The sequence below is a fragment of the Cornus florida genome, unplaced genomic scaffold, assembly GCF_030987335.1.
Source record: "Cornus florida cultivar Cherokee Brave unplaced genomic scaffold, ASM3098733v1 CherokeeBrave_3.0.0_Hap2_Chr08, whole genome shotgun sequence".
NCBI classification, from domain to species: Eukaryota; Viridiplantae; Streptophyta; class Magnoliopsida; order Cornales; family Cornaceae; genus Cornus; species Cornus florida.
Genome location: NW_026775578.1, coordinates 37,069,908 through 37,141,996, shown reverse-complemented (window position 1 = coordinate 37,141,996; position 72,089 = coordinate 37,069,908). Strand labels below are relative to the sequence as shown.

The 72,089-nt window shown below is 33.7% G+C and overlaps 4 protein-coding genes and 1 long non-coding RNA gene across 5 annotated transcripts; 2 read left to right on the top strand and 3 right to left on the bottom strand.

Annotated features, from left to right (window-relative positions):
* Positions 1–9,356: 9,356 nt before the first annotated feature.
* Positions 9,357–10,056, bottom strand: LOC132268602 (uncharacterized). The gene is made up of 4 exons (XR_009469312.1): positions 10,005–10,056; positions 9,813–9,932; positions 9,574–9,714; positions 9,357–9,435 (listed from the first exon to the last, which is right to left on the bottom strand). It is a non-coding gene; the product is annotated as an uncharacterized LOC132268602 (long non-coding RNA).
* On the bottom strand, positions 10,056–10,609 carry LOC132270056 (uncharacterized). The gene is made up of 3 exons (XM_059771268.1): positions 10,337–10,609; positions 10,163–10,247; positions 10,056–10,085 (listed from the first exon to the last, which is right to left on the bottom strand). Exons 1-3 carry the CDS (start codon positions 10,567–10,569, stop codon positions 10,056–10,058), a joined length of 348 nt encoding a protein of 115 aa, XP_059627251.1. The 5' UTR covers positions 10,570–10,609.
* A 13,497-nt stretch (positions 10,610–24,106) lies between these two features.
* Positions 24,107–29,208, top strand: LOC132271323 (probable protein phosphatase 2C 33). The gene is made up of 5 exons (XM_059772671.1): positions 24,107–25,297; positions 26,581–26,970; positions 27,064–27,181; positions 28,064–28,287; positions 28,375–29,208. Exons 1-5 carry the CDS (start codon positions 25,046–25,048, stop codon positions 28,879–28,881), a joined length of 1,491 nt encoding a protein of 496 aa, XP_059628654.1. The 5' UTR covers positions 24,107–25,045; the 3' UTR covers positions 28,882–29,208.
* A 1,335-nt stretch (positions 29,209–30,543) lies between these two features.
* On the bottom strand, positions 30,544–36,754 carry LOC132271322 (serine carboxypeptidase-like 20). Its single transcript, XM_059772670.1, has 14 exons — positions 35,786–36,754; positions 35,553–35,698; positions 34,835–34,911; positions 34,520–34,642; positions 34,331–34,433; positions 34,205–34,242; positions 34,020–34,121; positions 33,574–33,654; positions 32,881–33,135; positions 32,391–32,456; positions 31,954–32,069; positions 31,688–31,801; positions 31,477–31,522; positions 30,544–31,055 (listed from the first exon to the last, which is right to left on the bottom strand). Exons 1-14 carry the CDS (start codon positions 35,929–35,931, stop codon positions 30,972–30,974), a joined length of 1,497 nt encoding a protein of 498 aa, XP_059628653.1. The 5' UTR covers positions 35,932–36,754; the 3' UTR covers positions 30,544–30,971.
* A 21,447-nt stretch (positions 36,755–58,201) lies between these two features.
* LOC132270055 (uncharacterized) lies at positions 58,202–58,738 on the top strand. Its single transcript, XM_059771267.1, has one exon. The coding sequence runs from the start codon at positions 58,202–58,204 to the stop codon at positions 58,736–58,738; it is 537 nt and encodes a 178-aa protein (XP_059627250.1).
* The last annotated feature ends 13,351 nt before the right edge of the window (positions 58,739–72,089 follow it).

The following is a 72,089-nucleotide window of genomic DNA, read 5'->3' as shown; positions in this document are numbered from 1 at the left end:
ATCTTATTCGTTCCTTTTTCTGATTAGCATACTGAATTTGAGACTTGTGTGATGCAGCTACTTGCTTGGATTTTGTACCATGGACAATGAGGTGATTTTTTTACAAGTGCAGACTGAAACTCAAGTGGTAGAAGGTTTATAAATTTGGTAAATAGCAGTGCTAGAAGATTTTGTTCCTGTTTTGGAACATTGATGAATGGTGAATTGTTTTGGAACTTTAGTAAATGATGAATTTTTTTAATGTACAATGAATTTTTTGTTGTAGTGATAGGCAGACACCATTCATGCACAACTTGAAAAAGTGATGGATGAAATAATTTAAAGATTATCCAAATGATATAAATAATTTATAGGAGGAAATCTATTTAAAAATTAAATTAACATTATAATAGTTTTGTTAAAATAAAGACATTAGATTAGTAAATTGTAATTACAAATAGGGATGTCAATAGTCTGCCTCATGACAACAATGGCACTATTTATAACTTTTTCAAACACTAAGGCTTTTTCTTGATGATGTGACCATACCTCTTTATCTGCCATGGTGTAAGGCTGTTTTACATTATTTGGCTTTTTGTTCAATCACATGGCTAGACACAGAATGGGACTCTTACTGAATAAATCAGCTCTTGTAGATAAACAAAAGCAACCCACTTTCATATCTTATCATCACATGGCTAAAGTTAAAAATAGTGGTGCTAGGTGCATGAACTATTATGCAAAACACCCCACTTCCTGCCAAAGAGAGAGAGGTGTAAGTCCCTTTTGTCAAATCATCACATGGGTAAAACTCATTCACATGTCTGTGAATTGGGCTTTGTAAATAGACATATGGCATATGCACAATGCCATAACATTAGCACTAGTAAATCTCAAGGACTGAGTTTTTTTGAGCAATAACGGAGAGGTGGAATTCATACAAAATACTGCATAAAATAAATCAAAAATACATACATTTCATATACATACTGCATAAAATTTAACTCAACTACTAAGTTTTTTTTAGCAATAACGGGGAGGTGGAATTACAAAGTCATCATCCCCTGTATCTGAATAATCTGACAACTCTGAAGCAACTTATAAGTCTGGATCATTAGTAATGGCTTGAATAACTTCAATTGGATCCTTATGCATCTTCTTTGCAATGGAAATGCTCTCATTCCTGCAACATCTGACATATAGATTTTTTAATAGCTTTGATCAAATATGAGAAAAAATAAAGATACTACATAATCAAAGTGCACTTAGAAATCTATTTAAAAAATAAATTAACATTATAATAGTTTTGTTAAAATAAAAACTTTAAATTAGTAAATTGTAATTACAAATACGGATGTCAATACTCTGCCTCATGACAACAATGCCACTATTTATAACTTTTTCAGACACTAAGGCTTTTTCTTGATAATGTGACCATTCATCTTTATCTGCCATGGTGTAAGGCCACTTCAAATTATTTGGCTTTTTTTTCAATCACATGGCTAGTCACAGAATATGACTCTCACTGAAAAAATCAGCTCTTGTAGATACACAAAACCAATCCACTTTCTCATCTTATCATCACATGGGTAAAGTTAAAAATAGTGGTGTTAGGTGTATAACACGACAACTATTATGAAGACACCCCTATCATGCCAAAAGGAGAGATGTGTAAGTCCCTTTTGCCAAATCATGATATGGGTAAAATTCATTCACATGTCTGTGAATTGGGCTCTATAAATAGACATATGGCATATGCACAAAACCATAACATTAGCACTAGTAAATCTCAGTTGTTGATCTATGGACCGAAAGTATATAGAATGAAAGTACTCGTTAAGAGATGCATGGATTGAAAGTAGTTGTTTTACATTCTCAATCATTCTCAAAACTATTCCATTTATAACTCCTCACATCGATGGTTCATTTTTTTTTTGTAAAACTAACCTGGCATGTAATCGTCGTCACCTCCATCGAGATTTGGTGTGTATTTATTTTTCAATGTGTTCAAGTGTGTATTTATTTTTCCCTCAATAAACGTTTCAAAAGTGTTTTTACAAATGTACCCTGTATTTATTTTGCTATTATTTGGCTTCTATTCATTATAGCATTATAAGGTATTCCATTTTTAACTCCTTATATTTGAAACTATTCCATTTTTAACTCCTCACGACATTTCGTGAGGCCATGAGACCCCTCCGACGTATAGGATTTTGCTGCTTGCCATTGTCTTCAACCAGCAAATGTTCTTCCTTCATATATAAGAAAATACTAGGAAATCTCCTCAGTATATATAATAAGATACTAGGAAATTTTCGAACTCTAGTGAATTGTCTTCCATAAATTCATGCTTACCCTTGTAAAAATATTTTGTGTTATTAACCTCTCTCACTTCAACCCGCTACGATTTGCTTGCATAACTCCTAATTATAGACTTGGAAGGTAAAACTCTATCAAATTGCTTAAGGAACGCTGGTGGAAGTTGTAGTCGTTGAGAGCTCCGTTCCGGGAGAAAAACTTTGAAGAACTATGGACACAAATCAGGTAAGGAGAACTTTTTGCAAAGTACTATTTCATAATGGAACTGGCTTAAAAGCAGCTTCTTTACCTATTAGGGAGAGAATAATTGTTTTTAGGATATCTTATAGAAAAAAAAAAAATTAGCTTATGTGTAATGTTTTAAGTGATGTTGGAGTATATTTTGTATTACTCATTCCCTCAAGTTAGATAGATTGGAATAAAGTTTGTACTCTTTATGGCACTAATGGATTTATTTATGGATGTAATGTGCAACCTAATTAGCGGTGTGGGTTATAATACCATTTTCAATTGCAAAAATAAATCCCTTTTGCGAAGGTAACACTTTTTTTCCAAAGGTACCACATTTTTGAACTGAAGGTACCACTTTTTGGCGTCAAGGTACCACGTTTTCTCTAAACACTTATTCATGGCGCTAATGGAGCTATTTATGGATGTAATGTGCAAGAAAATTAGCGGTGTGGGGTGCAATACCATTTTCAATTGTAAAAATAAGTCTCTTTTGAGAAGGTACCACTTTTTCCCCAAAGAGACCACGTTTTTGAACTGAAGGTACTTCTTTTTGGCGTCAGGGTACCACATTTTCTCTAAACACTTATTCATGGCGCTAATGGATTTATTTATGGATGTAATGTGCAACCTAATTAGCGGTATGGGGTATAACCATTTTCAATTGCAAAAATAAATCTCTTTTGCAAAGGTACCACTTTTTTTCCAAAGGTACCATGTTATTGAACTAAAGGTACCACTTTTTGGCGTCAAGATACCATGTTTTCTCTAAACACTTATTCATGGCGCTAATGGAGCTATTTATGGATGTAATGTGCAACTTAATTAGAAATGCGGGGTGTAATACCATTTTCAGCGGAGGTACCATTTCTTTTCCAAAGGTACCACGTTTTTGAACTGAAGGTACCACTTTTTGGAAAAAAAGTACCACGTTTTGTCTAAACACTTATTCATGGCGCTAACGGGAGCTATTTATGGGTGTAATGTGCAACTTAATTAGCGCTGTGGGGTGGTGTAATACCATTTTCAATTGCAAAAATAAGTCCCTTTTGCGAAGGTACCACGTTTTTGAACTGAAGGTACTTCTTTTTGGCGTCAGGGTACCACATTTTCTCTAAACACTTACTCATGGCGCTAATGGATTTATTTATGGATGTAATGTACAACCTAATTAGCGGTGTGGGGTATAACCATTTTCAATTGCAAAAATAAATCTCTTTTGCAAAGGTACCACTTTTTTTCCAAAGGTACCATGTTATTGAACTAAAGGTACCACTTTTTGGCGTCAAGGTACCATGTTCTCTCTAAACACTTATTCATGGCGCTAATGGAGCTATTTATGGATGTAATGTGCAACTTAATTAGAAATGCGGGGTGTAATACCATTTTCAATTGCAAAAATAAGCCTCTTTTGCGGAGGTACCATTTCTTTTCCAAAGGTACCACGTTTTTTAACTGAATGTACCACTTTTTGGAAAAAAGGTACCACGTTTTGTCTAAACACTTATTCATGGCGCTAACGGGAGCTATTTATGGGTGTAATGTGCAACTTAATTAGCGCTGTGGGGTGTAATACCATTTTCAATTGCAAAAATAAGTCCCTTTTGCGAAGGTACCACGTTTTTGAACTGAAGGTACTTCTTTTTGGCGTCAGGGTACCACATTTTCTCTAAACACTTATTCATGGCGCTAATGGATTTATTTATGGATGTAAAGTGCAACCTAATTAGCGGTGTGGGGTATAACCATTTTCAATTGCAAAAATAAATCTCTTTTGCAAAGGTACCACTTTTTTTCCAAAGGTACCATGTTATTGAACTAAAGGTACCACTTTTTGGCGTCAAGGTACCATGTTTTCTCTAAACACTTATTCATGGCGCTAATGGAGCTATTTATGGATTTAATGTGCAACTTAATTAGAAATGCGGGGTGTAATACCATTTTCAATTGCAAAAATAAGTCTCTTTTGCGGAGGTACCATTTCTTTTCCAAAGGTACCACGTTTTTGAACTGAAGGTACCACTTTTTGGAAAAAAGGTACCACGTTTTGTCTAAACACTTATTCATGGCGCTAACGGGAGCTATTTATGGGTGTAATGTGCAACTTAATTAGCGCTGTGGGGTGTAATACCATTTTCAATTGCAAAAATAAGTCCCTTTTGCGAAGGTACCACGTTTTTGAACTGAAGGTACTTCTTTTTGGCGTCAGGGTACCACATTTTCTCTAAACACTTATTCATGGCGCTAATGGATTTATTTATGGATGTAATGTACAACCTAATTAGCGGTGTGGGGTATAACCATTTTCAATTGCAAAAATAAATCTCTTTTGCAAAGGTACCACTTTTTTTTTCCAAAGGTACCATGTTATTGAACTAAATGTACCACTTTTTGGCGTCAAGGTACCATGTTTTCTCTAAACCCTTATTCATGGCGCTAATGGAGCTATTTATGGATGTAATGTGCAACTTAATTAGAAATGCGGGGTGTAATACCATTTTCAATTGCAAAAATAAGTCTCTTTTGCGGAGGTACCATTTCTTTTCCAAAGGTACCACGTTTTTGAACTGAAGGTACCACTTTTTGGAAAAAAGGTACCACGTTTTGTCTAAACACTTATTCATGGCGCTAACGGGAGCTATTTATGGGTGTAATGTGCAACTTAATTAGCGCTGTGGGGTGTAATACCATTTTCAATTGCAAAAATAAGTCCCTTTTGCGAAGGTACCACGTTTTTGAACTAAAGGTACTTCTTTTTGGCGTCAGGGTACCACATTTTCTCTAAACACTTATTCATGGCGCTAATGGATTTATTTATGGATGTAATGTGCAACCTAATTAGCGTTGTGGGGTATAACCATTTTCAATTGCAAAAATAAATCTCTTTTGCAAAGGTACCACTTTTTTTCCAAAGGTACCATGTTATTGAACTAAAGGTACCACTTTTTGGCGTCAAGGTACCATGTTTTCTCTGAACACTTATTCATGGCGCTAATGGAGCTATTTATGGATGTAATGTGCAACTTAATTAGAAATGCGGGGTGTAATACCATTTTCAATTGCAAAAATAAGTCTCTTTTGCGGAGGTACCATTTCTTTTCCAAAGGTACCACGTTTTTGAACTGAAGGTACCACTTTTTGGAAAAAAGGTACCACGTTTTGTCTAAACACTTATTCATGGCGCTAACGGGAGCTATTTATGGGTGTAATGTGCAACTTAATTAGCGCTGTGGGGTGTAATACCATTTTCAATTGCAAAAATAAGTCCCTTTTGCGAAGGTACCACGTTTTTGAACTGAAGGTACTTCTTTTTGGCGTCAGGGTACCACATTTTCTCTAAACACTTATTCATGTCGCTAATGGATTTATTTATGGATGTAATGTGCAACCTAATTAGCGGTGTGGGGTATAACCATTTTCAATTGCAAAAATAAATCTCTTTTGCAAAGGTACCACTTTTTTTCCAAAGGTACCATATTATTGAACTAAAGGTACCACTTTTTGGCGTCAAGGTACCACGTTTTCTCTAAACACTTATTCATGGCGCTAATGGAGCTGTTTGTGGATGTAATGTGCAACTTAATTAGCGATGCGGGGTGTAATACCATTTTCAATTGCAAAAATAGGTACATTTTGTAAAGGTACTACTTTTTTCCCAAAGGGACCACGTTTTTTGAACTGAAGGTACTTCTTTTTGGCGCCAAGGTACCACGTTTTCTCTAAACACTTATTTATGGATGTAATGTGCAACCTAATTAGCGGTGTGGGGTATAAAACCACGTTTTCAACTACAAAAATAAATTCCTTTTGCGAAGGTACGACTTTTTTTCCAAAGGTACCACGTTTTTGAACTGAAGGTACTCATTTTTGGCGTCAAGGTACCACGTTTTCTCTAAACACTTATTCATGGCGCTAATGAAGCTGTTTGTGGATGTAATATGCAACTTAATTAGCGATGTGGAGTGTAATACCATTTTCAATTGCAAAAATAGGTACCTTTTGTAAAGGTACTACTTTTTTCCCAAAGGGACCACGTTTTTTGAACTGAAGGTACTTCTTTTTGGCGTCAAGGTACCACGTTTTCTCTAAACACTTATTTATGGATGTAATGTGCAACCTAATTAGCGGTGTGGGGTATAAAACCACGTTTTCAACTGCAAAAATAAATTCCTTTTGCGAAGGTACGACTTTTTTTCCAAAGGTACCACGTTTTTGAACTGAAGGTACTCATTTTTGGCGTCAAGGTACCACGTTTTCTCTAAACACTTATTCATGGCGCTAATGGAGCTGTTTGTGGATGTAATGTGCAACTTAATTAGCGATGTGGGGTGTAATACCATTTTCAATTGCAAAAATAGGTACCTTTTGTAAAGGTACTACTTTTTTACCAAAGGGACCACGTTTTTTGAACTGAAGGTACTTCTTTTTGGCGTCAAGGTACCACGTTTTCTCTAAGGAAGATCCAAACCAATTTTTCATTCATTAAACTATCCATTTATCGACACCATGGAACCAAGGAATATCCAAACCAATTTTTCATTCATTATAAACTGCTTCAGTTTTAAACTCCATCAAATTTGAAATTAGTACATTAATATAGTAGTGAAAGAAATTTCATTGAGACCCTAATATAATAAGCCATACAATACTAATTCCTGAAAACCCAAAAGAGCAACTTCATTTGATTTCATGTAAGGTAGATGCCAATATAATAAGCCATACAATAGTTGCAAAAATATACCAACCTAATCCACAATCAAAAGTTGCAAAGCTACTATTTTTTAAAACTTTAAAAATAGCTAACACCAACAGAGTGCAAAATACATGAAAAAAAAAATGACACTATTCAACAATACAAATGTCCCATATCCCACATCATTTCAGGTACCACTTTTTAGAAAATTCAACGATCGTCCTATCCCACTTCCTCTAGCTTCCAACTGGGCAAATACTGGTATGTGAGGTTCCTTGAGGTAAATGGTACCTTGTTGGCTGATGGAGGTGATGTTAGAATCATAAAAATAAAAAAAATAAAAAAAATTACTAACCACAAGTAAGCTGATGGAAGCTTACTTGAAATCAACATGCTTGACCAAATGGATAAAGTGCTTTGTTCTTTACAAAATCCTTCATTTTGTTATTGTCATCTGAAAGCAAATTTGAAGCAATAATTGCACGTAATCTATCAACATCCACCTGCAAATTAAACCAGGTAAAGACAAATCATGAATATAGGATAGGGAAATGGACTTCATGCGTGAATACATATAAGTGTAAATAGATAGGAATCTAGTGTTGCAGAAACTATATATTTGATAAAGAAAACTTTTTCAACAATGTTGAATTTGGCATATGCACAAAATCTCGGTGATACTAAACTTTTATATGTGAAATATTGCATAAACAGGTAGCTTCATCCTTGGGAAATATGTTAGCAATTTGGTCAGATCAGCACAGAGACATGAACATAAACAAAACCAAAACAAATCTAATAATACGAAAGATCTCCCTGTCCCAAAATAGTTATCCCTTTTTACTGATTCCAAACACTCAATGGCACGCACCTTTTTTCTGACATTCCAAAAGTAATCTTAAAGTGACTATTTATTTTGAAATTTTTTAATCATTCATTTCAATATGTCGTAGTTTCAGTATCTTTTGTGTTCGGTTCATTTTTAATGAGCACCACTAAGTACAGTGAAGTGACCATATAAACTGCAATATGTTCATTTAAAATGACAGGAGTCCAGTATTTGCGTATCTAATTGGTTAGGTGATGTAGGAAAAACAAGGTTGACTGATGATTTAAGCTACTGATCTCATACTGAATTCTTTGACAATGAAAAACTGTCTGAAAATATTTAAGAATATGCTATTCATTTAAACCTCATCTAGCAAAGCTGGTTTCTACTCGATAGGACCCATTATACAGTGGATGTCAAACATTTTCTATATCATTCATTACATGGTTCATTTTATTGCTTACTTCATGTTAGATCCGTACTCACTAGAGCTGGATGCTTTCTCTTTCAAAAAAATGGCACACATTAAGGGTATACTGCATTAGGGGGTTCTAAGGTTGAAAATTTTGTTGCCTAAAGGGGGTGCTTACCGCTCTCTTTGTTTCAACACGTGCCGTAGTCCCCTGGTCTTCCCGCTATTGACACTACGACATTGCAGCCTAGCGGGGAGAGATCGGAAAGTGAAGTACTTGCACACAAACATGGGTTTAAAAGATGCAAAAAGAAAAAAGAAAGGTATAAGCTGGAAAACGTGTAAAAACAGAATGGGGAGTGCAGTGAAGAGGAAGGAAAACGTTATAGTGGATGCATTTTGTGGTTGCATTAATTTTTTAAATTATGTTTGCATGTATTGGAATTGAAGACCCTCCAGTATCAACCCTTGAACAAAAGTATGTAGGAATGTGGATCAGTTTTACAAATATATTTTTTGAAACCTTTAAAGGCAAGACCCATTTCTTCCTTTGAAGACTAATGACCAGTGGGTGCTTAGATTAACAATGCACCAATGGTTTAGAAGAAAACAGAGAATTAAATGATTAACGAAGAGTATCGAGGAGATTGTGTGATTTAGTAATTCGGTATTTTCTTCATTCGGGGAAAAAAATAAATAAGACCTATGTAAAAAATAGAATTGGGCTTCACCTTCTCTTTTGGGTGACTGAGTGAACCATCCCATTTCTCCATGAAGTCCAACATGAAAGCACCACAACTATCACTGAATAAAAGACTGTTTAGGTATCTGTTAATTATAATTGTGAACATAATCAGTACACCAAACTAGGAACATTAAGTGATAAAATTACCTATTGGGCTGTTGAGGTACGTTGGGCACATTGTATATGAAGTTTTGTAGATCTCTTCCGGTGAATACCTCAACCAACATTACCTACAAATGCACAATATATAAATGATTAGAGTAAAAAATTCAGTACCACGTTCTTCAACTTGTATACTTTACCGTCCTAATTTAACAGTAAATGAATACATAATCAAAAAAATGAGCTCATATGTAATAAGCGTTTACCAAATCTTTTGACATCTTGTCTGGAGTACGCTTATCATGCGAACATTGCTTCATTGAATCCAACACATCCATACGACTATCGCAAATGTTAAAGACATACAAGCACCAATGTTTCTCATTTACAAGTATTGGAAAGAAAAGCTGCATATTTAACAATGTAAAATTTTAATTACTTTTAGAATCATATTTTTTTGATAAAAGTATAATAATTATTTATGTTTGCAAGCGATAAATATTACCATATTGAATTGGCAAACTTTGTTATCATCGACATTCCTTATCCTTTTATACTTGTTCCAAACTGCTTGTATTTTACCTTTCCTATCAACCACTTTTGAAGGTATCTTGGAAAGTTCAATCTGAAAATGCACACAATTGATAACCTAATATGTGTCAAACAAACACTCACTATAGATAGAAGAATTTGTTACCCCAATCGAAGGCGGAAAGAAAAATTTGGTTCCTCTACGCTTTTGTTTCAGCTAGAGCATTTGGCAATAGACTTCAACCACCTACAATGATCACATTTAAACCATTAATGCATGCGTGTGATTGGTTTGAAAAATCAATGAACTTTAAGTGAACATACCATATTTGATATCCAATGATTGTAAGAGATTGTTCTCATCTCTTTTCTTGTGAGGAAAATATCATTTATGTTCACCAGCATTTCACTATAATTAAACAATAACATATTAAGTGTTTGAGCATAGAAAGTAAGTAAATATAGAGCAAATAAGAAATTATTTATATAATTTCTCACTCATCATTTCTGCTCTCATCCATGGCATATGAGATGACTGCCTTTGCTTCTGGACGAAGGACACGCAATCGGTTGACCTTCATTTCAACCCAAGGTGATCCCTTATGGCGCCCAGGCTTTATAACACGTAATAAAGGGATCACTGCTTCCTGCACATCACGCTCCTCTTCCATTGCTGTGGAGGTTCCCACTTCCTCCTCCATTGGTGCGGGGATTTCTCCTTCCTCCTCCATGGGATCGTGTTTTGTAAAAGATTGCCAGGGTGAGTTTGCTTGTCTTTTGGAGGTTTCGAATTCCTCCTCCACTGGTATGTGGGATTCATCTTTCTCCTCAATCGGATGGTGTTGTGCAAACAATTGTGAAGATGGGTTAGGTTGTCGTGTGGATGAACTGGGTTCTGAGGATCTCGACCCCCTACCTTGGCCTACATTGTGCCGTTGCTTCCATTTCTTAACAACTTTAATAATTTCATATGCCAACTCCTAACAATTTTAAACAAGTTTAATAAATATATATATCAATTAATATATAAATGTAACCGTAGAGTTCCAAGTAATTATGAATATGCAAATATAACCGTATATTTAGTACCAATTATAAAAAGCCATAATTGACGTGATTACCTTATCGGCATCTTCAGATGTATCAGTTGTAAACTTTACCTCACCGAAGCTGAAACCATTATATTTATGCTTCTCCAAATTCAACCTCTCGCCTATTAATTTGTTGGTCCATCCACGTACGCATGACATCTCAGGCTTCGGTTTTGGTCCATTGACATCCACACGGTGTAGGTAGAAAAGCTACAACATATAAGCCATTATGATAATGACATTATAGCTATTTAAAATAAAATGATAGACACATTACAAATATTATATCTTAGAACATACCATGAGAAAGAACAAGCATCCATGTATGTATGTACAACCTTCTCTTCCTTCCTTTCCTTTATAGGACGCAATTCCTTTTTTCAACCAATCTAAAACAAACTTCCCCCAATTATACGATTTAATAGCATCCACATTGTCAACCGCTGCCAATAACCTTTTGCTTGTCTCATTTTTCGATATGGGTGCTAGAAGTGATCCGTAAGCGAAAAGGACAAAAGCCCTCTTGAAGTCATCCCCAACAGGAAGAACGTCTAATTGATGCACTAAGTTTGGCACTTCTATTACACCGTCCTTTAAAAAAATGCCATTTTCTAACCAATGCACACTTTGTACAATATAATTTGGCACATCTTCTCCTCTTCCCGAGGGTAGGCCAAGTACCTCTTCAACATCACTTGGCGTAACATGGATCCGAGCGCCAGATTCAAGGGTGAGATGAGATGTTCTAGGGTCAAAGTGTTCTACCAACCATAAGCACAGGTTGCGCTTCAAAATGGTACACTCGATGTCTAAAAGGGACCCAAACCCAATCTCTTGTACGGCAACCTTTTTGTCTTCACTTAAATTGCAAACCGTTTCCTTGAATTTATTTGGAGAACACCGGGTATTCAACATCTACAAATAAATTACCAACACAGGCACATTAGATACAAAAAAGAAGGATAGAGCACATATATGGACATAACAGTCCAACTTAAATTTACCAATTTGCACTTCTACACATTACATGTTGAAAAGATTCAATCTCAAATCTGCTAGCTTACAAAGGCACTTGGGAGTACTCATATATTCCTAATTCATTAATTCAATACACATTCTTCGGAATTAATCCAACTAAGCACGTTAATGATAGGTAAAACACACAAAAATAAGCATATATAAAGCATCACTTAACCCAATCGAATAGATAAAAGGAAAAAAAAAAAAACACTTACAGTTTTTATTTTTATTTCTTTTATTGAAATTGTTGAAAAGTTCTTTTCCTTGGATGTTAATGGTCGTATGGTTTACCTAATAAGGGAAGGAGGAAGGATCCAATGTCCTCATACCATTTGTTATAGGAATGAAGGTTCTACCTCGTATTTTTAATTAGAGAATAACTCTAGGGGGTTTCGATTACCATTGGAAATGCTCAGCTCAGAGGATAAGTAATGGACCTTTTTGTTGATGATCTTATGTTAATCGCAGCTGGGATGTTGAATCTGTTAAAATACTGACAGAATCAATAGCTCAATTTAGTTTTAACTTCTATTTCTAGCTTGATTCCAAATAATGCAAAGAGGTGTCATATTCTGATCTGGTATAGAGACTGCTACTCAAAACCTAATTCTCAGAAAGCTTAATTTCTCTATTAGGACCCTCCCAATTAGATATTTGGGAGTTTTATTATTGTCTAATAGACTGAATAAGCAGCACTGTGATCCTTTAATTGAGGAGTTTTGGACTACCAACTACTCATTTTGTGCTGGAAGGTTACAACTTATAAAGTCTATGCCATTCTCAGTGCAAGTTTATGTGGCTTCCCCCTTTGAATCTAGGACATTCAAAATTCAAACACACAATCAATTACCAATTAAGCACCCAAATTGGCCCACAAATATTAATAACATCAGTTTCTCGAGTCAAATAAATAAGTTAAGAATTATCCTTTTTCAAATAAAGTTTTATGACAACACCATGATAATGATGATTTTTATTTTTGGGAAGCACTGGAAGTGTTTTTGTTGCTTCTACAACTGAATAACTACACAAATCTTTCAACCTTCAAACACAAAAACACACACACAAAAGAAAATAAAAAAATAAAAAAATGAAAATTTTGTTGTTTATATATTAATAAATTTTGTTACTTTATATTGTACTTTGTTTCATATACAATTGGGTGCCTGTCTTAATTGACAGATTTATGCTTCATGCGGTTAACATCCAATTTATTATTAGCATGAAAAAAACTGGAATAAAAAATATATATATATATTTAAATAATTAAAGATATGACTTACCAGTATGAAGTGATGAAAGCACTCTAAAATATGGTAAGACCGTAGGGTGCTGCAATTGTAAAAATTATAATCCACAATAAGGGCCTTCAGCTTGTTCAAGACTAAAGTTCAACCCAAATTTACCAATTAGTCTTTCAAATCCTGCAAAGGGAGATCCTGTTTCAGTCATTATCTTCACAAATATTTATAACTAAAATTCATAAAAAAAAAAAAAAAAGTATATAAAAAAGATCATAAAAATTTTCACCAAATAGGATTTAGTTTGCAAAACAAGAATTACAGTTACAAATCTCAGAACAAGATAACCATAAACACGAGAAGCTAGAATGAACACGAACAGTCATCTTAAGACATATACACCAACTTATTAACTATTAATAGAAAATCGAACATGACACAGATATTCAAATTTATAAGTCCAGTCTTCATTTAAGCTGAGTCTTATGCAGTAGTTATGCTACAAAATAGGAACCACATGCTTTAGCTTTTATGTTACTATAATTATAAATTAAGGAAGGCTATTCTAAGTGTAAAGAAATAAGAAAGTGTACATCAGAAACAAAGAAATAAAGAAAGAATTAATGAAAGAAAATAGAGTTAGCATGCTTAGGAATGCAAGGCTCTCTTCAAACTGGCAACTGTATGCTAAACTAAAAACTACTTCAACCCTTGTTTTCTTTAGATATACTCTTGTTGAAACTCAGAATTTGTAATTTGGTGGTTTGACAAATCTCACACATACATGTTACTTTCAGAAAAATATGTGTACATGAGTCCAGTTAACTGATGGGAGATATTCTGATAACGTTTTCTTGAGTCTCCGTTCAAGTTTCAAGCTTAAATAATTTATCCTACCATGAATTTATAAATAAGGTCACATCAAATCCAACTTCTAAATATTAATTTTTTTGTCTTTCTTAAAGGGCAATAAGAAAATTGAAGACCCAATCAGGGTCATCTCTCCTTTCTGCATTTCGATCAGCAAAAGGAGAAAAGGTTTTGGAAGTGGAAGGGACAATCACCAGCCAGCCGGTTCTTCAAGACGTGGGAATTTCTACATGGCCCAGTATATTTTTGTGATAGTTCAACTCTTTAGTATTCAAAATGCTACTTTATATATATATATATATATATATATATATTTGATAAAAAAAAAAGGGGTCAGGTGACATGGTGAAAGCTTAAACTGGCCACTATAAGGAGACATATTTAAGTATGAGATCAGCCATTTCGTAGGCTATAAACAAGCTGAGTCAAGCCAACTTTATAGAGCTTATGCTCAGCTTGGCTGGTTAGAAGCAGTGTCTGAGCTTAGTTTGAGCTTGGTTAATTTTTTAACAGTTGTGATCAAACTTGACTCACTCAAATAAACCAATTATTCAGCTCGGTTCGCATAAATGAATTGAGTTCTTAAGAAGTTCTGGAGGATGGGAAATTTGGAGCCTTGTTATCATAATTGTTAGTCAAAATAAAATACGCGCGTCATGCTTTGCAACTTCTCACTGTTGGAGCAAAAGATTGAGAAAATGTGTCTGTGTGACTGTAGATTCTTAGTTTTAATTGTTGATTAAATTTGGACCATTGACTTCTTTTTCTGTAAACAAATGAATATCAAATCTAAAAGATAGGTGAAACGCATGAAAAACTTAAATTAACAGGATAATCTGCCAAGGAATGCTCTACGATGTCTCTAAATGCTAGTTCAAAGTTTCAAATTATGTATCCACATAAGGTATAAAGGAAAAAACAATCATGAGACTTGCTACATCAACAATATTCAAACATATATACAATAATAACAACGAAATAGTAAAAAAAGGTTCAATAATTGCTGTACTACTTTCACAAGTGATTGAAATTTGCAATAAACTGTACATTATGCATAAAAAGGCTTCCAAATAACTATTGGAAAATCTGAAAATTTGGATACAAGTCCATTCAACCAATCTTTTCCTAAGTCCTTATACTTTATCCTATGTTTGGTTGCCAAGAAATTGGGAAAACAAGAAGAAATTAGGAAACATGGAATCTTGTAACAATTCTACTCCTTTATAGAAACTTGTTAATCTTAAAGTTTTTCTTCTTTCCTTATTTTCTCTGCTACCAAATAATGGACAGTTCAAAATTGTTGTGTTCTAGCCTAATTTAACCTACATCTTAACTTAAAAAGTCCAAGCAATGACTTAAACTTTTATAAAAGATTGGGATGATCAATACCAAAGTCCATGCCTTCTAGCAAACAAATTTAATGACATAGCTAGCCCTTTGTCCTACATTGTTAATTCTCAACATACACAAAGAAACATCATCCACATATGCTACAAAATGAAATTTTGCATATACACCATTATTAGTAAGACAAATCCAACAAAATGAGATTAATTAATCAATAATAATCTACTTATCCTAAATTATTTTTCAGTCAACTTGTTCATTCTATAGAGAAAAGAGTATCACCCAGTGGCCTAATTGATAGAGTGGCCAGCTTCCTGTGTTCGAGTCCTTTCTCCTTCTAGTTTGCCAAGGAAAAAAAAATAGAGAGAAAATACCATTTTCATGGCTGGGAATAACATGCACTTCTACTGTTACGTTATTAGAAATAATTGTACTTTAGCTTGATGGAATGTCTGGAACAAAATTTTAGCAACTTGAGGTATAAAATCTACAAAAGAAGTACATTATTCGCTTGGAATTCAACATTTTAATAGAAAGAAATCTTTAGTATGCATATGTTTCTGGTAAGGGGAGAAAATTGTGACATTTCAGTAATCAAATAGGCATAATATGGAATCTAATCCCTAATAATTGAGAAGTAAAGTCATAAGATTAAAGATGCAAAACTAAGACAAAGTTGAAATAATTAACACATTTATTGTATAAGATAACTGCAATTGTTGGTAGAATATATCAACTACTTATTCCTATATTAGAGATTATACCTAGTTGATACTTCCATAATCATTATCTTCACCTTCTCACCAAAATTAAAGCACGTATGTAAAAAGCATGCTATTAACCACCATTAAACTTAACTAGAAAACTTAAAAATAATATTTTTGGAGTAATTATCTAAAAAACAAAAGTGACTAAACAAGATTCTTGAAATTGTACCAAATAATTGAAGAAATATAATGTTAGTATCATTATTGGAGGTAGTGCATACTATGTCCCAGGAGGTAGTTAGTAGCCAATACATATATACTCCATATCTTGTAGCAAATATTTTGTAGCCGTAGTTCCTTATTTTGTAGCAGATTAAGGTACTACTTCTTTCCGATATTCCCTATGGCAACCACTTAGTTATCGCGTATGTGTCTAACTTTTGGCTATAAAATAGCACTTTTAACTACACAGTCAGACATAGCATAGGTACGTAGTCTCTTCTATACATACCAATATTGAAGAGCTTCTTCCTTACATAACTACTACTATATTAGGAACTACCTGACTGCCTTACCCATTATACATGGATTTGTGCTCTGTGGTAGATTGAGTTTATAAATTTGTATATAACCTCTCATCACATGGTACTAGTCACAGTTGTGAAGTCCTTGAAGAGAGTTCAGGCTTATGGGTTTTTGGTGAAGTAGCTCTGATTGTCTTTTTGGGTTAATATAATTTATAGTGATTTCGATTATATTCTTAAGAGGATTATAGAACCTAACCTTCTAAAGTTCACAAGAACAGGAATGACATCAGTTTAAAAAATCTTAATAACAACTTCCACTTTATCTTCACTAGCTGAGAACTTATCCTGTCATTATTTACAAAAAATTGAAGTCAGTGAAGGTTTCCTGTCTCGAAACAACAGAAATTTGAGATTTACCACAACTTTATGAAATTCTGCATGATTAGTTGCAAGTGTTTCCCAATGAGAACTCATTAACATCACAGTTATTTTTCCCTTAACTTTTGGATTTGACTTATTTACTTCCTTGCATAATATATAACCAATAATTGTATTGCCATCACACCTACCATGAACAGAGGAGTTATCAATAGTAATCATAGTCATATTTACAATGAGACTACAAAGAAATTACCAGTATTACTGGTATGCAGTTATTTTGAAAAATCCTCTAATATTTTTTTTTCTTTTTTTTTTAAAGTAAAAAAAATCCTCTAATCTTATCTTTGGAGAAACAAGAAAGTTTAGTTCCACTTTTTATTGCAAATTAGTATGCACCCAATTGGAGCAGTAGCACAACCAAAACCAAAAAGGATAAAACTGAATCATTCTTCTATTAAAATAAATAAATAAATAAAAGAAAATAAAAAAAACCAGCAACTTCATAAGACAGAAAAACACAGCTTACAGCATATGAATCCTCAAATCTAGTGAATATGTAAACAACACATGAATTGAAATCATGTCAGCAGAAAGTAACAACAACTTAATTGATTAAAATTTTCAACACATAGTATCATTTATAGAGAGAATCTACAACTTTCTAGGGGAAGGTAGAGATGAAAGAGGAAATTGGAAAATAGTACCCGGGTTAGAGAGGGTTAGGGCTTATCCCTATGCTTGAAGAAATAACTTCTGCAATTGAAGAAAAAATTAGAAAATTGATGAGAGTTCAGAGAAGGAAGAAAGCAGAATAATAAAGATCAATGAAAGTTTAGAAAAGGAAGAAAGGAGAACAAGGCCAGTACCTGGGCGATTTTCCTCTAAAGGTGAAACTTGCAAAAGACAAAGCTTCAAACAATCAGCCTTTGTGATTGAGGCAAAGTTATGTCAGTGCTTAGAAAGGGTTAGGCTTTCATTGATGGATTCAATAGAGTGAGGGCTAGGTCTCATTTGAGAATGGGAGAGAGAAGGGTCTGCACAAATAGAAATATGAAAGAGCATTAGGGCTCTAATTAGGTCAAAGTACCTATTTCAAGAGTTATAACGTGACCGGAGGCTGAGATGACGGTAAAAAACCCCAATTGTTTGCAACCGTCCAGTTATTGCCGCTACACCAGAAATTAGGAAGAGAAAGGTTAGGGTTTCAGCAAAGAGGGAAAGAGGAACCGTTGAGCCTGAGTATTTGATTTCCCTTTAGCAGATCGAAGACTGTTCGTGCCATGGCAGATTGTATCTGTATCGCAGGAAACAAGTGAGGGAGAAAGAGTCGTGAGAGAGGGTTACACCGAATGGAATATGAAAGGCCTTAGGGCTTGAAATTAGGCAAGTGTACAAAAGGGCATTTTAGGCAACACATAAAATAGGAAGAAGGGTATTTTAGGCAACAGAAATATCAAACAGTATTTTTTCATGTGCCACCTCAGCTTTTGGGTCAAACCCATTTTAAAGAAACTATGGGACTTTGACTCAATCTCTTAGTAAATATGATACCCTAAGTCCATTTATGTGTAATAATCCCTATAATTTATAACGATTTCGATTATATATCCTAAAGAGTATGATAGTGTGCAGGGGTATTTTTCAGAGGATTATACATTCTTAAGAGGATTATAGAAACTAACCTTCTAAAGTTCACAATAACAGGAATGACATTAATTTAAAAAATCTTAATAACAACTTCCACTTTATCTTCACTAGATGAGAACTTATCCTGTCATTATTTACAAAAAATTGAAGTCAGTGAAGGTTTCCTGTCTCGAAACAACAGAAATTTGAGATATATCATTTTTCATATATTGGTCAAGTCAAATGCTCAAAGAATATTCTTTCAAAAGAACAAAGAGGCTCAAGAAAGATGCTGATTGTGAGTGTTAATCATCGAACACAGACAATTATGTTATGTGAAAACCATTGTAGCAGAAAGTACATAACCAATCCAATTATTTTAGTGCATAATAGGATATAGCTTATTTTAACAAATCAACCATTTAGTGGGTACATTCAATTTAAAGCCACTGTCTAGAAAGCACTAAGTTTAAAAAGTATGGAACACATATTGGTTAGTATTTAAAGAGTATGATACGAGCACGATAAGAGTAATTCCTTGCTTCTTAAGTGACTACTCCTCAAATTTGAACTCTTGTTTTTCAATTGCAATGTAAAACATTTTATAAGTGCCAGCAATCCAACCCGTAAAATCACGCTCTCTACATTTTTCCTATTAAATTGAGTGAAAATAAAAGGAGTTGCAGCCGGCTCCTTTTGTGTAGTCCCCTTATATCTAATAGTTTCTATCTTTCTTTTTAGAAAACCCAATAGCCTACAATAGCAAGATATTGACAAGATATTTAAATATTCTATACTCAAAAAACAGATAACACATTAACAAGATATATAAAGACTACCAAAAAAGAATATGGAGCTAGAGTCCCAAAAACTTTTAGGCCAATGATTAAATTGCAACGACCGTTCAAGACTCTATTTTATAAAGCCAAACTGAATATATATATAATATTACAAGCAATAGATAATAATCAAGTTTCTATTTTGTTTTCACTTATTAGATGCATGAAATGGATCAAAAAGTTAAGACAAACACTAACTTATGAAATTAGTGTTACATTTCTGCATTTCCAAATAAACCTTTTAAATTAATAGTAAAGCTATCCAAAGATCTCCAGTTGACAAGAGCCATGAATTCTCTTTATGGATAGGACTGATATAAGATTCTCAGACTGTGTTTTTACATTCACAAATTACGATATTTTTCTCAATCCAATAGCCAGTGAAGAGAGCTTATGACTCTTTTCGAGAGAGGGTGACTTCTCCTTTAAATTGATGTCTATTTCCAGCTGAAAGTAACTTTCTTTGATAAATTATCCACCACCAACAAAAGTTACTAATCATAATGTGCGAACAAAAAATGAATTCTGAAGTTTGAATGTCCATAGTGTAACATTAATGCCAGACGCCCAATATGTTAATTATTATAAATATCATACTTTATCATCATATAAATAAGCCTAAATACTACAAGAAATTTCTTGAGACACCATGTATGTTCTCACCAGGACTAAAATGTTCTCATTTCATGACATCAACTGCTTTGTACTCATATTTGAGATCTATGTTGAAAGAGGCGATAACTAATGGTCAATAATTAACAAAAAAAATTTTTTTTTAACTAAAATCAAATAAAAAATCAGGGTTTTAGAAAGTGAAACCGGCAGAAGAAATTGACTGATCAAAATTTAGAGAGGGAAAGTAGTAGAGTGAGAGAGACCTTTGAAGTTGAGAGCGATACGAACACGGCAAGAGCAAGAGCTCCCCCAGGAAGAATATAGCTTCAGCTTCATTGGCTCCTCACCATTACTCGCCTATTCACAAACAACCAATAACTTGTTAGACAGTTAAATCAATCAGTTGAGTCTGTAGTGATTGATGTGATGGTGCTCTGTGCAATTGATTGATGATGAAGTAAGAAAATTTTAGTGACAATTTCTTTTAAAAAAAAAATAAAAATTAAAATAAATTGGAAACAGAGTAACTGATTCACAACGAATTTGAGAGACACCAACCATAGTGCACGATAAGAGTAATTCCTTGCTTCTTAAGTGACAACTCCTCAAATTTGAACTCTTGTTTTTCAAGTGCTATGTAAAACATTTTATAAGTGCCAGCGATCCATGATGTAAAATCACGCTCTCTACATTTTTCCTATTAAATTGAGTGAAAAAAAAAAGGAGTTGCAGCTAGCTCCTGTTGTGTAGTTTCTATATTTATTTTTAGAAAACCCAATAGCCTACAATAGGAAGAAAACCCTAATTTTACAAAACCCAATAGCCTACAATAGGAAGAAAACCCTAATTTTAGAAAACCCAATAGCCTACAATAAGAAGAAAACACAAAAACAAGAACCATTACAACAAAAAAGCTTAAGAAACACCAAATCATTATAACTCAATCCAAATTTATAGCCGAAAAAAAAAAACAAGAAAAATTCAAATGAAACAATGAAAATGCACTGACAAATGTATGGTTTGAAGCTCACCGAGAACCCTTGATCCCTCTTCTAAGCCCATTGTAGCTGGACTGAAAATTGAGCTGGGTTTCTCAATTCCTACAGCGATAAAGCTAGAGAGAGAGGGTGGAGGGACCGGCTTAGAAAGAGTCGTGGAGAAAGAGAGAGAGAGAGAGCAGCGATGAGAGAGAGCAGCGAATGAGAGAATTTTATTTTTAGGGCCAAAGAAGATCGTATTTACCGAACGAATTAGGGCAATATATTAAATTATGGAGAAAGGGCATTTTAGGCAACACCGAAAAAAGTGAGAAGGACATTTTTGGCAAAACATTTCTTGAACAGTAATAATCCATGTGCCACGTCAGCAATCCATTTTAGGGAAATATGAAACTTTGACTCCGCCTCTGAGTAAATACGGAGCCCTAACCCCATTTATACGTAATTATCCCTATTTATAAAGTCGTCACAAATATGAATTGTATATTAACTAATATTAAAAGATGCGCGACTTTACTAATTCGCTACTCAACTAAGTTGCAACCGAATTAGTCAATTACGTAATATCATTATTTTGGCACTCAACTAATTGTGCTTCACTTCGAAATAATTGTATTACATGCTCAAAATATATGTACAACACAATATAACATAAAAATAAGTACAAGAGATGATCCGGTTCCTTTGAATTTCGGCAACTAGGCCCAAAACCTTAAAATATATAAAGAGAAATGATTAATGCACTTTTTTTGGTTTTTTCTTAAACTAAATTACTTAAATATCCCTTATGTTATGATTCTCATGAATTGAATGAAAGACAATAATGTCATTTCACACTAAAATTAGATTGTATATCTAAAAGAAATAAATGGGCTGCATTTATTAGGGGGTGAAGCATACATAGGGTCAGATTAACCATCAAATCTAATTCAATCCAGTTATCCTAATTCAATTCGGTCCGAACAGATTGAAAAAATCTGAATCATGGGATAACGAAACAAATTGGATTGAATCCACATACTTGAGTTTCCCAACTCAATATTGTTAATTTTTAACCATGGCCCATTAATTAAAATTTTAGTTTTTTAACCATGGCCCATTAATTAAAATTTTAATTTATCAACATTAATTCATATATTTAAATAATGATTAACTAATATATTTTTAGAGAGCATTAAATGATCATTAACTAATTTAATTTAAAAGAACACTAACTCATTCATTCATTTTAACAACTCAATTAGTTTAACAATCCGATCCAATCCGCAAATTGGATTGGACTAGCAAATTGACGTATCAAATGCTCGCCCAAGCATTTATCACCTTCCTTTCTAACCTAACACTGAAATTTTCTTAAACAAATTGTTAGTCTATTGTATTTTGAACCAGACTTGCCTACTGACAGCGAGTAAGTCATTCTTACTTACTGCTGATGTAGTCCAATCACAAATGCACAAATAATTCTCAATTACAAAATTAGAAAAGTGATAAATTAGGAAATGGGTAACTATTTATTCCAAAAAAAAAAGTTATTGTCCATTTTTATCATATTTTTTGATAGTGTAATTACAAATTATTTGTGCATTTGTGATTGGACTACATCAGGGTAAGTAGGAATGATCTATTCACCAGTGAGTAGACAAGTCTTGTCCATTATTAGAGCATCTCCAGCTGTCTGTTAAAATATTATTTTGTGTAAAATATACACTGCCACTTATGATGTGTAAAATTTTTCATCTCCATCTGTCTGTTAAGATACATTGCCACATCACCAATGTGTAAAAGAGTTGTTTTACACTGCCAGATCAACATATTTCCTTTCTTATCCCTTTCTCATTCCATTAAAGAATCAACTATATATTAAGTAGGTTTGGTGTTGACATGACACATGGTTGGTTATTATTGGAAGATGTATTTTTACATAAAAGGTATAAAACAACAGTTGGAGCTAAAATTAAATAATCTAAATTTTTTGTATAAATTCATCGTGACGCATCATAATTACACAAATATATATATATATATATATATATATATATATATATATAGACACACATGCACACACAACAATTGGAGATGCTCTTAGATATTATTATTATTTTGAACAATTAATCTAAATGTAATTATAAATGGGTGTGTAGATAAAATTAACATTAATAGATATAGTAACACGTTATTATCCAACTTTAAATAGTAAACATTTAATGAGTTTTAAGACAATCACTTGATAGCTCAACCTCATACTTTTTTCCTCATCCTCATCTTATCCATCGATCTACAATTTAATCAAATACTTTTTTCTTTTTCTTTTTTTTTTCTTGCCTATTTCTTAAACACAAATGACAAGTATATTCTTAATATTTAATTTTATTATTTATGAATTAATGACATTTATGTCATTTTGCTTTAACAGAGGATTGCTCTACCTATATATATAATTCTGTGTCTATATTTTTTATTTAGACCTATTTCGAGGTTTTATACACATGATGAAGGTAAAAAATATATATAAATAAATAAATACATAGAAGTAAATGAGTTCAGTATTGATCTTATCCACTTGTTAAATGTACATAATGATTTTTACACATTTAATGTACGCTAATGATCTTATCAAACTCGTGAATAGAATCACCATCACTACATTAATTCTTTTACCAAATAAGTCTTAATAGTGGTGAAAAAAAAAAAAAAAAAAAAAAAAAAAAGGCATTTCTCGTAGTCATTTTATTTTATTTTATTTTTTTTTTTTTTCACGTTAAAACAATTAAGGCACACACTATACTTTCACCGTTCGAGATGATACCGTTAGATCACTTAATTTTTTGGTATCACTAATTTTTTTTAACAAATAAATCTAAATAACATGACTCATATTTTAAATCTTATGTCTAGGAAAAAGGAAAAAAAAAAAGAAAAAATCTTATGTCACAGTGATAAGTTAACTTTTATGTTATAGTTAATTTATAGTATTATTAAGCTTTCAGATTTTGAGAGTGACGGACGCAATTCGTATAAACTGTCCGTGAAGCGGCCTTTTTCTGCTACTCTCCTGCTTTCTCTCTCTAGAAAGTCTCTTTTCTGTACCTGGTCGCGTTTTTTTGGCGATCTCCATTTTCTCGGTTCTTGCGATTTTTCCTCTCTCCTGAGTCCTGATATTGAACTTGTCATCCGTTATCTGTTTCTACCCCCCTTTTCTCTCTCTATCCTCTCCACTTTCTCTCTCTACCTGCTCCGTTCTCTTCTTTGACCAATCAACGAGCTATACTTTATCCTCCATCGTACTTTACATTGTAATACTGTGAATTCTCTTGATTCCTTCGTGTTTTTGATGCATTTGTTTGTTGTTGTGGATTGATTCCAGTTTCGATCTGTCGGGGAGGGCTTCATTTTTTTGCAATTGCAGTGCTCTGGTTTCATTTCAGAGCTTCAATCTTCGAATTGGGCTGTGTTAGCTGGAAATTGAGTTTGGGAAATTGATCACGGGTTCGGATAAAGTGGAAGATTTGCTCGCGGATTCGTTGGTTCAGTGTTGTTCGACGGGTTTGATCTTCTGTTTTGGGTTCGGTAGAGAGAGAAAAGCAGTTGGATTTTGCAACTAGAAAATAGAAAAAGGCAAGAGTTTCTGTAGATCTGCTATTTATCTTCTACACTTTCTGAACTTTTTCATATTTTTTTCATTATTAAGAAAAAGAAGAAAAAAAAAAAAGCTACTTTGAGATTCTAATTATTTTAAGGGTTGAATGATTTGTAATTGAATTTGAGTAGCACAATTTGTGAGAGTTGGATGTGAATTGGTGTTTCATTTGACAATTAGACCGTGAAATCAAAAGGGTTTACAGGATTTTTGTTATAAGTGTTGTGACGGATCCGTCTAGTGAAAACAGGGGTTGTGATTGTCTGGCTGGTCTGGAGTGCATACTAAATATTATCAGGGCCCTCAGGATGGGGTCCTGCTTGTCCACTGAAAGCAGGAGCCCTCTCCCCGGTTCTCCGACGTCTGCTCTGGGGGTTAGGAAGAAGAAGACGTCAAAGAAAAGACCCGGTTCTCGGAATTCTTCCTTTGATTATAGGAGGGAAGAACAGCTGCACAGAATTCCAGGCAGATTGTTCTTGAATGGGTCTAGCGAAGTCTCTTCGCTTTTTACCCAGCAAGGCAGAAAAGGGACCAATCAAGATGCCATGATTGTTTGGGAGGTTAGCTTTTTGTCTCCTCTTCCATTTCATGGTTATGTTGATGGTTTATTAGAATTAGATATTTAGTAATGCTTCTTGAATACCAGTTGAATATGCTTTCTTTGTAGTTGCTGTGGCCTACTTAGAATTTGAGGGAACTTGCATTTTTTAGATCTTTATTCTTCGGTTATGGATTACTTGAGATGCCATTATTTGATGGGTGTTAATATTATTGACAGGTTTCATACCGTCTTTAACCCAAATTTACTGTTTTATTGACTAATGCCTAATGCTTACATAGCTATTGATATAGTCTTGCAATTATTTGTATATTTTGTTCTCAATTTACTGAGATTTCAAATATAATGCAATCTCTGATCAACTTAAGCAAGTTAGGTTGTATCCTCATTCTATTATCTTATCTGTCTTGTATTAGATGTATTTAGCTGGAGGATGTTTTGCTGTCTGGTTCAAGAGAGAACATTTTTATGTTAGTTTGATGCAGTTTCTTAATTATTATTAAACTGTGTTTTTAGGGTGCAAGATTGGAACTCTGATTTTAAGGTGCAAGATTGGAACTCTGATTTTAAGTCTTATCTCACTTTTCTTCTCACAAGTCTGCATCTGAGCAACGAAAAGATTGGTTAACATTCGACCTCAATTTCTTTAATTCAAAATGCCATAAAAAAGAAAAAGAAAAAGGAGAGGTTATTCTTGCAAATTTTATGAGTGTTCAAACATATGATTTGGATGATCACATCCTTATCTGGAATGTCTTCGTGATTCTCTTTTGTTGCATCCTTCTAATTTTTATTCTAGTAGTACAAATGTTAATTTTTTTGCTTAATTGCCTGTGTTCTAAATACTTCTGGTGCACATATCTTCGAACTGAAACATATCGTGGTGCCACTTTAACTAGATATTGTGTATTAAAGACATAAGTTAAGAATGATTTAAAGTCGATTAAGTTCATTACTGAGGAAAAATGTGTGATGAGTTGATTTCTGAAAGATGCTCATTCTCATGACTGTGCACACTTTTAAGGTTGGATAACATTTTGGTACTTTGTAATTTCATGGATTCCCTGTAAACACTAACAAAGATTCCTTTGATTTCATTCTTACTGCTCATTCACACGTTGATCATATTCATATCTTCATATATACCCACACATATATAGACATCATCTGGATAAACTAATAGGCGTTTCACTATATAATTCTGTTGATTTAAGTATCACCATTTCCTCAACTTGCTTGCAAGATGAAGTTTTGTTCACTAATTCTGCAAATTGGATTTTTCAGAATTTTTGTTCAAGGACCGACACAGTCTTTTGTGGTGTTTTCGATGGCCATGGTCCCTATGGTCATTTGGTTGCAAAGAGAGTGAGAGATTCTCTACCCTTGAAACTAAGTGCACACTGGGAAGTTAATATAAAGAGTGATGATGTTCTAAAAGAAATCAGCCTTAATACCACAGGCAGCATGAACTCTGAAGATACTTCTTTTATATCTGCTGAGGATGAATCCAGGGCTTCCATTGATGTTGAAGAAACAGAAAAGCTCCCAGATCTCTTTCAGACATTGAAAGAGTCATTTCTGAAAGCTTTTAAAGTTATGGACAGGGAACTGAGAATGTTCACGAATATTGATTGCTTCTGTAGTGGGACAACAGCAGTTACACTGGTGAAACAGGTCTATTTGACTGAAATTTAAAAGTTGTTCCGATAGGATTATTATATTTTCTTCTGAATAATGAGCACATTGACTGTTTTCTGATTTCTATAGGGTCAGGAGCTTGTGATTGGAAATGTTGGTGACTCTAGAGCTGTACTGGCTACGAGAGATAAAGACGATTCTCTTCTTGCAGTTCAGTTAACAGTGGATCTAAAGCCAAACCTTCCAGGTATCTCTCTCTCTCTCTCTCTCTCTATATATATATATATATATTTAATCCTGCTGCTTGTGGGTCTGAATTACACTATTGTTATGTTTGGCAACACCAAATTGGCGCTTTAGACTTGGGATTGGAGCTCGTATATGTTATTTGGCACAACGTTTAGTTGTGCTTTATGAACCTAAAGTATGGAAATTACTCAAGGTATCAAAAAATTAAATATGCATGAGGATAGTGTAGCAGAGAAGTGGCATGATAACAAAGGGTTAAAATTATAAATTAGTAAGAGAACCTGGGAGTAGTTTAAGTAGGTGTCAAGTTAGGGAATCCAGGTAACTGCGGTGAGGTTTGGCATGAAAGGACAGGTCAAAACAGTAAGGGAAAACCTGAGAGCAGGTTCAGTAGTTGGCTACCATGGAAAGCCAAGTAAAATTGCTTGGTTATGTATGCTTTTATCTATGATGTACAAAAAATAATACATTAGAACTGCGGTGTACAAAGAGGTCGTGGTATTATGGTGTCAAAAAATTGCGAAACTCAGAAAATTTGTATAGGATATATTAAGTTAAATTGCATTGGAAAAGCGGGGAAGTCTTGCAGTTGTTTTGAAGCAGTTAGCACGGTGCTATTATGGTGTCCGCAATGAACTGAAAATATACTGGACAAATTAGGTTGTATTGTCTTACCAAAATTAGTTCAGTGGTTAACTACTGCACAGGTGATACTTTTGTTTGCCCAAATATTACATTTCTAGGAAGTGATTTCCTTTTTTCTTTTCATTTTTGCTTTTCAATTTTTTATGGAAAATGCTCTTCCACTATCTCGACAGTAGAAACAGGGAATGCAAGTAATTAAATTTAGTCTGGAACTTCTACTTTTTAACTCCTATAGCGGAAGCAGAGAGGATCCGGAAATGTAGAGGCCGTGTGTTTGCCCTTCAGGATGAACCAGAAGTTTCCCGAGTTTGGCTTCCAAACAATGACTCTCCTGGTCTAGCCATGGCACGTGCTTTTGGAGATTTCTGCCTCAAGGATTTTGGTCTTATCTCTGTGCCCGAAATTTCTTATCGGCGCCTGACAGAGAAGGATGAGTTCGTAGTCTTGGCTACAGATGGGGTATGAGACCCAACTCAAACCATTTGCTTTATTGAGTTAATTAATCCTTTATCATTCTTGGTCTTAAGTTTGTTGAACTTATCACAGATTTGGGATGTGCTCACAAACAAAGAAGTGGTGGACATTATAGCTTCTGTCCCAGCACGTTCAACTGCAGCTCGGACCCTGGTTGAGACTGCAGTTCGTGCTTGGAGGTGCAAATACCCAACTTCTAAAGTCGATGATTGTGCTGTAGTTTGCCTCTTCCTCGACTCAAACACAAACAATTTATCTACAGCTTCCATTGCTAAACCAAAAGAGATGGTTTCAGTGGAACAAGTTGACATTGGGTGTGGGAAAGATGATCCCTCTAGCCCTACAGGACTGGAACGTTCTGGAACTGTTCGAACTGGCAAGGAAATTGTTGCCGAAGGGAGCAAAGAGGAGGAACCCTCAAAGCATGATGAGGAGGAAGAAGTATATGCAGAGTCAGGAATAGAGTGGTCCGCTCTCGAAGGAGTGTCTCGTGTAAATACAATGGTGAACTTGCCGAGGTTCGTGCCTGGTGGGAAAGAAGAGAAGAAAGCTTCCGGGGAGACAAAGGCTCGGAAATAATGGAAGACAAAAGAAGGTTCAGTTTGGGTTTTGGTTTCTCAATTAATTTCCATTCCATTTTTGTTTAAGCTTTGTCTCTCTGGTTTATGTTTTCCTTTTTTATTATTCTTCACATGGTGAAAAATGTAGGGCCATTGTTGTTTATTCTGGTTCGGAGAGGTGGGCCGGGCTGTATTAGTGTGTCTGGGAAATCATCCTCTTTCTCTCTCTAGTGTGGAAGAATTGGAATTTTGTAGAATCCAACTCTCCGTGATTTTTTTTTGCCTTCAATTCTTCTGTCAAATTTGTTGGTTTATTGCCTTGATAATAATTTGTGGTTATGAAGTATTTTTCCATCTCTCTTCTTGAAAAATTTGATTCTAAAATCTTTCCCACTTGTCATCTCTCTCTCTCTCTCTCTCTCTCTCTCTATATATATATATATATCTTTCTATCTCTCTCTCCAAGTTGTATTTATTGATAAAAAGATGGGAGATTACACCCTTACATTAAAGATCCATAAAGCTTTTGCCACTAAGTTTTAAAGAAAAACAGATTGATACAGCTCAGAATTTGATAGGATGGGATTTGTCAAAAGCTCAATGTGGTGGGCTATGTATTTTTTTTGGACTTGTTGGAAGATTTCAGAGCCATATGTTGTTTGTTGACCACTGTAGTTTTAGACTTTGGAAGCTTCCCCAGATTCCTATTCCCTCAAATTGAGATATTTCCACCACACCTGTAGCTCAGTGTGTCAAGCTTCAAGATATTTTCAATTCTCATACTTCCCTAGGCTTTGTTTGGTTAGGAGGAAAAGGATTTTGGAAAGTAAAATAAATAAATAAATAAAGTGAGAGTGAAAGAAATAAAAATCAGTTATCATAAAGTATATGAAGTTTTCCTTTTATAATTTAAATAGTATGAACGTTACCAGAAAATGCTTTCAACTTTTCCTTTTTTTCTACCTAAACAAACCAGCCAACCTAACTTTCTTCACATTGTCCTAGTCCAGTGTCTCTCATATTGGTGAGTCTTCTATCACATGTGGTTGGGTCTCACTACCTAAACAGTGTGAGAGATTTCTGTCCCTAGAATGAATCGAATAAGATCTTATCTAATCCGGATTTTGCGTTAGAGTCGGGATAACATTGACCTCTTAGAAAAGACTTCTAGTCTTTCATTGGCCTAAAATTATTTAATGAAAATAGACATGAATTGAAAATGAAAAGTAGTTTATAGGTTACCATATGCTTTAGATTAATAAATCCTTGTAACAAATTTTTATTCACATGAAAGGTTGTGTAGCCTTGTAGTCTTATGAGAGAGAGAGAGATTTGACCAAACATATTGGAGAGAGAGAGAGAGAGAGAGAGAGATTTGACCAAACATGTAAGTGTCTGTCACAAGGCACAACACACTTGACCCATGTTGAACATATATATATATATATATATAATTTGCTGCCATAAACTCTACTATATAGTGGACAGCTGTAGATTGAAAAGTTGTTTTTCAACTCATGGACACACCACAATCCAAAAGAAAGTGATAATTTTTTTATTAGAGGTCTCAATGCATCCAAATTTGAGATTTCACAATCAGGTCACTGTCATTTCTTATAACTCCAATTTAGCTGTCTATTTATATTTTTGTATATATATATAGAAATTAATAAATGTGGATACAAAAATATAAATAGACAGCTAAATTGGAGTTATAAGAAATGGCAGTGACCTGTGAAATCTCAAATTTGGATGCATTGAGACCTCTAATAAAAAAATTATCACTTTCTTTTGGATTGTGGTGTGCCCATGAGTTGAAAACAACTTACACACACACACACACACATATATATATATATATATATATATGTATGTAAACACACTTTGGAATACCACTTTTTTTTACTTTATTTTTTTTCTTGCAAGTTGTTCTAGTACCAAGTGAGGATCAGCTCTTCAAAGAGAGGTGCACATGAAACAAAGAGCATGATGGTTTTTTTTTTTTTTTTTTTTTTTTCATTGCCTTTTCTGGTGAATTTGAAATATTTTTATATTATTCAATTTCTTGTGTAAATAAAAAAAATAATTAACATCTTGAGCAGGTATCTATCATATGGCTTTTGCTTCCAACCAACGGCTGTAGAAGTCCAATGACTCTCGTGGCTTGTATTCAGGTACAGTGTGCCCTGCTCCCTGTACAATTTGACAACAATAACATTTTATTATTATTATTTTTTTTAAAAAAAATCTGTATATATTTGTGGATAAATGATACTTGAACAAATAACTAAACTAATCAAACAGTTATGTCCCATCTATGGACCTAGGAGAGAGAGACGAGAGACGGACAAAATCTTCTTGTATTATTTTATAGAAAGTGATTATTCGGTCTCACTCTTGTCAATTCGTATTTTCATAATTTAAAACACTTTCTCAGACCGAATAGACTTAAGTCGAGTAGACACAACTTGAGGCTATGTCTACTCAACTCAAGCCAATTTTGACTTGAAAAGTGGCGATCTTTTATAATTGCACCAAGTAAATGACCTTTGAAAACTTTTAAGAAATACCTAAAAAATAAAAAATAAAAAATTGCAATTTCTCATATACAGACCTTGATGGTGAGATAGATGAGGTTGTTAGCATATCCTTGTGTGTACCTGCAATAGATAAAAAATAGTCCATTTTATCTTTTGAGTAAGGCTTCATGTGAATGGTAGAATATGTCATCAAGGGCCATCGAAAGAAAATTAAGTGGATATATATATATGTATATATATATATATATATATAGAGAGAGAGAGAGAGAGAGAGAGAGAGATTACCCAGCAACTTGATCATTAGACACCCAAGACCTCCATTCATCCAAAATCTGATATCCAAGTGATCTGGTCCATGCTTCGGTCCCAGTGTGTGGCACACACATATCATGATCTCCACTGCAACAAAATTATATAAGAATTGGTCATGTTCATGCATGTATGAACTTTTACCCGCGTAATTATATGTATAATTATGCGTGTTTATATATTATACTTCACTACAAGTCTCATTAATCTTAACTATGAAATAAAAAGGAGAATACTTTTACCTGAATATAAGCGCACGATAACCCTGAATGGTGAGGTTCTTGTGGTAGCTAATCATGCTTCCAGCATCACGATAGTATCTTAGGTTAGACGTGCATAAGGCCCAAGGTCCACTTTCCTAATTTTAACAAGAAACAAGAAATAGGAGTCATATAAAAGATTATGGCCTGCTTGGTTTGCATTAAGAAAACAGTTCTCAAAAATTCAGAAACAGAAACAGTTTTATGAAAATAGGCCTTTTTAAACTGAGTTTTTAGAAAACAGTTCTAAAAAAGGGTCAACCTAACAGGTTTTTGTACACAATTTTCTGAGAACAGTATTCAGTTTTCAGAAAAAAGAATACTGTTCTCAGAAAAATGAACCAAACAGACCCTAACATTGAAGAACTACTGGCACTAATAGAGATTCCAACTAGAAAGTAGCTAGGAAGTGCACGTACTGGATTTGCATGAATTGCTTTCCTAACTTCATCATTGTTCAGCCACACAGTTGCTATCGTATCATCCTGTATATAAAAACCATTAATATGATCATTAATGGAGAAAATAAAAACGAAGAATTTGATACACTCTTTAAGACTACCAAAAATGGTCGTAATAGACAAGAAAATTAATTAAAAGGGTAAAATTACACTTAGCTCTCATCTGATATAACATAATTCCACGTACATTTTCCCTATTTATTTAAAAATTACACTGATTGACTGACTTCCTCTGGAATCATTACTTTGTAATAAATTTACCAAATTTTCTTCATCTATGTAAGTTTAACTCCCATTTCAACTAAAATATTATAATAACTGCTGACGGAAAAGAAAAAATTTCACTTGCTCTTAACACTGCCTAACAAAAAAAAAATGCCTGACATAATAACTTACCTTAACTGATATTAAAAACTTTAGACGTACTTGAGAGAGAGAGAGCACTCACCGTGCATGGAACATAGACCTCTGCCATTAACTGAGGCCACAATTTCATTAGGCCATCTCTTGCTGGTGCTCTGAAAGGCCATGCACGACCAAACATCCTTTTTCTCACTCCGAAAGGCTTCTCACTACTATTTCCTAATTGCTTGAAGCTTAATGGTAAGCTGTTGGCGCTTCCATTTACATCATTGTCTTTTCCACTTGGTAAACCATGGTAGCAAGGCTCAAGGATGTCGTATATGTTTAGACCATCCAAAACCTAACAATTAGTCACCCCAAAAACGAGTACAAAATTAGACAACTACTATTAGTAATTTTCATACAAAATTAAACCATATTAGTAATTTTCTTACTTCGAGAAAAGAAATGATACAGTGTTTTTGTTTTAATTTCAAAGATGATAAATATTTTTCATAAATATATCGGAAACAAATACAGTAAAAAAATTCAATCGTAACTTAATCGCGAGGTTACAAATACAGTAAATTATATGGTAAAAAACTCAATCATGAGGTTACTTTCACTGAGCTCGCACCTTCTTAGCCATCAAAGATTGTATGAGGGTGCCTCTCAATCCATCAAATGAAATGGAGTGAACTTAGTGAGAATGTCCTCGTGGTAGCATTGCTTATATATATATATATATATATATATGAAAGTTAAAGAATATGCATGTGAAATAATTAAGCCAACTTACATCATCGATTTTTCGAAGAATATTTGAACATCTCTCACTGCTGGTATCATAGTAGTTACCTTTGCAAGCCGCTTGAGCTTCCTACAGCAGGTTTATATCATGTAACCGTTTAAACTTGTTTTTAAAATAAAGCTAGAACTACAACACTTGGAACTAAAGTATATTATTGTTTTGCCGTAAACAAGTATATGTACATGAAGATATACATGGGTAGACCTCAGTTTTATCCAGAGTTGACTCACATATAGCAGTGGAAATAATTGATTGATTCTATACAGGAATGGGTCAAAATTTCATAATAACCAAAACTTTGAAAATGGTTAGTTCAAAATCAAATGGATGATAAAGTGGTCAAGGCTTAATTGTTTACAATCTCCATGCAACATTCAAATCATATATATATATATATATATATATATATATATATATAAATATGTTTCACACACCTCAAACATAGCATCTGAGATTAGGCTCATTCCATGTGCAAATGGGACAAGAGCATTGCCATCAAATACTCTGTCTGTGACCCCATTTCCTACCATGTAACCCTGCACAATGGGATTCAAAGCTCATCCAAACAATGTATATATCTAACCTAATCCTTGAATTTGGAGTTGCCAAAGTCACAAACCTTGAAATTAATAAGGGGCTTCACACCACTTTTGATTCCTGTCAACAAGGCCAGTTAATGTTACACTAAATTAAAAACCTGATCATAGAACATGAATGTGTAACAATATATGTGAGCATAAAATACCTTCTGCTACATTAGAAGCAAGAGTTGGCACATAAACTCCAGCATAAGACTCTCCGGAGATGTAAAATGGATTGGAAAGGAACTCCGGATATTGTTCAAACCACTATATATTTTTTAAAAAACACAAATTTATTGGATTGAATTTATCTTGAAGTTTATCATAGAATAATTCAAGAATTAAAGTATTACCTTGAGGAGAAAATTGTGTGTGTCTTTGGCTGTTTGTATGTCCCCAGTTTTGTATGTGGTGGTGTTTGGAGAGTAAGATAAGCCAACACCAGCAGGGGAGTCCAAATAGATCATGTTGGAAACCTGGGACAAGAATTCGGAAAGTGCAAATACACGAGAGATTTTGAGATAATACGAGAAATAAATTAAGTTAGGAAAAGCAAAATCAATATGAAATTTATGAACTATTTTGGTTCATGTCATTGAAAGGATATATAAATAAAAAAAATTCCAAGACAAAAATGAAAAACCATTGTAAAAGATTATATATCCAACCTTAGACCAGCTATATGGATTCAGATGTAAAATGGGCAGGCTTCCTTTAGACTTTCCAGCTTCAAAATTGAATGGTCCTGCAAAATAAATAGTGCATTCCTAGTAACAAATGTTGACGGAAAAAAGGGCATCATAGAGATTGAATTTTTTTAATTAAATGTGGTCTGAATTGTAATATGAATGGATTGAGAATTGAGAATATGACTTCATTCCTGTAACTTTATATCTAAGGAAATTCATGTGACTTGATACACAATGCAGATTGAGTACTAGCTCTAATTAGTGAAAAGGTAACAACCCACTGTCCAAAAAATGGTGCGTTCGCAAATACATTGAATCACTCAAATATTTCATTCTAAAAAATTCTCTCCCTCCTTCCACAGCCCCATTTAGGCATTCTAATATTGAGATAAAAGGGGCAGAGGGAAAAAAAATAAAATAAAATAAATAAATAAATAAGAAGAAGAAGAAGAAGAAATAGCCTAACCTTTAGGACAAGTTAGTGATCAAGTTTTGAATGCTTTAAAACCAAGTTCATAGACAAATATTGGCAATGATCAATTCAATATAGAACAGTAAAATCCAAGGTATGACATGAAAAAAAATGAATTCACTTTTAAGAAATAGAAAAAATATATAGAGAAAATAGAGAACATTGATCAATTGACAAGAGATAAATTTTAATATCAAATTTTGATGAATAATTAAGAAGCAGTACCATGTTCATAAACAAAGCCATCAAAGCTAGAGCAACCTGGTCCCCCATTGAGCCACAAAACAACAGGATCATTTGATGGGTTTCTTTCGGACGCGACAAAGTAATAGAATAGATTCTTTGGAGGATTCCCATCTATGGTGACAAATCTTCACATTCCAAGTTACAAGAATCAACACAAATTAAACACAATGTTTAGTTTTATTTAATATAATTATTGTAGGAGACGTATATACCCTGAGTAGTGCTTTGAAGGAAAAGTGCCACTGAACCCTGGAAGGTTTGTGACCAGAGCACCTTCAGGAGCTGCTTCAATAACACCAAAACACAAAAGCATGAAAAGCACTGATACATTGTAAAAGATAGACTTTGCCATGGCCATGGCCTAACAAAGTCCTTTTTTTTATGAATGCCAAACGAAGTCTTTAGGATTCTTCTTATACCCAAAAAAAAGGAACTACAATAACTACGTTGTTTAAGAGAGAGAGAGAGTTTTAATAAATTAAACTGGTGAAGACAATGGATGGAGGAATTAACAAGAAAAGAGCTTTGATAAACCGAAAGCTGGGAAGGACAGAGGATAGAGGAACAAGAAAAGAAAGAAGGCATTCCTTTGCCGCCCTATCAGTTTTATAGCCGCCAGTTCAAAAAAATTGGCAAAAGAAACGGATAGAAAAGCTTGAGCATGAATATTTTTAAAAGACCACCACAAGTATCTTTGACTGGGTGATGGGTTGTCCTTTCTTCATCTCCATTGATAAGTGAATGCACTGTATAGACAAACTAAGAAAAGGGTCATGTACTTTCGCGGTTCATATTTGGTCATACACTTTTGGAATCACTTTGAAAAACAACAAACAAAAAAAACAAAAAACAAAAAGAACAATCCAAGTCCAGTTGGTGATGCAGGCATTTATCTTATGCTTAAGGCTTCTCCTAATCAAATCTGTTCTTTTCAGCACAATCATTTACTGGGCAGGCATGTTCATCCTTCCAAAGAGTGTAATCACTGAACTAAATGGCATTTTCAGAAATTTCTTGTGGACAGGGCCAGAAATGAAGCATACAGGAGCTAAAGTTGCTTGGGGAACCATTTGCAAAGCTAAAGCATAGGGTGGGCTTGGATTACCAAACATTGAAACATTCAAGAGAGTTGGAATTATCTAACACATATGGGCACTAAAGTCAAAACATTTCTCAAAGAATATGGGTGCAGTGGGTTAGAAGTTAGAACTTACCTTGTCAACAATGCAGAGCTAGAGAAGGATACGGCAACTCAGAAGCTGTGCTTTTTCCAATTATCAAACACATGGTGGGTGATGGCAGGGACACCCAATTCTTTCATTTCAGACTCCCACCTGGCATTTCCCAAACACCATATCAAACCACATCCCTGAAATCCTAGCTATTCCTCCTCCCAACCCTTTCTGTGGAGACAAAATCATTTAGATTCCTTCCCCTTCTGGGAAGTTTTCCATGAAACATACCATGCTGTGTCTTGAACCCCCTTCTTCTCCCTCACTGGAATGGCATCACCTTGTTTGGAGTCCCATCAACATACCCATATTTAGTGAATGAGACCCATTTAAGTTTATCCACAACATTAAATGAATAGAAACTCATTTGGTTAAACAAATTGTTTAACCTTAACATTAACTTTTATTATATTAGTTTAAAGTGTCATGTAAACCCGACCAAAGAATAATTTCTGGTGATATATTATGTAAGTATTAAATGGACCAGAACTATATAATAATTTCTCTTCAAATACATAATATATTTAAGATGAATCAAGCGGACTAACAACCAATCAAAATGCACAATTTAAATTGATTGTTGGCAGTTTTTATATGTTGATAGGACCAATTTCTTTAAATTGTGCATTATAATTGGTTTTAGGACATGGCCGGCTAAGGGTGCAAAAAAAAAAAAAAAAAAAAAAAAAAAAAAAAAAAAAATTGTTGAACCGATAAATCAATATGAATTCTGGTTCTAAAATTAAGGAATCGGGCTCAACTGTAAATAAGGCTAAAGGGCACAGAACAACTATATAACACACAAAGTTGATGATGTTGGAAGGTTAAATTAGGTTTTTATCAGGTTAACTACATTAATACAATTTTTATTTAAAAATTACTCCTACTTAACTTGATATGAGCTCAACAAAATATAAAAACACTATTTACGTTTTTAGTTCAAGAAATAGTGATTTAATTGTGCAGATAATTGATGTGTAAGAAGGTCAATAAAATAGAAAGTCTGAAAGAAATATGAAGTTACAACTAGTATTGATATGCAACAAAATTAAAAAATTTGAAGAACTCCAAAAGGTTATGGTTGAAAAAAAGAAATTGATATATTAATCTCCTAACGTGTCTCAAGCCCACTGGGCCTTAGCCCATGTCGGAACTCTCCATGACAGTTTCTCTCAAGTCGCGTGTGTGTATCACTATGTGTGCAATATATATATATTATTATTAAAAATACACAGAGTTTCAATACGTTAGTTATACATTTTTAATAATATAATTTTAACTTTTTTATTCTATTTCTTTCTAATTCTTTCCTAAATATAAATTTACTTTTTCTTTTTTTTAAAAAAAGTCTATTATTTTTATCTTATGATAATAATTTAGGATTTTCAACACAAATCATACCGTCATTTGTACTCTCTGTTGTTGTTGTTGTTTTTTTTTTTTTTTTTTTTTTAATGCTCTTTTCAATTCAAACATTTATTTTAACAGTGTAAAAATGTGTATCTACTTACTGTGTTGATTATATCTCATAAAATCATACTTGGATAAGTTTTCTATTATTGTTTTATTATATTAAAAATTATTATTATAAAATGTTTAATAAATTAAATCATAATTATTGTTTATTAATGAATTAAACTTTAAATTTCAAAAGTTATTTTATAATTTGTAACAAATTAGATTTTACAAACACTCTTGCAGAAAAAAAGATGCTTTGATTTTACAAAAACATGAAAAAGTTTCGGACATCAACAATATGCACCTATATTTTACGCTATTAAAAATCTTTATAAATATACATTGTATGACTATAAATAATAAAGCTTAATATGAATGAAAAAATTGAAGAAATCAGGGACATGTCTATTCTGAATGTAAGCCTTTTTAATAAAAATTGTGCTACAATAATGGCCCATATATAAAGTTGCCTTCTTTATTGGGATTATTACAAAAAAAAAAAAATGGAGTTTTGGAGGTTAAAGGCCAAAATAATGGAGTCAAATTCAAAATTTTCAAATTAATGGAGTTTTATCAAAGTCTGACCTGAACATAAAAATTTATTGTACATTATCTTTTAATTCCCAAACTGTCCATCCTATTGTTATTATGAAATTATGCTACTACCCTTCACCAACTTTACTAATTGACTTGTCATTTCTTTCTCTAACAATTATACATCTATGTATCTCACCATTGATTTTCATTACACATGGCCTTTTCTTTTTAATTTTCATTACTTTTTTTTTTCTTTTTTTTTTTTCTCCTAAATGTGTGGTCTTTATTCAACAAATAAAAGTATATGAAAAAAATCCTAGAAATAGGAGCAGATGAACATAAATAGGAATAATAATAATAATAAAAGAGTAATAAAATTAGCAATACAAACTAGGGGTGCAACTTAGGCTGGCGAACCCATCTTAGCCCAAATCCAACTCGAAAATTTTGAAACTTGGGTTTTTAAATTCACAAATTGGGTCCAATTCGGGTTGGGTTTTCTCCAAGCCCAGCCATGTTCGGGTTGGGCTTGGGCTCGACTCGAATACAACCCAACCCAAAATTTTAAAAGCTTCCTTCTTTTTTTTTTTTTTAAATACCTTCCAAATCTTTGATATATATGTATCTTGTATATATATGTACGGTGTGTGTTAGTATATATGTGTGTGTGTGTATGTGTGTGTGTGTGTGATTACAGATAGGAGAGAAAACTCAATTGGAGAGGATAAAGAGAGAAATAGGTTCTGGCGAGCGGTCACCTTTTGGAGATGAAGGCTGCCGCCAAGGGCAACCTTTTTGGTCTCTGCTGGCAACCATGGTGGTCGCTGATGGCGACTTTGTGTCACTGTCCATGACACATACTAGGTCGCGCTTCGATGACATGGTTGATCGGAAAAGGAGATATGACGTAGCGGGTAGCTGCTATTTGCAACCGGAACGCTGCACTGGATAATCAACTATGCTGCCAGAGAAGAAGGATAATAGGTCGTCGTACGTTAATGTAAGGAAGGGACCCTTTAGGTCGCGGTTCCGGTAGCGTCTTGCTGTTGTAATTGTAGCGAGGTGGTCGTTGCTTCTTAATCCCCCCTCCCCCCCTTTCTCTCATTTTCCTTTGTTCAACGTCTTTTGGTTGGTCTCCAGCCGGCTGCTTGTGTATATTTATTGTTTGAGAGTTTTCTGAATAATTTAAAAACAAAAATTTATTTAATAACAAATAAAAAGAATCTTATAATTTATATGTTATAGGCAGTGTAATAGGCACACACACACATATATAGTGAGAGAAATAGAGATCAAAGAGTAACATATATTTTCATTTATTTTCAATGCTTCTTATGGTAGTTCGCAGATCAACAGTAGATACATGCTATTTATATGCTTCAAAATGAAGCTTCCAATATAAGCCATAAGTGTGATCTTGCTCCCCAAGCCAAAGGTGTCCTCATGGATGACATATTCCATTGTGGACCCCGTATAGTTATATATATATATATATATATATATATATATATATATATAACACTCCCCCTTGGGGTCCATTGCACTACACTAAGAATATGTCTTGTTAAAACCTTACTAAGGAAAACCTAGTGGGACAAAACCCTAGTGAAGGAAAAAGAGTACAGTATACTTGTGAATCTGAAAATGGTATTGCATAGGTTAAAACTGCCTCATTAAAACCTTACCAGGAAAACCCAGTGGGATAAAACTTGGATGAAGGAAAAAGAGTATAGTATGCCAATACCCCTTCGATCAATTGTTCCCCCTCATTGTTGCATTAGTTCAACCCTGAAGATCTTTTAGTTGACGCATTCCAATGTTGTGCACCAGCTTCTTGAATGTTGTAGTTGGAAGCGTTTTAGTGAATAGATCTGCTAGATTTTCACATGAACGTATCTTCTGAATATCAATATCATCCTTTTTCTGGCGTTCACGTGCATAAAATTTTTTTGGTGAGATGTGCTTAGTCCTGTCACTTTTAATATACCCTTCTTTCATCTATGTAATGCATGCCGCATTATCTTCATATAATACTGTTGGGCTATCTTTTGTTAATGAGAGACCACATGTTGTTCGAATATGTTGGATCAATGATCTCAACCAAATGCATTCCCTGTTTGCCTTATGAATTACGAGTATCTCAAAATGATTTGAAGAAGTTGCAATCATTGTCTGTTTTCATAGATCGCCATGATATAGCAGTGCTGCCACGGGTAAACACATATCTTGTTTGTGAATAAGCTTTATGTGGGTCAGAGAGATAGCCGGCATCTGCATATCCAATTAATTGAAAATTTGGTATTTTTGAATAAAACAATCCCATATCAATTGTACTACGAAGATATTGCAATATGTATTTGATTCCATTTCAATGTTTGTGGGCTAGTGCAGAACTGTATCTTGCTAATAAATTGACTGGAAAAATTATGTCAGATCTTGTGCAATTTGTAAGATACAAAAGAACACCAATCGCACTAAGATAGGGCATTACAGGACCAAGGAGTTCTTCATCATCCTCTCGAGGACGAAAAAGATCTTTCTTGATATCAATTGATTGGACAACCATTGGAGAGCTCAATGGATGAGTTTTATCCATATAAAAACGTTTCAGAACCTTTTCTGTATATGTTGATTGATGGATGAGAATACTACTCGAAAAATGTTCAACCTGCAACCCAAGGCATAATTTTGTTTTTCCGAGATTTTTCATTTTGAATTCTTTTTTTAAATAAGTGGCCGTCTTTTCGATCTCGTCCAATGTTCCCACAAGATTCAAATCATCAACATATACTGCAACAATAACAAAACCAATTCTAATTTGTTAATAAAAATGCATGGACAAAGATGATTGTTCACATATCCTTCTTTGCGTAAGTAATCGCTAAGGCAATTCTACCACATTCGTCCAGATTGCTTCAATCCATATAAGGATCGTTGTAATTTTATCAAATACATACTACGTGGTTTGTTTCAGGCATTTTAAATCCTTCTGGGATTTTCATATAAATATCACTATTTAGTGATCTATATAAATATGCTATAACTACGTCCATTAGATACATATACAATCTTTCTGTGACTACCAAATGTATTATGAATCTAAATGTGGGTGCATCGATCACAGTGGAATATGTTTCCTCATAATCAATATCAGGTCTCTGTGAGAAACCTTGAGCTACCAGTCAAGCTTTGTATCTCATGATTTTATTTTTCTCATTACGCTTTCGTACAAATACCCATTTGTACCCAACATGATTAACACCCTCAGGTGTTTGCACTACAGATTCAAATACTTCACGTTTAGCTAATGAATTTAGCTCTGATTGTATCGCTTCTTTCCATTTTGGCTAATCATTTTTTCGTTGACACTTTTCGATATTTTGAGGTTTTGGATCTTCATTATCAATATCCAGAGTAACAACATATGAGAATATGTTGTCGACAATAATTTCATTTCTATTCCATCTCATTCCATAATTTAGTGAGATCTCATCATTTTCAGGTACCTTTGTCTCATCAAGGGCATGTGCCTCATCAAGGGCCATATCATCATCAGTTGCCTTTGTCTCATCAATATTTATTATTTCATCATTTTTAGGTACTTGGGCCTCATCAAGAGCATCTGCCTTATCAAAGGCTATAATCCCAGATTGATCAATAATATATGTTACTTTTTTTGTGGCCTCTTCAGGAGTGTCAATTTTTCTTTGTGATTTTCTCTTATGAGGAGCAGTATCTTTTGCACCGGCTGGTCTGCCATGCAGACGTGTTTTAGATGCATTTGCTGCATTACTGACAGAAGGTCCCTCAAGGACAGCAATTCGTGCTGGAATATTTGCAGCTGGTATATGTGATTTTATTATTTTTTTTGTATCAATAAATACATCAGGTAATTGATTTGCAACATTTTGCAAGTGAATGATCCTTTGAACTTTGCTTTCACATTGATTTGTGCGAGGATCAAAGTGAGACAATTCCATGGTATTCTAAGTAATATCACGTTGCTGCTGTACCTTTTCTCCCCCTAATGGTGGGAAAATAGCCTGATCAAAATGACAGTCAGCAAATTATGCTTTAAAGACATCACTTGTCAGGGGTTCAATATATCTAATAATAGATGGAGAATTAAAACCAACATAAATTCCAAGTCTACGCTGATGACCCATTTTAGTGCGTTGGGGTGGTGCAAGTGGAACATATACAGCACAACCAAAAACTCGTATGTGAGAGATATTTGGTTGTTGACTAAAAATAAGTTGTAATGGTAAGTACTTATGATAAACAGTTGGTGGTATACGAATTAATGATGCAGCATATAATATGGCACATCCCCAAGCAGAAACAGGTAATTTTGTTCGCATAAGTAAAGAACGACCAATTAACTAAAGTCTTTTAATAAAAGATTCGGCCATACCATTTTGAATATGAGTGTGTGCAATAGGATGTTCAACATTAATTACAACTGACATGCATTAGTTATCAAATGCTTGAGAAGAAAATTCAGCGGTATTATCAAGACGAATTGTCTTAATTGGATAATTAGGAAAGTGTGCCCATAATTTGATGATTTGAGTAAGAAATCTAGCAAATGCAACATTACGAATAGAAAGCAGACAAACATGTGATCATCGTGTTGAGACATCAATTAAGATCATAAAATGGTGAAATGGTCCATAGGGGTGGATGAATTGGCCCACATATATCTCCGTGAATTCGTTATAAAAATTGGGGAGATTCAACAATAACTTTTGAAGGGGATGGTCTAATAATCAACTTATTTTGTGAGCAGGCAGTGCATAGATGATTTTTTTTTATCCTTTAATGAGTGTCTATGTGAATTTTCAATAATTCGACGTATCATTGTTCTCCCTGGGTGACTAAGTAAATCATGCCAGAGCATAAAAAGTTTTAGGTCACAAGATTTTTTATGCATCACAACATTTGACTCAATTGTCCTAATGGTTGTATAGTATAACTCAGAAGAAAAAACAGGGAGTTTTTCTAATATCAGCTTCTTGCATGAGGTAATGAAAGTAATGTAAAGATATTCCACATTTCTTTCATTTGCAGTCTCAATATGATACCCATTACGACACAAGTCTTTAAAACTCAACAGATTTCTCCAAGATCTTGTAGAATATAAGACATCATTGATTTGTAATCTTGTTCCACATGGTAAAATGAAGTTGGCTCGTCCAGAGCCATCAATCAAGTCGGTGGGACCTGATATTGTACTTACACAAGCGTCTGTCAAAGTTAGGTGAGAAAAATATTTTTGATCTTGAACGATTGTGTGTGTCCTTCCACTATCTGCAAGACATATATCTTCACCATTTATTTTGGAACCAGTCAGATCCATTCCTATTCATGCAAATTTCTTTATTAGAAAATAAACATTTATAACAGAAAGAAATTTTAATACAAACTAGAAAATAAAAACTTTAATACAAGGAAAATAAAAACTTATTGAAGATAACATAGTAGAAAGAACATGAAATGAAAATAGGATTAATTGGTGTGGATATTTTCATCACCAATCAGGTAGTCTATCTTTCCATCACGGTCCTCAAAAAAATTTGATACATCCAGATTTTTGATGTCGACTGGCTCATCATGATCAATGAAATTCATTTATTTTCGTTTCCCTTTTCTTTCATTGAGACTTGATAAAGTTCAGTCAGATGCTTAGGTGTACAACAAATGTTTTGTCAATGCCCTGTCATTCCACACCGATAACAAGTACTATCATGTGCCTTGGGAGGTTGAGCCACATCTTTCCCTTTTACTTGTTTCATTTCATTATAATCTCTCCTTTGGGGATATGGGATGGATCTCTGATTGCGAAATTTTGAGAATTGATATCATTCACGGTAATAGGAGTGATTTCTATCACGACCATTTTCATTATTGTGGTAGTTATTTTTACCATGCCTGTATTCATTATTATAGCCATTTCTACCACCACGATCATGTTTATTACCACGTCCACGTCGACGGGATAAGGCAACTTATGTTTCGGGGATCGGTATCGATCCAGTTGGATGAGACTGGTGGTTTCTTAACAAAAGCTTGTTATTTTGCTCTGCCATAAGTAAACTTGATATCAACTATGAATCTTTCTTAAATCTACGCTCTCGATATTATTGTTGTAAGAGTACATTCGAGGCGTGAAAAGTGGTGAATGTTTTTTCCAACAAAAGTTCATCAGTTATGGTATCACCATACAATTTCAGTGTAGAACTGATTTTAAATTGGGCAGAATTGTATTCAGCTACAATTTTAAAATCTTGTAACCGCAATTGCTACCAATCAGCCCGAGCCTTTGGGAGGATAACTGTTTTTTTATGATCATATATTTTTTTCAAATTTTTCCACAAACTCAGTGGATCTCTTTCAGTGAGGTATTCAGTTTTTAGCTCCTCACTAATATGGTGCCGAAGGAAAATCATGGCCTCCGCTTTATCTTGTAATGATGCATCTTTATCTTATTTAATCGTGTTTCCGAGGCCCATGGCATCTAAATGGATTTGAGCGTCCAGAATCCAAGATAAATAATTTTTGCTAGAAATGTCCAAGGCCACGAATTCCAGCTTTGTCAAGTTTGACATTTTCAAAATAAATAGATGTGACAAGAAGATAAAAATACAATTTAGCATAGCATATAAATAAATAAAATGGCATTAGTGAAACATTAACATAATATGAACTATTTAAACAACAAATGTGGTAAAACCAGCCATAGTGAATAAATTATTAAACAATAAAGGTGGTAAAACCGGCCATAAATTATTAAATAATAAAGGAAAATCGATCATAATTAGTAGATAATAGGGGCGGTAGAACCGACCATAGTTAGTAGATAATAAAGGCGGTAGAACCGACCATAGTTAGTAGATCATTAAATAATAAAGGCGGTAGAACCGACCATCATTAAATAATAAAGGCGGTAAAACCGACCATAGTTAGTAGATCATTAAATAATAAAGGCGGTAGAACCGACCATAGTGTGAGCACATATATCACTTAAGTGAACAAATTTATTCCATGAATAATAATCAATAATTAAAATTTTCTTACCATTTGGAGTCAGAAATACAATTTTCTTCGATAAAGTAAATAAACCCAACAATCTATCGAAACTAATATCACAAAAGAGATATATAGTTGAGGGAGAGAAAGCTTCTTCTTCAAATTTCAGATGGCTAAAGCTCGTACTGATAACGTGTCATAATTTATATGTTATATGCAGTGTAATAGCACACACACACACACATATATATATATAGTGAGAGAAATAGAGATTAAAGAGTAATATATATTCTCATTTATTTTCAGTGCTTCTTATGGTAGTTCGCAGATCAGCAGTATATACATGTTATTTATAGGCTTGAAAATGAAGCTTCCAATATAAGTCATAAGTGTGATCTTGCTCCCCAAGCCAAAGGTATCCATTGTGGACCCCATATAGTTATATATATATAACAAAGAAAAAGTTTTTTATTTTTATATTTACAATAAAATAAGGTCAATTTTATTTTTTTTGTATTAATAAAAATAAAATTAGAGTTTGGAAGTACATAAAAATTAATAACCCTTTCAAAAAATAAAAAAAGAATATTAATGAATTAAAAATTGAACAATGCTTGCCTTAAACCACATAAGAAGGAACGTCCTTATGAGATGGTCCAATAAAATATCAACATGTGTTTAAATTTTAAAAGAAAAAAACAAATGATGACTACAGGCAATAAAAACTTCAAGAAGTATCCATAGGCTATTTAATCGGCTCCTCCTAAGACAGGAAAGCCACTGGCATACGAACTCCATAGTATCGTTCCAAATACTAACTCGATGTCATGGATCTGGAGTTGAACCCATTACCGGAGTCGTAAAATGACACCACCAAAAATGAACATGAGCGATACATTAGCCCACCACCACCATTGTCCATAAAGGACGACATTGATGCAGAGGAGTACGGACTCGAAGGCTATCAGCGATGGAATGGTGAACTACTTGTCCTGAGATGAAGATGTTGCCATTGATCAATTCAACTCACAACTCACATGGTCCGATTCACTAAAGCGAAAAACATTGTTTAATTTTAGATTCAAAACACAGAAGTAATATATGCCGCTACGTGAGAGAAAAAGAGGGAACGATCAGTTTTTATTCCCTGTAGTCATCATTTTCTTTTCTTTTTTTAAAAAAACTTTAACACATGTTGATATTTTATTGGGCCATCTCATCATAAGAAGGAGGTTCCTTCTTATGAGGCCTAAGGCAAGCATTGTTCTTAAAATTTTCTCTAAATAATAGATAGTTCAAACCGGAAAAAGAAACAAATAAATTTACATATTTCTGCGTAATAAGAAGACGACGAAAAAAAAAAAAGAAAAAAAAAAGGTTGAACGGGTCAACCCATCTGGCCCAAAAAACAATCGGGTTCGGGTTACTAACAGAGCTCATCTTTGTTTGACATCAGGCCAGCCTAACCTAACCCAACTTCAGATTGAGGTTGGTTTGGGCCTGTCCAACTTGCAGCCCTACCCTAATACAAACTTTAACGAAATCATCAAACTGCAATGACTTATAATCAGCACATCGACACACAACAATAATATATTTTCATAATAAAATAGGAACTCTGCTAACAATACAAAGTTTGATCAAAGGTAATGAAATCAACAAACTGTCATCAAATCAACAAACTGTAATGAATCAGATTTTTCTCTTCTTCGGCTATGTCAATGGGCAACAATAAGAATTCCTAAAAGTGATAAAGAGAGATGAAGAGAAAGAAAGTGCAGGTCAATTAGTAAAGTTTGTGAATGGGTAGTTAGTCATTTTGCAATAACAATTGGATGAACAATTTGGGAATCAAAAGATAATGTACAGGACGACTTTGATAAAATTCCGTTAATTTAAATTTTTTTTATTTTGACTCTATTATTTTGGCCCTTAACATTCAAAACTCTATTTTTTTATTTTAAATAATGCATTCTTTATTTGGATACAGTGACTAATATAATTGAATTAGAGTTGGGGTTTCTGACTTGGAATATATATATATATATATATATATATATATATATATATATATAATCATACAATTGTATATTTTTAGGTGATAGAAGTGATCAAATTGAATGATATGCCATAAGATCATTTTTTTTGAGGAAGCGCAAAATTGTCACTCGTGCAAGGAAAATTGCATAAAATTCTCCCGTTTTGTAGTAAAACTCTTCTTTTAAATTATTATTATTATTATTAGTCAAAAAAAACTTCCTCCAACTAATAGGGGATTACTCTTACTAAATTATATTATAAATTAGGATAATACCGGTGAGAACTAAGTATTTTCTTATAATTTATATTAAAATTATATATGATTAGACGAATGGTATAAAATTTTCGTTAACTTGAAAGGGCTATTTTTAACAGTTAGTCAAACTGTCAAAAAAATATTACAATTCTATTGCAAAACGCCGCAAGTACGTAAAAAGAGATTTAATGCAATTTGCCTTATTATGTACGTAGTACGCGTAAAGAAAACATAAGGGGTGCATGAAAAGGTGTAGTTAAGCATTACTACCTTTCCTTGCTTGTTTTATGTTCTTGTTAAATTGCTGCAAAATGAAAATAGACATGAATTTTTTTTTTTTTTTTTTTCATAATATTCAGAAGAACAAAACAATTCATTAAGGTTTTTGTATTTGTAGTCGATAAAGCGAATGGCTCATGAAATGTAAATGACATGATTTATTAAGCATCTGAAATGTAAATGACATGGTTTATTTATGATGTTAACCATCATACCTTTATGAATATAAAAAAGAAAAACATACCATTAGAATGATCATTAACATTATATGAAATACTTTTCTATTCTTTCATTTCCTAAACTCTTATTGATATAAGCACCCAGGATAAATAACGGATAATGAACTATTTGAGAAACAGAATATTGAAAAGGTTAAATAATCAACAAAATAATGAAATAAAATATGGAAATATGTAAGATAATAATAAACAACAGAACATGAATAACTTTGAAAGAACTTTTGATTAAAACATGGAACTTACAACTTTGATCTTTGAATACTACACTTTTGTTCTGAGCCGAGTTCCTTAGATGAAGTGAAACTAAAAACTTAAACTTAAAAATTACAATTTGAATTGAGAACTTTTGAAATGGAAACTAAGAACTAAACTTGAAATGAGCCCCGCTTCAATGTCTTGAGGAGCCGTTATTTATAGGGCCTCGAAGGAGCCTTGGGGAGCTTTGGATTCCTTGGTGATAAGGATGCAGCAGGAGGCCATGTGCAAAGCCTGAAAGGCTGATTTGAGGTGATGTCTTCTGAATGATGCTAGAGGCCATGTGTAAAGCCTGAAAGGCTGAATTGAGGTGATGGCCATTGACTTGCCTTGGATTCCTTTTTTGAAATGCTTGTCTGTCATGAGCACCGAAAGGTGCTAAAAGCCTGAAAATGGAGAAATGTTGAATAAAATTTTAAACTGTAGATTTTGCCTCATTTCTTCTTCTTTTTTTTTTTTTTTTTTTTTTTTTGAAATGAATGATTTTTGAGAATATTGTTTACTGGAGCTGTTGGGTAAAAGTACCAAAACAGTCATCTTCATTGGGTTGGGCCAGATCTGTTTGGGAACCATGGAAAGAACCTGAGCCTTCACTTCTGTTGAAGCCCATTTTTGAGAAGGCTATGGGATTGACTTGGGCTAAAGCTTACATGAGGAAGGCTTCATACTCATCTTGGGATTTTGCTGAAGAAAGCTTTACTTGGGCCTGGCTTTTGGATAGGAGGAAAGCCGAAGACTCTCCTAAGCCAGAACATGATATTGCAGGGTGCTTTGAGAACCATTCTGAAATTGCTTCTGGAATAACATCTTTGATAGAGAATTGGTCCCACCATTTGACTTTGAAAATCCTTCCTAGAAGAGGAAGATTAGAAAGGGTTTTGAGGATTTGGAATTGCCATAGAACTATCCATGACAATGCAAAATTTGTAAAAAATAAGAATGATTTGGGAAATTCGGAAAGCTCAAGAGGAGCTTGGAATTTTTAATTGAAAATTGAAAATCCCTTGGACACCGTTTCAGGAATAATTTCTTGGCAGGGACTGAACATATGCCACCAGTCAATGAACCATCTGGGACATTTAGATTGAAATTCTTTTGGAAAAGGATAAGACAGGAATGGCTATAATCCTGATTTTGGAAATAAAAGGTATTGTACCAGGCATCCTGATAGTCCCAGTAATTGAAAGTTTGAGGGTTGCGAGGCTGAGAAAATTGCCTCGGAGCATTGATGTTTTTACCCCAGGCTGCCGGAGTAAGGACTTTTTGAATGGTATATGTGGTGTGAGAAATGAAAGACTCATCACCTGGTTTTGAATGAGTTCGAATTTTGATGGAATCAGTGTCCACTAAAATAAACTCATAAAAATTTTGTGTTTTTCGAAAATCTGATGTTGGATAATAAAAACCTTTGACAAAATGATTTTGAGAAAGTAAAATTGAGTTTTGGTTAAAAAGTTCTTTTTCAACCACACAAATGGTTGATGAATTTGGTTTTTGAAAATAAAGAGATTTTTTGAAAGTGGGATTGTTGACCACCACTTGCTGTGAAACAGATCTTGAGGAAATTTGTTTATTTGATGCTGAAGAAATTGCAGCATAAGTTTTTTGAAGGGGATGGAAAACTGGTTGTTGGGATTGTAAGTATGTTTGGATGGGGTCATAATGAATTGGGGACATGTTTATGACATGTTGGGGAATTGTGGTTAGGACTGAAAACTGTTTTGTAATTAATGGAGATGGACTAGCACACAAAGCTTCTTCATCTTCCTCGACTTTATTATACCAGGTTTTTTTTGAAGGGGTTTGAGAAAAGGATGATTGTGCATATGCATCTTTTGTTTTGTGGGGTTTTGTGCTTGCAACTGAGGCTCTTCTACCTGTCTTGGGAGGCATGGTAACCGCCCTTAAGCTCCTGCTTTTCCCTGCAAAAATTCCCTGGTGAGAAAATCAGGAAGAGAATTGTTTTCTCCTTTTATATATTCAATATCAAAGTCAAATACAGAAAGAATAGCTTGCCATCGGGTAAAAATTTGTTTTGAGGGTATGTTATGAACATCTTTCTTTAAAACAGTTTTTGCAGATTGATAATTAACACGAACTAAAAATTTTTGATTTAGTAAATCACTTTGAAATTTTGAAATGCATAAAACTATAGATAAAATTTCCTTTTTGACTGTAGAGTAATTTTGTTGTGCTTGGTTCCATGTGCCGAAGGCGAACTGAACTAGTTGTTCCTTGTCACCTATTTTTTGTTTTAGGATACCTCCATATCCTAATTCAGAGGCATCAGTTTCCACAATTTTGTAGGCTTCTGGATCAGCAATAGATAGGCAAGGAAGGTTTTTTGCTTTGCTTTTAAAGATTCTGACATTTTTTGTATACTCATCGGACCATGGGGGAGGGGACTTTTTTAATCTTTGGCGTAGTGGAGCACAAAGAAGATAAAGATCCTTGAAAAACTCAGAAAGATAATTTAGGCACCCTAAAAATTTTTGAAGCTGGGTTTTGTCTTTAATTTCATTAGGGAATTTATCAGCAAATTGGATGGATCTGTTGATTGGGATGACAGTTCCTTGGTGGATCTGAAAACCTAAGAACCTAATCTTGGTCTGAAACAAGGTTAACTTTGATAAAGAAAAGACTAATCCATTATGCTTGATGGTTTGAGCAAATGTATTGAGTGTTTCCAATGAGCATCTATAGAAGAAGAAAATATTAGAATATCATCAATATAAACAATTAAAAAATTCGTAAGATGAATAAATATATCATTTATAATTTTTTGGAATTCTGAAGGGGCATTTTTTAATCCGAAAGGCATCACATTCCATTCGTAATGGCCAAAAGGAACCGTGAAAGCTGTTTTGTATCTATCTTTTTCAGCAATTTGGATTTGCCAGAATCCTGACTTGAGATCAAACTTTGAAAAAATAGTTGCATGAACGAGACGTTGGATTAGGTCCTTTTTATTGGGCAGGGGATACCTGATCCACTGAAGAACTTCATTGAGGGGCTTGTAATTGATAACTAATCTGGGAACACCTCTTTTTATTTCAGCATTCTTTTGGACATAGAAAGAGGCACAGCTCCATGGGGAACGGCTTTTTCGGATGAGGGATTTGTTCAATAATTCATGTACTTCTTTCATACAGTAATCAAGAAGTTCTTGACTCATTTGGCTAGGACGGGCTTTGGTAGGGATATCCTTTTCATTGAAAGATTTTTCATAAGGTAATTCAACAATGTGTTGTCTTCTGTGCCAAAAAGCGTTTGGGAGATCAGAGCAAACCTGACTTTCAAGTCTTAATTTGAACCTTTGAATAGAGTCTTAGAGACTTTTTTTGACTGAGTTGTTCATCAATTTGTTTGAAGATTAGTTATTGTTTGAGAAAGTCTAAATGCTTTATTTTGCTCTCAATCCTGTTGACAGCAGGGACCTGAGTAACATAGGAATCCTTAATGGTATTGAGATCCTTGGTGTCTATAGGATGAGCAAAAGGAAAGCAAATTTCTTGTCCAACTAGACTTGTTGAAATGCCTTGGCTATCAACTTTGAACGGGTAAAGAAAATAAATAAATGGAGTTCCCAAAATAAAAGGGGTATTGAGGTCTTTAACAAGGATGAAAGGTGTTTTAATACAAAGACCCTGATTACAAACATGGGCTTTGGTTAACTTGTGCTGAACAGTGAGTCGTGAACCATTAGCACCTTGAAGTCGTTCTTTGGTTTTCTCAAAGTATTTCGTAGGGACAAGTCCTTCATTGATACAATTGAGATCAGCACCGGAGTCAATGAGAGCCACTGTATGAATGGTATAGTCTTTGTTGATGACAATTTTTAGATTAACATGCCATTTCTGAAATGTTATCTGGGTCAGAAGGTTGATGTAAGTCTCATTGTCCTTGGGGGGATTTTCAGAAACTTGTTGTTCAAGTTTTGCAGAGGACTTAGGTAGTAAGGCATCTATCTGGGATTGTTGAAAAAGAATTTGGCTTCGGAGGGTAAGAATATCATGAGCAGTGGAATCTTTCAAAGCCTTGCCCTCTTGCTTTAGGAGTGAAATCTGTTGCTTGGTTTGTTTGATTTCTTTATAGAGATCTTGAATTGTAATTGGCATCTAGGGTTGTGTACCAAATCTTTCAAAGATATTAGTAAGGTTGTAAGTATTTGGTATAACAACGGGAGCTTTGTCGTTCCTTTGGCCAATACTGTTGGTGAATTTAATCAAGCATTCCTTGCGCTGATCAAGATCTTCTATTTTGTCAATGAGTTCCAACATGAATTCTTGATCCTTAGTAATCATACAGATGCATTTGGTTTTGATAGGTTGGTCATCCAAAGATGGGTTGGAAGAATCAGAATCATAATATGTATCAGCATGATAGTCATCTTCTTGAATGCCATTGATATCATGTTCGGATTCTTCATCTGAAGAGTTTAAAAGAATTTGCATCAGTTGGCTCCTGACGATTTCAGGGAGATCGAGCTCATTGATCTTCTGTTTGGCTCTGCAATCGCGTTTGTAGTGACCCATCTTGCCACGCTTGAAGCATTTTATATCTGCTTTTGAGGTGGTAGGTTTCTTTTGAAAATGTTTTGGAGGAGGGGTATTTTTCTGTCTATTTTTCTCAGAGGAGAGATATTTATCTGCAAAGGAGGGTTTGTTCTTGTTATACCGTGACCTATTTTAGTATCTCTTGGGAAAAGGCTTTCGATAGTGGGTGTGACTTTTCGTTTGGAAGGAGGGGTTAGGTTTTCGAAGCCGAATTGTTGGCAAAAAGTTCCTAATTCCTTTCTGCTAGTGGCATTCTCATGCTTGATTTGCTGTTGGAGTTTGAAATCAGTTCAGAGAGCAATTCCTTCAGCTGTGATGGTACTGATGATGTCACCATAGGTGAGGGAGTTATAAGGAATATGGCCATTGTGTTTTGATCTGAAATGCTTGCAAATTCTCTCAGCAAAAAGATTAGGGAGTCCAGCAATGAACTTTTCTTTCCAAAAGGCTTGGTTACAATCAGTCCTGGTAAGGACCTTTGAGAGGAAGACATCCTTGTACCATCTGAAATCCTGAAGTTTGCGACATCGAAGGTTGGCTAGAATTTCTGAGGTCTTGTCTCTAACAATTGAGAGGTCACCGAAGAATTGTTTGGCAATAGAGAAAATAAAAGTAGCAACTACATCTTCTATATCTGCACCTTCTTCTGTTTTGATAATTGTTCCTTCAAGAGTTGTTTTGACAGAGTTAAGAATGGCTTGTCGTTTATCTAGAGTGAGGATGTTGTCCCACCATCCTTTGAGTTGGCCTGTGAATCCTCCTACTAGGAGTTGTGCTATAGCATGATCAGAAGAGTCATTCTTGGTTTTCTAAGCAGTGCTGACCATTGTCATTTCTTGAAGTGTATTGAGAATGTGATACTCAGTTTTGCCATCTATGTTCCATTCATAAATGGTATCACCATGATAAGCAGCTTGGGAAAACTGGCCTCGTTCTTTGATCTGGAGGTCAGGGAAAGTTGGCCTGGGATAGTAGTTTTGAGAAGAACTTGGTTTTAAAGTATTGACGTGTTGGTTATGGAAGACCTCAGTAATTTCATCAATTTCAGTATCGGTACCAATTTCTTGGTCAAGAGTATTGATGGCTCTAAGAAGTCTTTCAGGCTTATCAGGAATCGTAGTTGTGGAGGTCATAAGGGATTCGATACGCTTAATCCTGTCCTGTGCTTCTTCAATGGCACTACGTTTTGATAGTTGTTTAGACAAGTGTAAGGGGATTTCATGGGGTATGAAAAGGGGAGCATTATCAGATTGAATGGGGATAATTTGTTTTTTCTGAAGCAAGGTTTCCACACGAGAAAGCTGATCGCCAAGTGTCTGGAGGTGTTGGTTTATGTAGTTATTTTGTTCCATGATGCTTCGGACATCACGGGTCGTGGATGTGGTATTGTTGTTGGCGACTGCCTTTGTCTTGAAAGGAGAAGCAGTAAGTGTGACTGTTCCTGACGCCTTTGTCTTGAATTCGATTGCCTCGGCTGGGGGATGGATGGCTTCAAGAGCCTCACCACGTGATGTTTGCCAGGTAATGGTGGATTTGGTTGTGACATTTAAGGATTTGATTGTGGAGAAAGGAAAATCAATATTGTTGTCGAGACAATAATTTTCAAACCATGTGAAGAAAGGGGCTGAGAACTTGTGTTGTATGCAGAAAGCATACCACTCTTCTCTAATAAGGATGGTTTTTTGAGCAGAAAAGGTTTGGAAATACCATTGTCTTTTGGAATCATTGATCGCAGAGTAGAAATCTTTGTGTAAGAAGTCTTTATCGATCTCATAAACCTTTCCTATCATGTAGAGCTGATAAACCTGATGATCAGGATTTTCAAATTGAGAACCATTTGGGGATGGAGGGGAATCTTGATGATCTTCGTTTAGGGGAGGGTTTTGCAGACCTTTGTTTTGAGAACTAATTTGGGTAGGTAAAGGAGTGCTGCAAAGAGGATGGATGTCTTCTTCCTCAGTTTGTATGCTAACATTGTCCTGGTAAACTGGGTTAGCAACTTCTTTGTTTTTGACACCAACGAGGTTTGGATACCTTGTAGGCGTTCCTGAAAATGATTTTCAGGAAGGGGCTTTTGAATAGTTTGTATGAGTAGTATGAGAAAAAGAGGATCTAGGTCTTTCTATTTCTTGGATAGAAAGTCTATTGGGCCTGTTAGAATTAAATCTAACCTTTACCGTGCCATCAGAAAATTGAGATATTTTTTCCAACCTTTTATTCTCGATCTTTGAAGGAGGAGCTGCATGCTCGAGAGTCCACTCTCCCGGAAAGGTGACTTCATTCCAAGTGATGGTTTTTAGAACATAAGTTTGTGAATTTTCGTCACTAGCATGAAGAAGAAGGGTTTCTCCTTTGGGAGACTCACGAAGAGCATGGGGGCTGACTTGGGTTGTATAGACTTTGTAGTGGATTCTATAGACAACATTGAAGGGTATGGCTCCATCCATCATTTTATAACCACTACTTAAGACATTGAGGGTTAAAGTATGAAGGATTGTTGGATCATCGAGAGCTACTGAATAATTTGGAAAACAATTGAAGTATTGTGGGCCATCAAAAAGACTAGTTTGGCAAACTCCTAATAAAGAGGTTTCAAAATCGAGATGCCTACAATCCCTTAGAGTAAACATGATAGCAGTGTTAAGTCCCCTTGAGGTAAGAGGTTTAACTGCAACTTGGACAAGCCCTATATGTAGGAATTTGTACTTCTTTTTGTGTTCTACTATGGCTCTTTTTTGCAAAAGTTGGATGACTTCAAAAGGGTTTTTGAGAGAAATAGTTTGTTCAACAGTTTTGATGGAGTATCCTATTTTGAGGTTGAAAGTCGAAGATTTGTAAATATCCCTAATGATAAAATTTTAAAATAAATTTGTTGATGTATGGGAGGAAACTAAATCTAAAATATATTTTAAAATTTTACCAACTCTAACATCTTCTTCACAGTGGTGATCTTCCATTTCACTATTCACTGAAAAAACTGAAAACTCGTTAGGTAGAGATTGAAAATTGGCTCGTTAAGTAGACATTGGAAGTTAAGTAGAGATTGAAAGTTTGTCTGATTTGTTTTTAAGAGAATTTTACCATTATGACTAATTTTCACTAATTTGAGATTGCTAAATTTTATTAATTCAATCTGTTGACTTTTACACCCATACTCAATCCAATTATAATGTAATTCTACCAATTGCCACTGTTTCATTCAAAAATTATCTTCACTAAACACATAATTTATTTTAATACATAATTAGTTAGAGAAAATTATAATTTATCAAATGAATCAATTAATGTTTACTGACCCTGGAAGGGTTGTAATCAGAGCACCTTCAGGAGCTGCTTCAATAACACCAAAACACAAAAGCATGAAAAGCACTGATACATTGTAAAAGATTGACTTTGCCATAGCCATGGCCTAACAAAGTCCCTTTTCTTAATGAATGCCAAACGAAGTCTTTAGGATTCTTCTTATACCCAAAAAAAAAGGAACTACAATAACTATGTTGTTTAAGAGAGTTTTAATAAATTAAACTGGTAAAGACAATGAACGGAGGAATTAACAAGAAAAGAGTTTTGATAAACCGACAGCTGGGAAGGACAGAGGATAGAGGAACAAGAAAAGAAAGAAGGCATTCCTTTGCCGCCCTATCAGTTTTATAGCCGCCGGTTCAAAAAATTGGCAAAAGAAACGGATAGAAAAGTTTGAGCATGAATATTTTTAACAGACCACCACAAGTATCTTTGACGGTTGTCCTTTATTCATCTCCATTGATATGTGAATGCAATGTATAGACAAATTAAGAAAAGGTTATGTGCTTTCAGGGTTCATATTTGCACATACACTTTTGGAATCACTTTGAAAAACAACAAACAAAAACAAAAAACAAAAAAACAAAAAGAACAATCCAAGTTCAATTGGTGATGCAGGCATTTATCTTATGCTGAAGGCATCTCCTAATCATATCTATTCTTTTCAGCATAATCATTAACTGGGCAGGCATGTTCATCCTCCCAAAGAGTGTAATCACTGAACTAAATGTCATTTTCAGAAATTTCTTGTGGACATCGCCAGAAATGAAGCATACAGGAACTAATGTTGCTTGGGGAAGCATTTGCAAAGCTAGAACAGAGGGTGGGCTTGAATTACCAAACATTGAAACATTCAACAGAGTTGGAATCTAAAAACAAACAGTTCTCTAAGAATATAGGTGCAATGGGTTGGAACTTACCTTGTCAACAATGCAGAGCTGGAGAAGGATACTGCAACTCAGAAGCTGTGCCTTTTCCAATTATCAAACACATGGTGGGTGATGGCAGGGACACCCAATTCTTTCATTTCAGACTCCATCTGGCATTTCCCAAACACCATATCAAACCACATCCCTGAATCCTTCCAACCCTTTCTCTGGAGACAAAATCATTTGGATTCCTTCCCATTCTGGGAAGTTTTCCATGAAACAACATACCATGCTTTCTGTTTTGAACCCCCTTCTTCTCCCTCAGTGGAATGGCATCACCTTGTTTGGAGTCCCATCAACATACCTAACCACAAATTCACTCTTTGGATGCCCATTCAAATCCCCAATCCGTGCCCTCTCTGCCATTTGAGCTCTGAAAGTCACTTTCGTCTCTTTTTCTCCTGTGTACTTTGTTCGCCCTTTCTGGATTTCCTCCCAAGGTAAATGTTGGTTTCATTAAATATGTCTCTTGAGTCTTTCTCCAACATGGGGTTTCAGATACAAGAAATTGATAGATGTGGGATTTATTGACAGATAATAGTGACAGAATCTGGATTAAATGGTGCAAGGTTTACCTCATCAAAGGTAGGAACTTGTGGTCTTTGGACATCCCTTACTCTTGTTCATGGAGTTGGAGGAAACTCCTACAGCTGAGACATCCTACTTGGTTCATTATCAAGCACCAGATTTGCAATGGTTCATCTACAAACTTTTGGTTTGATAATTGGCTTCCTGGGGGCCCTCTAAGCCTTAGATTTCCATCACAATTACTCTTTAATGCAGGATATGACACTGCAACTACAGTTAGCTGCTTCATATCTAACAATTATTGGTCCTTTCCACTGTCTTTGTCTTCAGTGACTTCGGAACTGCTTCCCCTGCCAGCCCCATCCAGCAATGAGAATGATAAATTGCTATGGTCCATAGCACCTTCAGGAAAATTCAGTCTCAAGCACACTTCGGCCTACTTCTCTCCTTCTTCTCCTCAGGTTCCATGGTACAACCTTGTATGGTGGTCTCCTGCAATCCCAAGAATGAAATTTAACCTCTAGTTGGCAGTGCAAGAACGACTCCAACTCATGACAGTAGATCCATGGCTCATCATCACAACTCCCGTCCCCTTTGCAAGGCTAGCACTGAATCTCATTCACATTTGTTCTTCTCTTGTTCTTTCACCGCCCCTATTTGGAGCTTCTTCAAGGTAAAATGTTTCATCCACGCCGCTATTCTCCCCTGGGTGGACTAAAATCTCAGTCTTCAGCACTCAATGGTCCTCATCGACCCCTCTGAACCTGCTGCGAAAGCTATGCTTCTCTGCCTTGGTTTATCATATTTGGAAAGAAAGAAATGCCCGCATCTTCCGAAGAACCAATTCATCCCAAAATGCAATTCTATCAAGGGTTTGCAACAGTGTTACTTCCATACTCAGTTTAGGATTCTTCGAAACTCTGCTGCTACTCAAGGTATTCTCCTCGAGACTTGAATGTCATCATAAGTTGAATTTTTTATATAATGACATGTGTCAGTGAAATATATTTATGATCTATATTAAACCACATCAATTAATTTAATAAAATTAAAAAAACTACCATTTTTAGATAAAAAAAACTTTACGAAGACGTAAACATCTCTCTCCTATAAGATCTCTCCTCTTGTCCCCAAAAAAGATTGCTCCCTCACTCCCTTTTTGAAATAATAGTATTGGCTTGGATGAAAAGGTGATTTGATTAAAAAGACTTGAATAATAGGTTTTTAATTTAATAATATACAATGTCTGATTAGATGAATTTTGTAAAATCTAAGTTTTGAGCATAATTTGCTATGATATCAGTAGAAAATAGGTAAAGGAGCTAGATGCATTTTTGTATTAAGGTATTTTAAAGCTTTTCTATCTTAAAACAGTACAGTTTTCTAACTTTTATTAAATTAGCTGAAGTGATTTAACATAAGCCATAAATGTATCTTAAATGACACATGTCATTTAGTAGAAAATTCAACTTATGATAACTTAGAGGATCTAAGTCCATTCTCCATGACTGGGATTTGCCTCCGTCCTGCTGTTGCCCTCCGCCAAGGCCACCGGATTAAGCTCCAAGCCTAGGGCTTGTTTGCCGTTACTGACTACGCTGCCGGATTGTTTGCAAAATTGACTGTTATCTCTGTCTTTTTTGTTGAATTATGGTTTGGGCATGGGCCTTGGAATTTTGTTTGGATTGGGATTGGCTGTTGTTTGCCTTGCTGGGTAGTTGTTTTGCCTTGTTTCCCTACTTGTGGGCTGGGTTTGGCCTAAGGCCTCTTTTATGTTGTACACTTCTTTTATTTTATAATATAGCTTAAAAAAAAAAATGATAGATGGTCAGTACATTGACACATGGTAGACCAGTAAAATGCAGCCTATCCAATTGAGAAAATGTGATAGAAAAAATTTCAATATTAGCTTTAGATTAATTTAAACTATCAAATGATCAACATCCTCTAATAATTTTTTTATTATATATCGAGTAAGTACCAACAAGTTGATATATCTAAGTACCATAATATGGAATATATATAAGGTGAGTCGAGGACCAACAAGTTGATATGTCAAATCAATCAAAATATACAATTTTAATTGATTGTTGACAATTTTTATATGTTGGTAGGACCAATTTCTTTGAATTGTACATTATAATAGGTTTTAGGATATGGCCGGCTAAAGGCAAAAAAATATATATATAATTGTTGGAACTGATAAATCAATACGAATTCTAATTCTTAAGGAATTGGACTCAATTGTAAAATAAAATTAAACGTGACAAAATAACTATACAACACACCAACTTGATGATGTTGTACGTTAAATTAGGTTTTCTCACGTTAATTATATTAATACAATTTTTATTTAAAAATTACTCCTGCTTTACTTGAAATGAAATCAAGAAGGTCAATAAAATAGAAAGTCTGAAACAAATATAAAGTTAGAACAAGTATTGATATGCAACAAAATTAATTTTTTTGGAAAAGCTTCAAAAGGTTAGGGTTGAAAAAAGAAAATGATATATTAATTTACTAACGTGCCTGAAGCCCACTGGGCCTTAGCCCATGTCGGCTCTCCATCTTTATGACAGTTTCTCCACACCCGAATAAATTTTGCACAAGTGTGTATCAACTCTGCGTGCAATTGTCCATATATCTATATATCTATATATATATATATACATATATTTATTATTATTAAAAAATACACAGAGTTTGAATACATTAGTTATTTATTTTTATTTATTATACATTTTTAATAATATAATTTTTTACTTTTTATTCTATTTCTTTCTAACTCTTTCCTAAATATAAATTTATTTTTTATTTTTTTTTAAAAAAAAGTCTATTATCTTTATCTTCTAATAATAAACCAATAGTACCGTCCTTTTTACTCTCCTTTTTTCTTTTCCTATGCTCTTTTCAATTTAAACACTTATTTTTATTGTGTAAAATTGTGTGTCTACTTACTGTGTTGATTATTTTTCATAAAATCATACTTTGATAAGTTTTTTACAATTGTTTAATAATATTAAAAATTAATATTATAAAATGTTTAATAAATTAAATCATAGATTATTGCTTATTGATGAATTAAACTTTAAATTTCAAAAGTTATTTTATAATTTGTAACAAATTAGATTTTACCACCACGCTTGCAGAAAATCAAATGCTTTGATTTTACAAAACATGAAAAACTTTCGGACATCAACAATATGCACCTATATTTTACGCAATTAAAAATCTTTATAAACATACATTTTATGACTATAAATAATAAAGCTTAATATGAATGAAAAAATTGAAGAAATCAGTCGACATGCCTAATCTGAATGTACGCCTTTTTAATTAAAAAAATGTGCTACAATAATGGCCCATAAAGTTGCCTTTTTTATTTGGATACAATATTTTACATCATTTCATATATGTCCTTATAGTTTAAAATTTTAAATTTGAATATTCAAAACTTAAAAATTAAATATTTTTTTTTATTATTTATATCAAAATTATATATAATTGGATGAATTGTATAAAATTTTCGTTAACTTGAAGTCAAAGGAGATTTAATGCAATTGACCTTATTATTTACGTAGTAATATACAGCGCAAAAAAATCATAGTGATTATCAGCAAACCAGCAAGTGTTCCTTCAAACATGCCAAAGATTGGAAGGCCGAGGATGAGGGGTGCATGAAAATAGTGTGTAGTTAAGCATTACTATCTCTCCTTGCTTGCTTTATGTTCTTTTTTAATTATTGTTAAATGAAAATAGGTGTTTATTATTTTTAAAGTTTTTGTATTTGCAGCGAATGACTCATGAAAATTAAATGACATGGTTTATTAAGCATCTGTAAATGACATGGTTTATTTATGATGTTAACCACCGCTTTTTTGGATATAAAGAAAAAAACACATACATTAGAATGATCATTGACATTATATGTAATACTTTTCTATTCTTTTATTTCTTAAACTTTTATATATATATATATAACAAATTTATTTTATATATAACAAATTTTTCAAGAGTGAGATAGTTACATATAAAATATTAAAATAAATTTGTTATATATATATATATATATATATTCAAGGGTGAGATAGTTACATATAAAATATTAAAATAATTTGTTGATGTATGGGAGGAAACTAAATTCAAAATATTTTTTAAAAAATTTTTCGTACTCAGACATCTTCTCGATCATCTTCCATTCCACTATTCACTGAAAAGAGTATTTAAATAGAGATTGAAAGTTAGACTGGTTTGTTTTTAGAGAATTTTAACAAGACGCAATCCAATTATATCATAATTTTACCATTTTTCACTGTTTCATTCAAAAATTATTTCACTATACACCTAATTTATTTTAATACATAATCCGTTAGACAAAATTATATCAGTTAAAATTTAGAAAAAAAGTTAGTATCAGCTGCTGTAAATGCGTTGGGAACAGGATTTTGGAACTCCCACCTTTAATGTGCAGAAACCCTAAAAACTCATCTGAGGAGCAATACTGAATTTTTTTAATAATTTCAAGGTGGATTCATAAATTGTCAATAAGGTGGGCTCATGGAGCCAGCATGTGCCTGCTAGCCCACTAGAATTTTTTTTTTTTTTTTTTTTTTCTATACATAAATTTGTAGAAATTGATAAAATGCCCCCTAAAATTAATAAAATGGACACTCTGTCAATTCAATAACTTTTTTTTTAGGGTATCAATAAGTTACGCTATTATATTTTCGGCTTGTTTGGAAAAAAAATTATTTTGTTAGTGTTAACATGTCCCTGAACCAAATTCTTGGCTCCACTCTTGGGTGGGCTAATACTAGTAATAATTTTTTTTCTCTTTTTTGGCTGAGCTAAAATTGGCTACAGTAATATATATATATATATATACCAAAGCCCACTCCCGGAGCCACCTGAAATTCATGTGGAAAAGATAATATTTCACAAATATATATATCAAAATGACAAAAATAGGAAGCATAATACTGAAGAAAAAAAAAAAAAAATAGAGAGAATTGCTCTGGGTACAGCATGATTCCATCCCTAATAGTGCGTATGGTTTGATAGGGTGGTAGATTCAAAATTTACAAACCATCTCAGAGTTTAAATTGACTAATGAGTGAATTGATTCTTCGTTTAAAAATAATAATAAAATCATTATACTGAAATGTCAATATATATAGATTGATTCACACAATTAAATTATTTATTAGATTTTCATTTCTTATTTTAATTTATTTCAATTTAACACAATATAATACAAAATATATAAAATAAAATAAAATAAACATGGCAATTTTTTTAATGTGGAAGTCCAATCCAGAAAGTTTTGTCGAAATAAGCAAAACAATAACTAAGAAATCGAAAGAGCAAAATACCAATGGTAACGATTCGCCTTATTAAAAGAGCATTTATATATATATATCATCTTCGTAATGATTTATATATATGTTTTGGGAGGAAAATAGCCCATGCTTTTAGATAGGACTGTTCACCTTCTCATTGGTGTGCAATGAATTTATACACGAATTAAATCTTAACCGTTTGATATCAAAGAATAAACTACCTTTTTAACTGCCCAATGTAATCAAACGGTTAATACTTGAGATATGCATACATTTTCTTACACACTAGGGAGTAAGTGAACAATTCTATGCTTTTAGATTATAAATATATTTTATTTTTAAAGAGCAGAAAACCGTGATTTGGAATCGAACATAATCGATATTTCATGGTTTGTTTTGGTTCCATTGTCAACTGATAAGGATAAAAATAAAAAGAGAAATAAGATAAGGGTAAGGGATTTATCTTACCCAAAATCTCTATAAAATCATAAAAAATATTTGGTTACCATATGTAACCAGAGTTACCATTCCTGTAAGAAGGGAACGATTCGCTTCAACAACGACAACCATTAATGCTTCTATAAAAGAATTGATCATTCAACCTAAAAAAGTACGCCATAAATTTCATATGTAATCTTTATCGGATATTTAATCGTCGAGTACTAACTTGACCGTCGGAGTGCATCCGGCCGGCACCACGCCGGTCATCACTCTCTCGTCTTGCAGGAATCGTCACGGGCTCCGGAGCGTGTAGATTTTTGGCATCAACAGTTGGCGTCGTCTGTGAGAACGTATATTAGTCCCAACCAATCATGGTTCGTACAAGGGAAATCTACGACAAAACTTAAAAGCAATTCAGTCCCTTTACAATCTGGCTTTCTCTAAAAGAAAGAGAATAGTTCATGGATTGCATGGCCAAAAGCAAGGGTACAGTTGCTCAATCCCGTAAAATTGCTGGAAAGCCCCACCCGACCGCTAGCAGTTGTTTCATCATCGCTGTTAACCGGGTGAGTTTCATGCATTACGCGTATATCAAAATATATGTCTACACTTCCTCACATGATTTAAAGAAAAATAATTTTTTATGTGTTTCCAATTGTCCGCAAAATATTGTTCACCTACATAATGATATAGTTCACCTGGGGACCCTTCGATAGAATACTACGCTTTGTGGGTACTGTTCATAGGGTTTTTTAAAATAAATAAATAAATTATTTTGTGAGTACTATTCACATGAATAGTACCTGCGGGAATAGTACCCACGGGTACTATTCACAGGGTTTTAAAAAAAAAAAAAAAAAATTCTTATTCTAGAGAACAATCGCTAGCTCCATTGATGATTTTGGTCCTATGATGCTCAATGATAAGTTTTTGCCTTAATTGTACCAATTATGATATATATAAATATGTATATATATTATCCGTTCAAACTGTACATCTGTTCTTTTATTTTTGCTTTGCTAACTTTGCAAATAGAAAGAGAACATTAGTGTTCCTTGCATGTGAGAGGCAAGCTTGGGAATGGGGGCAGGAAATTAACCTCTCAGATACGAGCTCACGAAGCTCTGAAAAATCTGTCTTTCGTATCAAATAGATGAGCCCACGCAATTATCGAAAATTAGTCTCTTATATTAAAAAGATGAGATGACGAAACTCACGAGGATGAACCTCCCATATTAAAAGGATAAGTTCATGAAGCTTGGAGAACCTACTCCCTTTTTAAAGGGCTAGTTGAATGAAGCTCGTAATTATCATCCCCGCATTATAAGGAATTAATATAAAAGTGCCCCGTACTATAAGGGCCAGAGCTGAATGAAGCTCGTAATTGTTGTACTCCTTATTAAAAGGGGTCGAATTCAATTTGTAAAATATACTTCCCTTTTTAAAGGGCGAGCTGAGTGAAGCTCGTAAAATATATTTTTCTTTTTAAAGGGCGAGTTGAATGAAACTTGTAATTACCATCCCCGTATTATAAGGGATTGATATAAAAGTGCCCCGTACTATAAGGGCCCGAGCTGAATGAAGCTCGTAATTGTTGTCCTCCGTATTAAAAGGGGTCGAAATCAATTTGTAAAATATACTTCCCTTTTTAAAGGCGCGAGCTGAGTGAAGCTCGTAAAATATTTTTTCCTTTTTAAAGGGCGAGTTGAATGAAGCTCGTAAAATATATTTTCCTTTTTAAAGGGCGAGTTGAATGAAGCTCGTAATTGCCATCCCCGTATTATAAGGGATTGATATAAAAGTGTCCCGTACTATAAGGGCCCGAGCTGAATGAAGCTCGTAATTGTTGTCCTCCGTATTAAAAGGGGTCGAAATCAACTTGTAAAATATACTTCCCTTTTTAAAGGGCGAGCTGAGTGAAGCTCGTAAAATATATTTTTCTTTTTAAGGGGCGAGCTGAGTAAAACTCGTAAATATACTTCCATTTTTTAAAAAGTAAGCTCATTCAGCTTAAGAAAGCCTACTCCCCCAGCTCATGAAGTTCGGGCAAATCTTAAGAGATCAACCAAAAAAAGGTTGCCCAACAAGGGTTAACCTAAAAAGAGATTGATTTATGCCAAAGAGACGTCACTAAAAAAAACACTTTGACATTCTTGATGCTTGACAAGCTAGCACGAGAATGGGGGGCAACTGATAAGGATAAAAATAAAAAGAGAAATAAGATAAGGGTAAGGGATTTATCTTACCCAAAATCTCTATAAAATCATAAAAAATATCTGGTTACCATATGTAACCAGAGTTACCATTCCTGTAAGAAGGGAACGATATCATCTTGGATCAGGGAGAATCTCGCTTCAACAACGACAACCATTAATGCTTCTATAAAAGAAATGATCATTCAACCTAAAAAGGTACGTCATAAATTTCATATGTAATCCTTATCGGATATTTAATCGTCGAGTACTAACTTGACCGTTGGAGTGCACCCGGCCGGCACCACGCTGGTCATCACTTCTCTTGTCTTGCAAGAATCGTCACGGGCTCCGGAGCGTGTAGATTTTTGGCATCAACATCAACTGTTCCAGATCTAAATTGAACTGTGACCACCCCTATGGGGAGCTGCTATGATAATGTCGTGTGAACTCTATACATTTACACTTATATATATATAATTATACAATTGTATATTTTTTCGAGATATAGGTGAGTAAATTGAATGTTATGCCACAAGATCATTTTATTTTGAGGATGCGGAAAATTGTCACTCATGTGAGGTAAATCGTGCAAAATTCTCCTTGACTTGTATCATTTTATGGTAAACTTTTTTTTTTTTTAATATATATATTTTTCTTTCAAAAAACTTCCTCCAACTAATTGGGATTACTTTTACTAAAATACAAGGATGAAGTCAATATTTTATAAGGTTGTGAGTGAAAAACACCCTAATGATAAACGTTTTGAATAATCCATAACAATTAATTTTTGAACAAACAAAGGTTTGAATGCTGAAAAGATTAAAGTGTCCCTCAATAACAGAATATGAAAAAGGATAAAAAAAAATAATAATAATAAATGTGAAATAACTAAAGTGTCATTTTTTCTTTTCTTCTTCTTATATATAAGGGTTCGTTTGGTTAGACAGAAATAGATGGTGGAAAGTGAAAGTGAAAGAAAGTGAAGTGAAGGAAAAGAAAATTAAGTTTCCATGGTGCATTTGGTTAGCGTGAAAATTTTTCAAGAAAGTTGTGAGAAAATATTATGTTGTTAGTTTGGATAGAATGAAAGAGAAAAGAAAATGATTGTACTTGACAAAATTGCCCTTATAATTTTAAATACTAAAAATATAAATAAATTTGAGTAAAATTAATTCATGTATCAAATTTTGTTGTTGATAATAATATTCTGAAGTTGCATGAGACACCAAGTCACCTGAATTACTTTAGTCAAAAATATATATACATATATATATATATATATATATATATATGATTTAGACATTATAATTTATATAGTTATTGTAAGGACTTTGATGAAATCGAATAAGATTAGAATTGTTCCACTATATGTTTGTTTATATTAGAATAACCAACACTAATATAATTTTACATAAAACAACCAAGTTTATGAGGGTTTTCTTTTTGAATTCAACTAAAATTAAATAACTATAGAATATTTTGTATTTTTTTTTTTTTAATAAACGTATATATTTCCTAAAACTTATAATAACTTTAGTATCCAAATTCTAAAATCTAGTTGATATGTATATAAATTAATATAATGAACTTAAAAAAATAACCACCATAATATGTTATATGTATATACCTATTTGAAAAAAAAAAAAAAAAAAAAAAAAAGGAAACTAATTGATAATTAGGGGTATAATAGGAATTTAAAATATAACTTCACAACTTTTTCGAGAAACAAAAATTTTCGCGTGTTTTATACCGGAATCGTTTTAGAGAAAATTAGCTACTTTCGGGAATCCCAATTTCCTGAAAACTTTCTGTTTCATCCTAAACAAACGCACAAAAATTTTAAATATTTTCCGATTCTTTTCCTTTCTTGCTAGTTCTATCTAACCAAACGAACCTTAAGAGTATTATTGGAAGAAAAAATGGTATTTTTGGAGATTTATATCATAAAAAAATTTCATAAATTTGTAACGAAACAGTCACCTCAAGTCCTTCTTTGATCATTTTTTCAAACTTAACACACTTACATAGTCAAAAAAAAATATTAAGAGTGATATTTGTCCAAAATTTAAACATTAAGGGTATAAGTGCCATATATAATATACATTATATTATATTTATATATAATTGGAGGAATTGCATAAAACTCCTCTTGACTCAAGTCAAAGGGCATTGAATGCAATTCACCATATTATGTACGAGTAATATAGACACACACAAACACACACACACACACACACATATATATATATATATATATATTTTGCATGATGTTCAGAAGAAGAAGTCAATTCATTAAAGTTTTTGTATTTGCAGCCAATAAAGCAAATGACTCATGAAATGTACATGAAATGGTTTATTAAGCATTTCTTGTGTAATGTTAACCATCGTGCTTTTTTGGCTATACAAAAAAAAAAAAAAAAAAAAAAAAAACCATATTGACATTATATATAATAATTTTTTGTTCTTTTATTTGTTAAACTTAAAATGATATATATATTTTTAAGGGGAGATAGATACATATATCTTGCTAAAATAAATTTGTTGATGTATGGGAGGAAATTAAATCTAAAATGTATTTTAAAATTTCATCAACTCTATAATCTTGTACGTCAATTCCATTCGACAATGTGCGGTCTTTATTTATAGGGAAACTGTTGAAAACCGGTTAAGTTCAGATTTCGCCATCTAGTCCCATAATTTTTTTAAAATTTCACCATTCCTATAATTTTCTTTGTCAAAAGCCTTTCAAAACTGGTTAACAAGGATTGATAAATTTTTTTAATCTAGTCTTTGCTGTGTTGCACAGTTTTATGTTGTTTTCACTATTTTTATAATTTATCAAATGAATCAGTTAAAATTTAAGAATAAGTTAATATCAGTTGCTACTAATTTTGGATGTGTGTAATAGTGTGATAAAGTGGTGAATTCGAAATTTTTAAACAAATTTAGAATGGGCAAATTACGCAAACCACTTGATGTTGGCCTGCGTTTTGATTCCTCTGGAAAGTCTGGGGCTCATTTGGAGGGCTTTTTTACTTCTGAATCATCTCTATCTTTTACGACTCAACTAACTATGCTTGTGGGTGCTACTAAACCTACACCTACTGATACCTTTTAACTATATTTGTTGTCAAGACTGTGATCCTGACATTAGTGTCGGTTGTGGTTTTGCTAGCTTTTGTTCTATTTGTGGTTGCTTTGTTATGTTGGTTGTTCTTGCCTTGTAAATGTCGTATGGCTTTGGTATTTGTTCTTAGCATGATAAAAATAATAATAATACTAAAAATAAATAAAAATAAAAAATAAAATTATATAAACCATCCTCGAAGTTTCCATTTCTTGCATTTGGATAGAAGTTGGTGTGATAAATTGGTTAACTACCCTTCTGGTTTTATTAACTTGACATACGACCTGTACATCAAACTAAATGAAGGGGTAAAAAAATATTTGAACCAAAATAACCTTGAAGACTCAATTATTAAACTGAAATTACTATCTATAATTTGACAAAAATAATCTTCTTCACCCACAAGCAAGAGATTCCTCCTTCCTTCCTCACAAGTGCAGCCCACTTCCCTACCACATCACCGCCAAGTGCAACCACCACCAAACCCACTCAAAAGATCCATCACCACCACAACACCAGAACCAAATTACAAAAACCACAAAATACGCGCAGCTTCGAGACGGTGTCCCGACAAAGGAAGAAGCTTGCCAAACACTTGAACTATTTCGATTCTATGTCCAAATTCAAAGCTATATGAAGAAAACAAAGAAGCGAGACTAGCACTGGAAAAAGAACAACTCACTCCGTCACCATCAATAGCTCCACCTACCTAGTTAGCTTGGCTCCTGCTGTATCTAATCACATAATAGAATGACTCCTTACTACACCCTTTCTACCTAATTCTTTCCCAATCTGCCTCCACTCCTACTCTAAATCATAGTTTGCTCCTGTCTGTTGTTCCTTTTGCCGACGCCTTTTCACTTCACAAGTAATTGAAAATTGATCTGTCATGGAATTGATCATTTTTCTATTTCTATTGTGGCAATGATCTAAATGGATCCAATATGCCTCCCTTCCTTTCACTGTTGTACGGTAGGATCTTGACACTCCCACACAAAACACAAGCCCGGGTGTTTCAAAGCACTTTTGTGCCACGGATAACGGGGACAACATAGAACCAGAGATGCCTGCAAGATCATATGGTAGAATCTATATGTGAGTATTGTATCGTCTACCCGCCGGTGCTGTCGGTTGTGTTGTAGAGAGTTTAGAGAGAAAGGTAAAGAGACTTGAAATAGAGGGGCAAAAATGAAACTTGCCAATACACAATATCTTTTTATTTTTTATTTTTATTAAAAACAAATACTTTAATTTTAAGGTTAAAAAAGTAAATTTTATTCATACATCGTGGTCAGACGGTATTTTTTTTTTTTTTTTTTGAGAAATTAAAGCAACTGAATATATATTTGATAAGAATAATTACAAGCAGGCCTTCGGCCAAAGACCGACCCCATTGAAGGGGAAAACAAAGCCCAAATAGGCAAGCCCAATCCAGAGTGCTGTGTAGTCTAACCTAGCCCAGCCCAGATAGTTACAAGAAACAAATATTAACGAATCAGACCGTTAATGGTGGTTCCAATGAAGCCATTCTAGTGAAGCATAGATAATGAGTTGCATATGCAACTCAAGAAGCAAGATCAGGAGGACGAGGTGGCGGACGACAACAAGATGGAGACAGGTTCCACTCATAAAGGATTTTCCGAGAGCTTGAACATTCATGAAGGAATCCCAACTTCAGAATCGATTTTATGGTGTAGCAAATTTTGTTTGCTATAACTTCTATCCACATGCAAGAGATGGAAACCTCAATGGTGGTTTGTATAATTTGCCCTTTTAGAATTCAAAGTGACTAACAAGGGAATTGATTTTTCATTTTAAAAGAATAAAATCGTTATACTGAAATGCCAATATAGATTGATTCACACAATTAAATTATTTATTTGATTTTCATCTCTTATTTTAATTTAATTCCATTTAATCAATCACAATATAATACTATATATATATATATAAAATGTAAAGTAAAATAAACCAAAGAAGTCCAAATCCAGAAAAGTCACGAGTTTCGTAGAAATAAGCAAAACAAACTAAGAAATCAAAAGAGCAAAATACATACATACATATATACATATATATATATACATATATATATATCATCTTGGTAATGATTTATATATGTTTTGGGAGGAAAATAGCCCATGCTTTTAGATTACAAACGAGAAAAGAAAACCGTGGCTCCAACTGAACAAAGAGGCAATTTATTAAATAGAAATAACTTTTATTTTGGATTTTTTTTTGTCCGTAAAATATATATATATATATTCAGCATAGAGTTTATTTATTTATTTAGTTTTTATCTTGTTAAAAGAGATCTAAAATATTTAAGATTAGAGACAAAAATAAAAAAGGAATTTAAAAGAATAATTGTATCATTTGAAAACTAATAATAATTTACTTGTAAAGTTAATATTATAATTATAATTTCTTTTAATAATGAGTATAAAAGTACAAAAATAGAGTGTCAATATCTCATCCAATATAGCAAGAAACACCTTAAGTAGAGTTGTTACATTTTATTACAATTAATAAATCAATTAAACAAACTAATGTTATATGTGAAACACTTATTCTTGGCGTATATGCGGAGTTTATAAAATGACCACGTGGTGGATTAATTATTCGTCGCGGTCTTACTCTAACTGGAATGAAACGGCAAGTAAATCCAATTGATAGGTTGGTCAACCATGGTGGGTACAATTTATTTTCCTTTAGTTTTACTTTCCCCCTTTTTTTTCCCTCTAAACAAACAAGCCTTACATTAGTAAAAGTTATT

Bases quoted from the DNA above. Each gene is read 5' to 3' on its own strand.
- LOC132270055 (XM_059771267.1), top strand. From the start codon at position 58,202: ATGTGGGATTTATTGACAGATAATAGTGACAGAATCTGGATTAAATGG.
- LOC132270056 (XM_059771268.1), bottom strand. From the start codon at position 10,569: ATGGAGGAGGAAGGAGAAATCCCCGCACCAATGGAGGAGGAAGTGGGA. The intron at 10,248-10,336 runs GTGAGAAATTAT...GTTTAATTATAG, and splicing joins GATGAGAGCAGAAATGATGA to TGAAATGCTGGTGAACATAA. The intron at 10,086-10,162 runs GTATGTTCACTT...TGATCATTGTAG, and splicing joins ATCATTGGATATCAAATATG to GTGGTTGAAGTCTATTGCCA.
- LOC132271322 (XM_059772670.1), bottom strand. From the start codon at position 35,931: ATGGCCATGGCAAAGTCTATCTTTTACAATGTATCAGTGCTTTTCATG. The intron at 34,122-34,204 runs GTTTGTGACTTT...CCCATTGTGCAG, and splicing joins AGCCCCTTATTAATTTCAAG to GGTTACATGGTAGGAAATGG. The intron at 31,523-31,687 runs GTAATCTCTCTC...TATCTATTGCAG, and splicing joins TCTAATGATCAAGTTGCTGG to GTACACACAAGGATATGCTA.
- LOC132271323 (XM_059772671.1), top strand. From the start codon at position 25,046: ATGGGGTCCTGCTTGTCCACTGAAAGCAGGAGCCCTCTCCCCGGTTCT. The intron at 25,298-26,580 runs GTTAGCTTTTTG...TGGATTTTTCAG, and splicing joins ATGCCATGATTGTTTGGGAG to AATTTTTGTTCAAGGACCGA. The intron at 26,971-27,063 runs GTCTATTTGACT...TGATTTCTATAG, and splicing joins CAGTTACACTGGTGAAACAG to GGTCAGGAGCTTGTGATTGG.